General features: G+C 40.5%; 2 protein-coding genes across 2 annotated transcripts; one reads left to right on the forward strand and one right to left on the reverse strand.

Annotated features, from left to right (window-relative positions):
* Positions 1-16,360: 16,360 nt before the first annotated feature.
* SLC22A2 (solute carrier family 22 member 2) lies at positions 16,361-29,552 on the forward strand. Its single transcript, XM_063307839.1, has 11 exons — positions 16,361-16,777; positions 18,105-18,208; positions 19,293-19,447; positions 20,220-20,388; positions 21,657-21,771; positions 22,742-22,848; positions 23,763-23,977; positions 25,303-25,411; positions 25,785-25,897; positions 26,791-26,890; positions 27,972-29,552. The coding sequence occupies exons 1-11, from the start codon at positions 16,361-16,363 to the stop codon at positions 28,036-28,038; spliced, it is 1,671 nt and encodes a 556-aa protein (XP_063163909.1). The 3' UTR covers positions 28,039-29,552.
* Positions 29,553-32,062: 2,510 nt separating this feature from the next.
* Positions 32,063-60,359, reverse strand: LOC134500511 (solute carrier family 22 member 2-like). Its single transcript, XM_063307847.1, has 10 exons — positions 59,946-60,359; positions 55,148-55,251; positions 49,848-50,002; positions 48,235-48,403; positions 46,360-46,474; positions 41,471-41,580; positions 39,237-39,451; positions 36,400-36,508; positions 33,713-33,825; positions 32,063-32,328 (listed from the first exon to the last, which is right to left on the reverse strand). The coding sequence occupies exons 1-10, from the start codon at positions 60,357-60,359 to the stop codon at positions 32,204-32,206; spliced, it is 1,629 nt and encodes a 542-aa protein (XP_063163917.1). The 3' UTR covers positions 32,063-32,203.
* Positions 60,360-69,881: the final 9,522 nt, after the last annotated feature.

Raw genomic sequence — 69,881 nt, forward strand, 5'->3', positions numbered from 1 at the left:
AAAAGCATGCTGCTTCTCCCTCGGTGGAAGGAGGAAGAGGAAAAGAGAAGAAGTGGGAGTGGCAACAAACAGCTTCCTCACACATAGAGAGTTTGTATCCTAGAGCAACCATCCATGTGCTAATGAGGCATGCTGGATTTGCCAGGATCTCCAACAGTTATAAGAAGTCCTCAAGCAAAAAGTAGACTCTCCTACACAAGTTTCAAAACAACTGATACTTAGAGATGCAACTTCTGGTTCTGGAGGTGATACATAGCCCTCAAATCTAGAAACCACAACTACATGTATTCTCCATCAGTTGATCTCCTGATCTCCTTATAAATACATCAGGAGCAGAGTCTGTATGCATGGTTCCAACATTCTCCTGATGCAAGAGGCTGCTTTTCTGAGGGATCCTCATTTCTCTGCTTTTTGGTGGTAGCCCCACCCTAATTTTTTCCTACTTAGCAAAAGTGAGAAGAGAAAGCTTAATAAATAGAAGCATTATTTTTATGCATGTTTGCATTAACAGATTATACAAAGATGGATTATCCTGTTCCTTGTATCAATGCAGCAAAGAAGCAGAGCCTGCAAGCACATGTTTGTGGGCAAGATTAACACAAAATTGATTTTGGGCTTCTGGAGGTCGATTTAGGGTACCTTAAAAAGAGAAATGGCTATCCAAGGCCTTGAAGAATCTTTGTTCTGTCATAAGTTCTCACATATTTCCTTTTCCATCAGGAGAATGATGGACCATGCTTACTAACCTCATCCCAATAATCACATCCCTGCCACCTATCTGGCTCATAGCCTCCATGTTGATGGAGAATAAGCCTACTATATTTGTCTAAGCTTCCTGAGATGCAGAACTTGGATCAAATAGTCTCCTCAATAAAAAAAAGTCTCTTTTGACCTGACCAGGACTCCTAAAGACTGAAAGGGCCCAACCATGTTGTGTTCTTGGCAACAATATAGAAATTGTTTACTACTGACTTCTGGAACTTTTATAAAAAATTTCTGAGTCCAGCTACAATCCTGATTTTCCCTGAACATCTCCATTCAAGTACTGATCAAGCCTGATCCACCAGCTGAGGGATAGACTCAGGCCCGCAACTAGGGTCTGTGTCACCCAAGGCAAACATGGATTCTGCACCCATTTTGGCACCCCCTCTGTGCTCATTTTGGAGCCCCCCCAGTGCTCATTTTGGCATTCCCCCAGCGCAGCACCCGGGGCACATGCCCCCCTTGCCCCCCCCTAATTGCAGCCCTGGATAGACTGCCCAATGCAAGCCCTCAAACTTCACTGCAGGCAGAACACCGTCTCCAGGGATAAAATGGCAGGAGCAAAGCCAGCATGTGTGGTTCCAGAATCCTCCTGAGGCAAGAATACTTACCAGTGATTTTAGCCATTGATCAAGGCTTCAGTGCTTAGGACAGCCTTTCTCAACTTTTTGACCCTGGAGGAACCCTTGAAATATGTTTTCAGGCCTTGGGGACCTCCTGCACATTTAGGCTTAAATATAGGCCAGAAGTTACAAAATTATTATATTTGTTTCATTGGTAGGCCTGTGTATATGCATTAACAGTGTTCGTAAACTAAAAATAGAGAATGAAACTTGCCTCTTTAATGTGAAGTTGCCTGAATTTGAAATATTTTTTTAAATAAATCGTGATCACCCAGGGAACCACTAGTGACCTCTCATGGAACCCTAGGGTTCCACATAACCTTGGCTGAGAAACCCTGGCTTAGGATGTGGCATCTAAATCTAGTTAAATAAGACTGCAATCCTATGCTGACTTATTCTAAAGGACATCACACTACATTCAGTGGGATTTATTTTTCAGTGAATCTATGTAAGGTTTCACTCTTAAGTAAACCTTTGGCTTTCTGTTTCTGAAGATATGCCTGTTGATTCCCAGAGAATTATCAGATGTATTATCTTGTTCTGCAAGCTTCTTATCACAGTGCTTATAAAAATGGTTTGAAACATTTTGGTAATCCCCTTGACAAGCTGGCTACTTTTGCTTCATTCTATTCACAGAAATCTCCCACATTCCCAAATGCTGGGGAGTCAAGAGTTTCACATCGTTTGGTTGGGTTGTCATGGTATCCTACAACATTTCCAGTACCTTTGCCCTAGGAATGAAGACATTCGGGGATAGGTTGGAGCCAACTTGTTCAAAAGCACAGAAGTTAACATTTGTTGGCAGAGCGTCATGCTATTTTGCTTCTGAGGAAATTCAGCGCTCTCTTGCTTAGCTTTGTATTTTAAAAGTCCTCTTCTCTATTGACATGGAGAGAGGTTAGAGATTCCTGAACAGAATATCAGAAAGGAGCAGTGAACATCTGAGCCAGTGTTACTGATTATTTCCATCAAGAGCATCATCCATTTAAAAATGGCAGGCTTTGTTTGCTGTTAGCTGGATGTCCTGGGGGCTCATCTTCATGCCCTGTTTGTCCATGCATGAAGATGCCACGCTAATGGCTTGTTGAGGACATCAGTGCTCAGTGTCATCCTCAACCTGCCCAGCTTACTTTGAAAGCAACCTGTCTTGTTCTGTTTCAGAAGGAGTTAGGAGGAGGAGGAGTCTCTACTGGGCTGGGGACAGTCTGATTGTGTGAGTCCCAACCATGAAATTGGCACCACATTTCCTTGCCCACTTGGACAGATGTTTTCTGGGTTAAATTTCTTTGGATTTCTGATAGAATCACAGAATCATAGAATCATAGGGTTGGAAGGGACCTTGGAGGTCTTCTAGTGCCTAAACCCAAGGCAGGAATCCTCATACCATCTCGGACAAATAGTTGTCCAATCTTTTCTTGAAAACCTCCAGCAATGAAGCACCCACAGCTCCAGGAGGCAAGCTGTTCCACTGCTTAATAGTTCTCACTGCTAGGAAATTCCTCCTTATTTCCAGGTTGGATCTCCCTCTGATGAACTTCCACCCATTGCTTCTTGTACTACCCTCCCTGTGGCAGCCCTTTGAGTATTGGAAAATTGCTTTCATGTCTCCCTCAGTCTTCTCTTCTTTAAGCTGAACACACCTAGTTCCTTTAGCCATTCTTCATAGGATTTAGCCTCCAGACTGCTTATCATCTTTGTTGCTCTTCTCTGCACTCTTTCTAGAGCCTCAGCATCTTTTTTGTATTGTGGTGACCAGAACTGAACACAGTATCCCATTTGTGGCCTCACCAGTGTGGTATAGAGCAGTACTATTACTTCCTGTAATCTTGATACTATCCCTCTGTTGATGCAGCCCAGGACTGCATTGGCTTTTTTGGCAGTTGCAGCACACTCATACTTAAGTGGTGGTCCACCAGGTCACCTAGATCCATCTCATAGGTCTTACTGTTGAGCCAGGTACTGTACATTTCTCACCACTGAACTTCATCGTGTTGGATAGAGACCAATGCTCAAGTCTGTCAAGATTGTTCTGAATCTTGAGTGTCTCTTCTGAGACAAGTCCCCCAGCTTTGTGTCATCCACAAATTTGATGAGCACCCCTTCAATCCCCTCATCTAGGTCATTTAAGAAGATGTTGGAGCACTGGGCCCAAGACAAAATCTTGGGGTACCACACTGCGTACTTCCTTCTGTGTAGATATAGTTCCATTAAGGACCACACGCTGAGGGCAGTTGGTCAGCCAACTGCGAATTCATCTGGTAGTGGTACTGTCTATCCCACATTGTTCTATCTTACCAAGAAGTAGGCTGTGGTCTACTTTATCAAATGCCTTACTGAAATCTAAGTATACTGTATCCACAGCATTTCCTTGGTCCACTAATTTAATCACTTTATCAAAGAAGGCAATATGATTTGTTTGGCATGACCTGTTCTTAACAAACCCATGCTAGCTTCTAGTAATCACCTTGTTCATTTCTAGTGCTCACAAACCTGCTGCTTGATTACCTTTTCCAGGATTTTCCCAGGTATTGAAGTCAAGCTGATTGGTCTGTAGTTTCCTGGATCCACTTTTTCCCCCCTTTTAAAGACTGGAACCACATCAGCTCTTTTCCAGTCCTTTGCTCCTTTCCCCCCATGCTCCAGGAGCAATCAAAGATTTCATTCAGTGGTTCTGAGGTCACATCCTCCAGCTCCTTCAGTACCCTGGGATGTAAACCATCTGCTCCAGGAGACTTGAACTCATTTAAAGCAGCTAGGTGATCTCTAACCAATTCCTTACCTACCTTGACCTGCATTATTCTTGTGTCTCTCATGGTACTGCTTTTGACAGGTTGGACTATTTTTTTCCGTTTGCATAAAGACAGATGCAAAAAAGGAATTAAGCAGTTCCACCTTATTCCTGCTGCCCGTCACCTTCTTGCCATCTTCTCCCACTAGTGGACCAACCATTTCCTTGACTTTTCTCTTGCTTCTTACATATCAAAAGAAACTTTTTTTGGGGTTATTTTTGGCATTTCTTGCAAGGCGTAGCTCATTCTGAGCCTTAGCCCTCCTGACTCCACCCTTGCAGATTCAGGCTGTTTGCTGGTATTCTGCTCTAGTTATAAGCCACTCTTTCCATTTTTTGTACTTGTCCTTTTTGTCGCTCAGCTTGTCTGAGAGCTCTTTATGCAACCACAGCAGTCTTGTCAGGTATCTCTTGTTTTTCTTTCTCCATGGTATTGTTTTTGTCTGGGCCTTTATTATCTCATTTTTTAGAATTTCCCAAGCATCCTGAACTGTTTTCCCCTCTTCTTCCTCTTCTTCCTCTTAGTTTGTTGAAGTCAGGTCTCCTAAAATCTAGAACTCTAGTCTGACTTTGTTCAGTTACTCTTGCCTTCATTATGGTGAATCCTAGTATGACATGGTCACTCTCTCCCAAAGTTCCTACAACTTTCACTCCCTCAACCATTTCATCCATATTAGTAAGTATTAAGTCCAGTATAGTTGACCCTCTATTCCCTCTTCCACCTTTTGAATGATAAAGTTGTTAGCTAGGTACATCAGGAATCTGTTCAATCTCCCACTTGCTGCAGAGTTTGTTTCCCAGTTGATGTCAGGGTAGTTAAAGTCCCCCATTACTACAGTGGTGTGTTTCCTGGACACCTGTAATGGAACTCGGAACTGAGGGAGGAGAGAGCGCATTCCAGGCAGATAAGCGTTCTCACAGCTTGCACAGCTTGGAGCATGTGGGGGGCCGAGGAAGAAAGTTAGACTAGCACCACCCTAGATTCCCAAGGGTATTTTCCCCTTTAGCTCAGTTAAGGAACTTTTAGTCTGGCAAGATTCTGTATATGGCGTGACCAATAAAGTAACTAGAGTTGCAGCTATGACTCAGCATGATTTTCTTTGCCAGTTCCCCTAACATCATTCTTGCCAGACTAAAGGTTCCTTGACTGAGCTAAAGGGAAAAATACCCTTGGGAATCTAGGGCGGTGCTAGTCTAACTTTCTTCCTCGCCCGCCCCCTCCAAGCTGTGCAAGCTGTGAGAACGGTTATCTGCCTGGAATGCGCTCCCTCCTCCCTCAGCTCCAAGCTCCATTACAATACTCGGCTAACTGATTTGCAAAAAGTTCATCTATATCCTCTGCTTAGTTGGGTGGCCTGTAGTAAATATCTATGGCAATGTCATTTCTTTTTCCCCTAATATTCACCCAAATGCTTTCTAGAAGGCTTTCATCCTTGGTATCATGTATTTCTGTACAGGGGTAGTAATTCTTTGCATACAGTGCAACTACTCCTCTTGTTGGGTCTGTTTCTTCTGAACAAATTATACTCTTCTAGTAGATTATTCCAATCATTGGTTCCATCCCACCAAATGTTGGTTATACCAACAATATCATATCTGCCCTCATGTAGTAGGACTTCAAGTTCTCCCTGTTTGTTCCCCATACTTTGAGCATTAGCGTACAGGCATCTGAGCCCTTTATGGCTGATCGTGCATTTGCTTGCTGCATCTCCTGTTTTATATCTGAGCGCCCCTTCCTTCTCAACACTTCCTTCCTTGTTGTCAAATTTGTTGTCAAATTCATCGTTTGGGGCTTTGGGTTTGGTCCTAGAAATTGGCTTCCTTCCCCCTCCAGGTTTAGTTTAAAGCCCTTTGAATGACCAAAGCGATATGTCTTCCAAATGCATTCTTCCTAGTAGGAATCTTGCATTTCACTTTTGGACTCTTCTGGGGAAGTGATCTTTTGCAATTTTCATATAATGTTCTGAATGTGCATTTTGGACTTGTCCATTCATTTCTGTCTCAGTACTTATCTGTAATGGTTGCCTATCCCAAACACTCAGACTCACAAGAGGTTACTTAAATGAAATCTGATTTATTAGGGAAATTATGGCAGATACAGAGAAAGCTGAGAATGACTAAAAGCGCGCCAAATACAAACTAAAAACCCTCGGCTCCAAACGTAATCCCTCCCCCCTACCAGCCATAGCAACCACCCCCCTCCCAGGTGCTGGTAACCGTTTTCCACACATCCTGGGAAAGCAACCTTGAACACATGAGATAACCCAAACACATTCCAACCCAGTGGCCAACAGATAACAACTCCCTGACGAGGAATCCTCCTCTCTCCCGAGATCAAACACGTATCAGGCAAATGGCATGCGAAACGTTACAATGTACCAAGCACATTGAAATGGTGAACATGACATTATCTGTGCAACCATGTCACTGATTGCATCAGAATGCATTTTTTAAAATCTACCATTATAAGCAGTACAGGTAGTCCTTGACTTATGACCATTTGTTTAGTGACCGTTTGAAGTTACGATGGTGCTGAAAAAAGTGACATACAACCAGTTCTCACACTTACAACTGTTGCAGTGTCCCTGCAGGCATGTGATCAAAATTTGGGCACTTGGTAAATACTGGAATGTATTTACGATGGTTGCAGCATTCTGGGGTCACGTGCTCACCATTTGCAACCTTCCAGCCAGATTCCAACAAGCAAAATCAATGGGGAACCACATGATTCACTTAACGACTTCATGATTTGCTTAACAACCACCTGATTCACTTAACAACCACAGTGATTTGCTCAATGATCACACAAAAGAATTGTAAAATTAGGTGTGGTCACCTGATGCCTTGCTTAATGACTAAATGATGAATTTTCCAGTCCCTATGTGGTCGTAAGTTGAGGACTACTTGTATTAATGTGTAGTATCTGTTACTTAATTCTCTGTGGTTTTTCAGTAATGGTGTCTTTAGCATGAGGATTTGGGGGCTTATGATGATCAGATACTGCTTGTGAGTTCTTCTTGCTGTTCTATAAAGTGTTTTGAATCATATTTGTTCATTTGTGTGTGTTTACTAATCAGACACATTAGCATGAATGTTCCTTTGTAGACTAAAAGGTTACATTAGCCTCTCTGAAATTGCCCTGTCAACTTAAACTGACCTCACATTTCCCAGCATGTTAATTTCTTCTAATTACCTGTATAATATTAAATAAATAACTGTGCATAAATAATTGTGACATTAATTTCTGAGAAGTTCACAATGTGTCATTCTGGAAACAGACAATATTTTCTTTGAACTTAAATGATTGATTATATTTAGCTTTGTGTTTAAAACACTGGACTTAAATTGGCCAGCTGGATAGCATATGCTGAACGTCAAACATTATAATGAGGCAGACTATTGGGTAGTAACTGTGAGGAAAGGGACCATATATGGTCACAGATGATTTTTTTAGCAGTTTCTATCCTTCCAGAAGAAAATGTTTTCATTCGCTTACTGTTGCTGTTATCAGATGTTCTCTTCCTGTTGTTCCTCCTGTGAGTGTCAATTCTCAGAAAGAGATTGGCTTAAAGTCCTGTAGAGAAATCCTGAAGACAACAGTTATGATGTAATGAATTGGCTCCCAATATTGGCTATTTAATGCAGGGATCTGTGATCATTAATTAAATTATGTAGCTAAGATACCGTTCCTCAAGCTGACATCCTCCAGATATATTGGATTAAAACTCTGGTCATTCCCAGACCTCCTGGCAAGCAGAGATCCTGAATGAAGATGACGGGAGGTGTAGAGGGCAGAGGGAACGGCCTTGAAGGGCAGGAGGAAGGGCCACTACCAAGACAATGATCAGACAAGTGGGGCTGGAGTCCTTTCAAGAAACTAATTTGAGAAAACACCTCAGACAAGCTCCTCTCTAATTCACACACAGAGAAAGTGAGGAGACAGTTCAGGTTGGAAAACAGCTGTTTTGCATCAAAACATGGGTGTGGAGTTCATTTGCAATGGGCTGCAATTGGGAGGAAAATAATGTCATCTGTTTCTGTGGTCAGGAAATGGTGAGCGGCCTAACTGGTGATGGGCCAAGCAGAAAGTGCAGATCTGCCCTATGACTAAGGAGGGCAAGTCAGCACTTCTTCTTGGGTCACACACACACACAAAAGTTAACCCTGGAACTAGACTGAAAAATATCCTCCCTCCAAACAGCAGACTCTTGTTGAGTTCCAGCTTTCACCTTACAAGGTCTAGTTCAGATTTACCAATGGGATGACTTAGACAACTATTGATCCTTTCCCAATTTTCCCTGCTGCCTGTGTCAATTCCGAGTTTTAGACGGGCTTTGGCAAGCTGCTCTTAGTCTGCTGCCTTCTTTGAGCCAAGCCCCACCTTCTCCTTGCTGCAATTGCCAAGATCTACTGATTTCGTTCAGGGAAGGAGCAATCCAAACAAGCATTAACTGGGAAGAGAGAAGATATGTTGGGGGAGTAGCTTCTTCTCTCTGCTGCTCTTTTCATTTCTGTTTATTCATTTAGGTCCAGCAGCTAAAGGACTCTGAGGAAGAATGAGTCTGGGATGATGGTGTCCTTCCCAAGGAACTGTGGGGGCCCTCTGCAGATAGACAAACAGACAGACAGAAAGATATCCCCTTTATATATATCCCCTTTTTCTCAGTGTTATCATTATGAGGCATGAGTGGCCAAGTCGAGCCTCTGAACAGCTTGGACAATGTTCAGGCCACTCATGTACTAGCTTTCCCAACAGACTAGTCTATATAAGTCAAAGCCACAGGCCCATTAGGATCTCTGCCCAAAATACTTTGACCCAATGGGCAAACTAACTTTGAGCTGCATCTGCAGCAACACTGATTTCTTCTTTTATAAGCAGCTGCACTTTTGCTGGGTTTAAGTTCAAAACCATTAATGTTTTGCAGAGTTTTTTTCATATTTCTTCAAAACATTTGTTCAATCTTCTCTAAACCAAAATTCATTATTTCTTTAAGCATAATAACTATTTTGTGTGTGCCTGTTGCCATCACATGCCAAGACCTTCAATTTAAATCCTTCTGCATCTTAAATCATCAATTTAACTCCTTTTGTATTTAGGGATGTTTGTGTTCCAGTACTATAAATACCTGGAAACAAGAAAGACAGGATCTGAAAACACTTGAGTAGTATAATTATTTATACTTCTTCTTTTTTAAAAGTATATCCAATCAAAGAGATCTCTGATCCAACATTCTGCTCCCATAGTAGCAAATTAGCCTGAGGCCATCAGAAGTTCTCCAGGACACTGTCATTCACCAGGTAGCAGTAAGCCTAGAATATCTCCCCATCCACACTATATTCTTCAGGGAATATATTCTTATCCATGAATGATTATCCAGTTTAGCAGACTTTCCCAACTTCCAGCTTGTCAGAGTTAAAATTTTGCTTGCTCTTCATGTCTTCATTGAATTTGTTTTCCTTATTTAATCTGGAGACCAGAATTAATGCCTATGTTGTGATTTTACTATCTCTTTAGATCAATGTTTTTCAAACTTGACGACTTTAAGATGTGTGGACTACAATTCCCAGAATTCCCCAGCCAGCATGCTGGTTAGACTACATTATCTATATGTGGATATATAACAATATCTGATTGTTTTGAGTAGGAGATAGTGCAGGATGTATAAACTTTCAGTCTCATAATTAAGGCAACAAATGGGGCAGAGGAGATTGCTCTAATAAGTGCCTTGGTTTTTCAAAAAGTTAATATCTATTACTGTTAGTAATTATAGTACAATTGGATTATAAAGATTTCTTTATTCTCTCCCTTATGATCATGCATCATTACGGAGTTCAGGAAGAAAAATCAATTTTCAGCTCAAGGTTTTGTTAGCATATGCTATTAGAAAAAGAAAAGGAAGAAAGAAGGCTGACCTTTGTTTCATGGTATAGATTACACTGAGACTCTAACTGGCAAAATCCAACAGCAGTCTACCAGGAATATTTCACCATTGCCCCTAAATACATTTGACCTATGAGTTTATACTAAAAAATAGCAAGAAATGCAGTGAAGATTTTTGCATCTTTCTTTAGCAAAATGGTGGATCTAAATGAAATAATGAGACATCATTTGATTTTTTTTTTAAAAAATGGCCATTACTTTAGAGAAAAGTCAAGACACAAGCAATGGCAACGTACCTGTTTCTAAGATCATATTGAAAAAGGATGCCAAATTAGGAACTTAAAAAAAATCTATAAAAGACTATCAATCTCTGTTGTGCCTCTTGGACTTTCTTAGCTGTATTCATGCTCCTATTTATGAAGAGATCTAATTATTGGAACTTCCTTCCAAAAACAGGGCTTCTAGGAGCAATTGTCCACTGATTCTGTCTTTCGTTCTTGAATACTGTATATTTTCTATGGTAAGAAGAAAAAAAGATGGAAGAAGTTAAGAGAAAAGATTGCAGACCTGTGGAAGATAATTTTTCTGTCCAAAATTAACTTGCTATCACAAGGAATCCCAGTCAACCCCTTTCTATTTTCTTGGATCTTTTCACTTGGACACAGCTTGGTATATATATTTTCCTTACCTTTTAAGAATGTTTTAGAACTCCATTTTATTATTTAATCTTATTTCATTCATGCAGTTTGATAACTACAATCATCTGAGCCAATACAGCATATGAGATTCCTATACTGAGGCTGAAAATAGTTTAAAATACCAGTTGTAAGCCCCATTTCTAAATCTAGACAAAAGCTGGATATGAAAACATTTAACCAGTCTCTGAAAATAAGAGGCAACATTATGAAACAGCAAACAGAAACAAGTATAGTACAAGCAAACTATTCAAAGATAATGCTAAAAAAGTCTTTCCTTTCTCATGCCACTGCTTTACAACAAAGCTATTTCTGAAAGTGTTTGGCTTAATGTTTGCTTTCCAGTTAAGATAACTTGAGAAGAGAACATTCTAATTAAATTCAGGTAGCTGCAAACAAACCTTCTTGGCGAGTGTGCCTGACTCTTACTTGCCAGGACAGAAGTCTCCCAAGAACTTCATAGATGCTTTTGTATAACATGTCGGATGAGAGCTCAAGAGACTAATTGGTAGCGATGAATTCACGGGCCACAGAACTGGAATGAAGTGTGGTAAAGAGTGAAGACTGTGCTAAGTGTAATTTTAAAAAAAAGGAGAAGGTGACTGTGAAGAAAGAAAAAGAAAGAAAGAAAGAAAGAAAGAAAGAGAAAGAAAGAAAGAGAAAGAAAGAAGGCTTACAATAGATTTTTAGGACTTACTTCATTTAGTAAGTCCTTCATTTAGGACTTGTACTAAATATTCAGTACAAGATTTAGCATTTTTCAGGAAGTTCAAAGTTCCTTCAGAGATGGGGCAAGTTTGATCTTTACACCAAGGATTTGGATTTTCTGCTGTCTAGTTTTAGAGCTGTGTTCGTTAAGAAGGGGAGGGAGAAGCAAAAATAGAATATAATAGAAAAGAAAAAAGAGCAAGATACAAAGAAAGATATAAAGACATAAAGTTCTGATATTCTTCACAGCAGTTATAAGTACTATTATATTTTAAGCTCTCTCTCTAAAGTTACATCATAACTCTCTTATTTCTATAATCTAACCTGTCGAATCATCAAAACCATAAATCACAAGTTCATTTTTTTTTCATTTTCACACAAAAAATCCATAAGCAGTTTCCAGTCACGAATAAATTTAGATGTTCACTTCTTATTGCACTTTTAGCTTTTTATGTTACTTCTTCCTTTTCCTTTCACTTTTTCTGTTCTAATTTAGTTTGCTGTAGTTATTATTGTTTTTAAAACTTTTAATAAAAATTATATAAAAAAGAAGGGGAGAGAGAAAAACGTAATGCTCCAAGGCTGGTAAAATGTGGTCTGACTTCAGGCATAGTCACATCAGAACTGGATGTGAGTCACTTGTGACTGTAACGGATGAGACGTGGGCAGGATCTGTGAGGCACCACAGTGGTTATTGTCTAAGATGCAGTCGCTGTTCAGTAGGCCAAGACAAACCAAGCACCGTACTATCTATTGTACAGAGCACCCCCATGTCTTTGAAGGAGAAGTAGGAGGCTTTGGAAAGGCCACGTATTTGGAGGACCAATAACACTGCGGCTGATGGAAAACCACTCTGGATTGGACAAAAGGCCTACATAGTCCTGCATCTTGTTGTCACAGAGGCCATGTCGCAACTTGTCAGAACAGTAGGCCCTCCCACTGGTGATCCCAGCAACTTGTACAGAGGAACCCACTTCCTCTAATACTGAAGATAAATAGTCATCCTGACAGGTGGCCACTGGCAGCCTTCTGCCCTCATGAAGTTCTCAAATTCTCTTTGTCCAGGTTGAAAACCATAATTGCATCATGGGATAACTCCAGACTTTAACTAAGAAGGAATGCTTCCTTTTATTTATTCTGAATATCCCTCCCTCCAGCTTTATTGGATGATCCTGGGAATTAACATTTTTACCCCATCCCACTTTTTCCACACCATGCAATATTTTATCATCTGTCATATCCTCCCTATTCAATGTTTTTCTAAGGGAAAAATCCATTTATTGTAACTCTTCACCATAGAACTCTTCATCACACCCTTGGTTATTTTGATTTATCAAGTTCTGCACCTTTTCCAGTTTGGGTTATGAGTGAAGCCCACAATAAAGTTTGCCTGTGTAAAACCCACCAGCCGCTAATGCCCCCTTATTCTATTCCAATCCGTCTTACAAGTCCGGCAATTCTTATACTTTTAAAAGGAGCCACTCCTGCTTGTCTTCTTTCGTGCTAACAGTGCAGAGTACAAGAGTACATGTGTGCTCTTCAGGCGTGTTAACACACCCTGCCAAAGCGTGAGATTATGCTCTTTTACAGACTAATGGGTTACCAATTATCGAAGCAGAAGAGCTCCCAAGAAAGCAGATTTAATGGAAAGCAATCAGAGACCAGCGGTGCTCTTTGGATTCAGAGACTATTTTTTTTTTAAAGGAAGAAATATGTGAATTGTTGCTCTTCTGTATTTCTACACTTGTTTGTATCTTTTGTAGCTGCATTTTTATCAACATGATGGGGGGAAATGTCCTCCTAACATTTTGTGAGAAGATGACATCCCTACAGAATTGTTGTTGTTTATCCGTTTAGTCGCTTCCGACTCTTCGTGACTTCATGGACCAGCCCACGCCAGAGCTTCCTGTCGGTCGTCAACACCCCCAGCTCCCCCAGGGATGAGTCCGTCACCTCTAGAATATCAGCCATCCACCTTGTCCTTGGTCGGCCCCTCTTCCTTTTGCCCTCCACTCTCCCTAGCATCAGCATCTTCTCCAGGGTGTCCTGTCTTCTCATTATGTGGCCAAAGTATTTCAGTTTTGCCTTTAATATCATTCCCTCAAGTGAGCAGTCTGGCTTTATTTCCTGGAGGATGGACTGGTTTGATCTTCTTGCAGTCCAAGGCACTCTCAGAATTTTCCTCCAACACCACCGTTCAAAAGCATCGATCTTCCTTCTCTCAGCCTTCCTTCTGGTCCAGCTCTCGCAGCCATATGTTACTACGGGGAACACCACTGCTTTAACTATGCGGACCTTTGTTGTCAGTGTGATGTCTCTGCTCTTAACTATTTGATCGAGATTGGTCATTGCTCTTCTCCCAAGGATTCCCTACAGAATAGGACAACAAATAACACAAACTTTATTTTTATTGGAATACATGATCAGCCCACATACTTTCCATTTGCTAGGCAATCTTTCTCACCAGGAAAATAACTCCTAGGTTCATCATAGTTCATTCTCTTAAAGGGACACATCTAGATGCACCTGAATAGAATGTTGTGGAAACCTTCCTCTTTAACATAAAAGGCTTGAAAAGCAGATTAAAGGGAAAAAAAGAAACAACAGTGGAAATAACATTGCATTAAAAAGAGGAAAACAGTAAAGCCAGGTAGATGTAATCACAGTTACAAAATTTATAAGGGACCTTCAGTGTGATATCTTCAACAAATTTGATAGTGCACTAATTTTTCATCTTCTTCTCAAGTTTTTGGCCTTTTGGCTAAGACCACTTCATTCTGTCATAAGTACATGGAATCATGCATGAATCAAACCTCCATGTACATTATAAGGTAAGTAAGACTTTATAGAATAGATGTTGCCACGTGGCATCTATGAGATTAAGCAGAAATGATCCATAAGACAGCTTCCATGTCTAAAAGTTCTAGCCATGGGAAGTGGTCAAAGGAGGGGGAAGGCAATGAAAATCTCTGCACTGGAGTCTTGCATGGTTAGAAGAATTTTTTCCAATAATGGTTGTGGTTCCCAGAGAGGCTTCCAGGTAAAACTTTTCTAGTGCTATTAACATATTTACTCATGGTTTTTATAGTGGTCACGTGTTGTCTTCTATCTGGAACTTTCTTTTTCCTTATCAAAGAAAAGGAGGAAAAATCAAGTTGCTGAACAATGCCTTTTCACTAGCAGCACTTAGCGTATAGGAACTCCTTGGTCAATCTGAAAGTATTTAGATTCTGAACTTTAGAAACGTGTGTTATTAATGATCTATCTAGTCACAGCTGAGTATCTTCGGTGGGACATGTTTTGCACATACTGTATAAAGTGGTTTTAGATGTAGTCCTTGGCTTTGCCACTGAAGGAGATCTGGTAGTAAGACTGGAAGGGTACAGTGGGATGCATCCCTGGTCTGACAGGAAAGAAAAGATTTGCATGTTCATTTAAAATAAGTTTTCTCCCATCTCTCTTTTCCTCTGAGGATATTCCCCCAAAGTTTAATCCTAAAATAAGACATGATATTTGTTTTACCATGACCCTTATTCCTTGACCTTAATGTTCTACTGTTATGCACAATATTAGGGCTGTGAAAAGCAGTTGAAGGAGTGCTTTGTAACACACACTGGCACAGAAATGAAGCCCACTCCTTAAAACCTTGAGGTAGTGGCTCCAAAGGCTTTCCCAGGTTTTTCATGCATGCCTGAAGAGATGAAACTTCCATGGAAGGGGAGTCCTCAGTGGGACCATGATGAGGGGCAAGAAAGGCGGAACATTGGAAAACAGCATGCCTCCCACACAGCCTGACCCTAGGATACCCTTCTGTCCTGAAGGCATATGAGGTAGTCAGTATAAGGGCAGGATTACTAGAAGTACTCCTTAGGTGATCTAGTCACCTGTACGTATGTATATGTATATGTATGTGCATGTATATGTGTGCGTGTGTGTATATATATATACACACACACACAGTATATGAGTGTGTATGTATATGTATGTACGTATGTATGTGTGTATCTATGTATGTATATGTGTATGTATGTATGTATGTATATGTGTATGTATGTATGTATATGTGTATGTATGTATGTGTATATGTGTGTATGTGTATGTATGTATGTATGTGTATGTGTGTGTGTGTGCATGTATGTGTATGTGTGTGTATATATATATATATATATATAAAATAGAATTATAGTTTAGGCTGTATCACAGGCTAAGGAATTTGACTATTTAGGAACGGCGTCTTAGTTAGTCAAATTCTACAGTCCATGATATTCCAGGCAGGGTTGTCTACTCTGGTTCATGGAACTGGAGCAAAGCACAAGACTTCTATGCATACTATTGGCTGTTCTTCACTGTAGCGTCATTGCTCATCCTGTACTGGTGAGTCCTTGTGGCAGAGACTCAGTAGCACATTTGTTCTAGATCCTATTAATCCTGAATGGACTTGAACCATGAGCAGTAACCATGGCAGAATCAAGGTCCATTTAGGTGATCCAAAATACAAAATTTTTAGTGTGTTGAACTTAGAGCATGAGGTTTCACCCTCATCTTGTACATCTAATGTAACCCCTCCCACAGATGTCTGCTTCATTCCTGCAGATCTTTGTACTACGTATGCTGATGCTTGGAGGAAAGGCTGTATCAGACAGTTAATGTTTGAGTGCTGAATTTAACAGTAAGAACCACCCAATAGAATGTGGGGGACATGAGACTTCAAGTGTGATGTGAAATAGCAGATTAGAAATGAAGTCCGCAATGCATGGTTTGTCAATTTACGAAGTCAATTAATGGCTTCCCTGTGACTTTTGGTCTGATCACATCCTGTTAATTTAAGCAGTTCTGCTGCCAACAAAACGTTGAGAGGTGCATGTGAGGCTGTCACTTTTAGTGACCTGCTCCCAGTGCAAGAATGCCAACCTTAGATGATATTCTAGAGCACATTGGAGAGTTTGACTTGTACCAAAAAAGGGCATTTTTTGTCTTGTGTTTGCTCTCTGCTGCCTTCACACCCATCTATGTTGGTATCGTTTTCTTAGGTTTTATTCCTGAGCACCGTTGCCAGACTCCTGGGCTCCCTGAATTAAGAGCCAGATGTGGCTGGAGCCTTGAAGAGGAGCTGAATTATACCATTCCAAAGAAAGAAACCCATGAAGATGCTTTCATTAGTCAGTGCCAGAGATACAATGTGGACTGGAATGTATCTGGGCTCAACTGCACAAATCCAGTTAGTTTTTTCACTGCTCACAGCAACATCAGCAACATTCCTGTTGTTGCATGCCAAGATGGTTGGCTTTATGATTTCCAAGGTTCATCCATTGTGAGTGAGGTAAGATCCCTACAATAATCATAAATTGCTTGCTAGGTGTTAAAACTAATGTAAAGAGCTAAACCTCTGCTAAGCCACTTTGACCAACGCAACTGAGGTAGATACCATGGGCTCTGCTCTTCTCCAGATGTTACTACCTCTTGAGGTTAGACAGATGGCTACTGGAGGGAAAGTCTTCTCTAAATTGTATGCTTATTGACAAGCTCTCTCCCATAGTAGACCTACTGATTTCTTCTGAATTATCTGTTAGACATCAAGCAAAGTCTGTCCTGTTCGCCTGAGTTTGAGGGGATACCTTCATTTTATTTGCTGTGTGTTGTTCCCCACCCTTACTCTCTTCTCAGCTCGTTATTAATTTGAGCTGGATCCAAAATAATGTATTTGAACTGAAATAAATGCAAAAAGTTAAGCATGGCTTTATTTGACCCATTGATTTAAATAGGAACTAAGTTCAATTAACATAGTCTAAGACCCAACTGGGTGTTTTTAATTGCTGCTGTTGGTGTGACTATTATGATGTATGCTCTTCTTTAGCTGTTTTAATAATCCTTTCTAAATACTATTCACTAATTAGACAGCAACAGCTGTATAAAGGCATATGCAGGATGTACCAAAAGTCAGGCCCCATAGACAATATATTATATAAATTATTTTAAATGTTCAAATTGGTTGCTCTTTTCTTCTAAGCACTTCCTTACTTGTTTGACAAGTGACCTTTGGACATTCCTAAGTACAGTAACATATTCTCTGGAAAGGTTATTAATTAATAAAACATATTGTGATTGGCCTAGGGAGCCTGATTTTTTGTGCACCCTGTATTAATGTTTTAAATAGATATTTTTTAAAGCCCTCAAACTTCAAACAGGAAATATGGATGATATTGTTTAAATGTATTCAAAGAGGGCATATATTAAAGAATGAGACATAAGACAATAATCCTGAGCGACTGCCTTGAAAGGATTTGGGATTACATCACAGAGATCCAGACTTTGTCACATTTAGAAGACAGTCACTGATAATAATAGGACAACTTAGGCATGCTGATGTATTTTTAATTGATGAGATTTAATGTCTTGATTTTAATGTCTATATTTTATTGTTAAACGCTCTGAACGCTATTTTCAGCAAAAAAGGTGGGGCAGATATTTAATTGAATCATGAATAAACACGATATCTTGACCTCCTTCTGAACCCAACAAGGAAAAAGAAAGATATTTTTGCTATTATATCTTAAACTTAAAAAGAAAGTTACCTTTGGATAAGATAATAGAAATACTGGGATACATTCTGGTGTACTTTCTCTAACCTGGATGTTTTATTTTTTCAGTTTAACCTGGTGTGTAAAGATGCCTGGAAACTGGATCTATTTCAGTCATGTGTGAATGTGGGCTTTTTTCTTGGTTGCATAAGCATCGGGTACCTGGCAGACAGGTGGGTGAGATTTTCTATGTTGAGTTGTCATGTCTACCGTTTCTCTATTATGAAGACAAGAGGGAGCCACAGAGATACTCCTTAGAATAGAGTTTCCTTTGTTAGAAATTTGACACTTGGAACTGAATGTTATGTATTCAGAAGGTGAGCATATTTGCTTTCACAGTTAGGCCTTGGCTGCCCTTTCATTTGGTCAAATGAGGTTCTATGCAATCTCAATATTACTTCGTTAAGGGAAAATCCATTCAGCCAACAGGAAATAAGGTTGTTTGAAGTATTGTTTCCTGTGGCATCCTTCCCTGGTTTATGACTGATTAGACTTTATTAGCCAGTTTGGCTAATAAATTTCATTTAGCCAGTCTGATGTACTGTCTAAGGCATCAGGCTAGAAACCGGGAGACTGGGAGTTCTAGTCCCATCTTAGGCATGAAGCCAGCTGGGTGACCTTCAGCCAGTCCCTCTCTCTCAGCCCTAGGAAGGAGGCAAGGGCAAACCACTTCTGAAATCTTGCCAAGAAAACTGCAGAAACTTGTCCAGGCAGTTGCGAGGAGCGACGAATGACTTGAAGGCACTTAAAAAAAAAAATTGCATGCCACCATAATCTTCAAGGGTAGCTGGAGGTTAGCAACAATACAGTACCATAACAATCATACAGTATAAATTTAAAAGTCCACAATAAACAATAAAAATATTAAATTATATTAACACAGCAAAAGCAAGCAATACAGCCAAGCCCTTTCCCCTGAATTAAGCAACTTTTGTAAGATTTTGGAACTGAACTGCCTATGCAGGTTTTTGCAAGACCAATGAACAGACATGGGAATCCCATCAGCAGTAGCACACTGTATTGCACTGCCTCAGGTCTGAAAACACTTGGCATTTGTTCTCCCAGGCTTTTCAACATGCTTCCACCTCAGAGCACTCCCGAGCAAGAGGACTGCTCTACATTAATGAATGAGTTAAGAGAAATTTTTCTGGGGTTTTATTGGCAAATCATTCAGTATCTTCAATAACATTAATACTGTGCACCTCCCTTCTACTTTTTAAGTGTATAATAATGACTGGGATGTTTTTTTCTCTCTAGGTTTGGCCGAAAACGGTGCTTATTAATTACCATCCTAATAAATTCCATCTCTGGTGTCCTTGTGGCTGTGGTCCCTAGTTACACATGGGTGGTGGTTTTTCGCTTGATACAAGGATTGGTCAGCAAAGGAGGCTGGTTAACAGGATATATCTTGAGTAAGACTATTTATAGTTTAAATGTTCAGTTAATACTGCACAATAAACTACTGTGCATTTAAGCATGATTCTGACCCTACTGTTCTACAGAAATAGTCAATTAAAATAAAAAATTAATATTTCCATCTAACAACACTGGGCAACTTTTTGTTTATTCAATTAAAAGTTGCCTTATAACTTTTTTTGTTATTTCAGAGTGTACCAATAGTCATTTCTGCTAATATGCAAAGCAGCTTATTCACTGTGTTCATAAAGGATGCTTTGTACAATCAATAAAGTATATGTGAGAAGTAGGAATATTTGCAGAGAGAAGTCAAAACATTCAAGATGGTGGCCACAACCATGTGATCCTACCCCTGCCCTTTTTAAAGTGTGTCATGACATACATTAAAAGGGGGTGGGGCTTGGATTGCATGATTGTGGCCGCCATCTTGAATGTTTTGATTCCCTTGTGGACAGCCTTGATGGGATGGCATGTTTAGAGAAATTTTAATCTCTCGGAGTTGGGAAGTTCATAAAATTCCAGGTATATAATGAATACTTTTGATGGTGTCATAGAAAGATATACTTCACTATTTCATAGAAGTTTAAGTTTGAATGATGAATACATTATTATTCTATACATTACTCTTGCATTTAAATAAAATGGAAACTTTCCTGATTGACAAGAACATGTAGAAGCACATGTAGAAGTAAAATGTAGCTCCCTTCAGATGATGATGATGATGATGATGATTGATTGATTGATTTAATTTCCTCTGCCCTTTCAAAGTTGCAGAGTTTGTTGGCATGAACTATAGAAGAATGGTTGGTATTGTTTATCAAGTGGCCTTCAGTGTTGGACTCCTTGTGCTTGCTGCTATTGCTTATGTAGTTCCTCACTGGAGATGGCTGCAACTTGCTGTCACATTGCCAAATTTCTTCTTCTTGCTGTATTACTGGTAAGTAAGGCTGCCATTGTAATCAAAACAGAAGAAACACAAGAATGCAAATAAAATATTGCTACCAGGAAGAACCTTTTGGGGTTCTTAGATTGGGGCCTAACTAGATATTTTATTTTTCTAGGAAAAAAAATGCACTTATAGCCAGCTTTGCTTCATCTGTACCACTCAAATTTCACATTCCAAGATGTTAATATTAGGGAGATGTAATACTTTGGATTTGGAATTTGGAACTTGAAGGACAATGAATGTAGCATTTGTCTTTAAAACAGCTGTGTCTTTTCTTGCAGTCACTTGATAGCTGCAGAGGGCAACTGCATGATCCTGGGAAAAGCCATGCCGCTTTAATGTGTGGCAGATAGGTGCTATGTTCATGGTTCGGTGAGCTCCAAAGTATATTTTGTCAATGATTTCAAGTTAGTGTACTTTAATTATGAAAGGTCAGTGAAGATTGGACAATATTAATCCATGCTAAGATTTTAGAAAAAAAACTGTTGCGTGGTAAGAGTTGTCTGAGTTTGGTTTTCATTTGTGGAAGTTTCATGTCCCATCTAGGTAACATCTTCAGTGCTATGATCCTGGGGAAGTGAGGTATGTTGCGTATTGTGGAAATTGCTTATATGGGATTGGATATTTATTTATTTGTTTGTTTGTTTTCCAAATTTATATAGCCTCCCATCTCACAAACAAACATAGCCTCTGCTGCTGCATTTTGTTCTTTTCTATGTGATGGTCATGCCATTTTTGTTATACTGATGTGGTGCTATCTATTGTAGTGCCATCTCATGTAACTATTAAACAACACCCAGATAAGCAACAGATGATACTAAATAATATGTCAATCACATGGAAAACAGCAACACTCGACAGCACAGCCCACCCAATCACATGCAATGGTGGTAGGACAGACAGCTATATATTCCCCAGCTAACCCTCTTTTGGGGGAGATGGGCGGTGGCGAAATTTGATAAATAAATAAATAATAACCAACAAACCTCACTTCTCCAAGATCATAGCACTGAGATATGACCTAGGTGGTTCAAACTCAGACAACTCCTGACACTCCAACCCTGAACTGCATATATTCTTTACCATTACAAGTTTCATCATGTTGCCATGCATTAGAGAACCAGGACCAGGTACTGCATACTGGCCATAGAGAAGCTGAATCTTGTTTCCAAAATAATGTCTCCGCCAGCTCAAGATAAGTCCTATGTCATCCTGACATTCTGTTACCATCAATGCTACACAGATACATTGCTTTACAGGTGTCTTCCAGAATCCCCAAGATGGTTGATAGCCCAACAGGAAAATGACAAAGCCCTGAAAATTATTAAATGTATAGCCAAAGGGAACCAAAAGGAGCTGCCACCATCCATGGAGGTAATAAGACCTATTTCCCTGCAAACCTGCCCCAGGCATGGGTGTGCTGTGCAGATAATGTTCAGAAATCTGGATTTAGCACCCCACTTGCAAAGCCAAAATTCTGGAAGCGTGACAGAACTTGTAATTTTCAAAGCACACTTTGCAGACTTATGGCCTCAGTTCAGTCTACTGTGGCTTGTGAGCATATTGCTGTACATTATTTTGAGCTTCTTGAATGAAGAATGCAGTATAAATATAATAGTAAATAAATAAGAAGTTCAATACATTAATAACTCCAAAGCAAAGGCTACCCCAGCAGAGTTGCTTCAACATGGGGCCAAGGAAAAGGGTCTTCTCCATAGTGGCTCCCTCTCTTTGGAACATCATTCCCCCAGTTATAAGATTGGCCCCCTCCTTGCTCCTCTTCCAGAAGGCCCTGAAGATGTGGTTCTGTCAATGGGTCTGGGGACTCCAGGCTGCTTCAGAGCCAATCAAGTGGCTGATATGAATGTGTTTGCTGCCACTGGGGGGTGTCTATTGTGTTTTTAGTTCTGTAAGCTGCCCAGAGTCACTGTGTGTGAGTTGGGTGGCCTTATAAATCTGTTTAATAAACAAATAAAATAAAAATGTGGACATCACCATGAACTCCTTGGAAGAAAGAAGGAAATCCTTCATAAATAAAGCTTGTGCTTAGGGAAGTGACTTTAGAAGGAGGCTGGTGGAAGATGATTTTCCTCCCTAGCTGCAGAAGATGTCTCTGATTTCCAGAGATTCCATTCCTACTCAGATCTAGGCAACACAACTCCATTCAGAAGGGTCCAACAACTGTTGGGAAAGGCATTTTTGGACAGATTGGGCTGTTGTGGTGAGGACAGGGAGGGAAAGTCACCTCTTACATTAGCACTTCTAAGTCCACTCCTCCCACCTCAGTCCCTGATATTGTGGTTTCAACCACCCCCAACACTGAAAAATGTTTTGTTTGTCCTAGAAACTTCAGCCTGAAGAAGAAAAACGTGATAAGCCTACCCCTTCCTTTTTAGACCTGGTGAGAACGCCACAGATAAGGAAACATACATTAATCTTAATGTACACTTGGTAAGAAAAAATCATTTTTAAAAAAAGTCCAAAGACATCTCTATGTAGGTCCAGCTTTACCATCTGGCCAATTCAGGGGGAGGCCTGCAGAAATAGTTAATAAGAATGGCAACAGGAGTCTGGAAGAGACAGCAGTGTGCCATTGGAATCAAGCCTGATAGGTCAGCATTGTCAGTGGTTTTTCTTTTAATTAAACTACTAGTTATTTAGCTTTTACCTGTGGAATGGAAAAGGCTAGCCTTGTCTGTCACTTGAGCAGAATGTCTTGGCTCACCCCTGTCTTCACGGAAACAATCCATTTTCTCTCACCTCTGCAACTTTTGAGAGGAATATCTAGACTTAGTGCAGCTCTTTAGTTGCTTGACTGGATTTACACATTGTGATAAGCCATTGTTTGATTAGCCACAATTCAGTGGCTCATCTCAATTAGCCATATTGAAATCAAAAGTACATAAAAGGTACTTTACAAATCACAGTGGTTAGGTTCACCCAACAACATGCTAAGCCAAAATGAAACAAACCACACTATGGCTAAACAGGTGTGAACCAGGCCTGCTTTTGTAATGTGTCTGGGCATTACTGTCAATGGGTAGCCCAAGTGCACTTTATATGCATCAATCCTCTAAGCCAGTGTTTGTCAACCTTAGCAACTTTAAGATGTGTGGACTTTTAACTCCCAAAATTCCCCAGCCAGCATGGCTGTCTGGGGAATTCTGGGAGTTGAAGTCCACACATCTTAAAGCTGCTAAGGTTGACAAACACTGCTCTAAGCTTTTAGGTTCTAACCATACTCACATTTAATTTTAAGCTGTTTTCCAGCTTTGGAAAATGGCCTGAAGCAATACAGGGTTTTCTGGGTGAATAGCACTTTGCAGAAAAAACTGGCTTCATCTAGCTTCTACTTCTTTGCCTAGGTTTGCCAGTGCTGCAGTGTATCAGGGCCTCATCATGCATCTGGGAATTGGAGGAGGCAACATTTACCTGGACTTTTTTTATTCCGCTCTTGTGGAATTCCCTGCTGCCATCATACTCATACTTACAGTTGACTGCATAGGCCGCCGCTTTCCCTGGGCTGCGGCAAATTTTATGACAGGAATTGCATGTCTCGTTACTGCCTTGGTTCCTGAAGGTGAATGCTATAGTGAAATGGTGGATGCACCCCCTTTCTCTCTAATCCAGGGGTGAGCAACTGGGGCCGTCCAGTTGGGTTGAGTTCTGACATCCATGAGCCCCAGCCAGCATGGCTAGTGGTGAGGGATAAAAGGAGAAGCAGTCCAGTGGCACCTGGACATGCTCAAATTGTCCGGTCCTAACCAAAACGTGTTGAGGGAGTTCAGTATGTCAGGTTTCTTCCCTAATCCAGAGCTATTCTTTGCCCTTTTTTCTACCAAAGCATAATGTATAGAGCTTGTATCATTCCCCTCTCTCCCATGGGCAGGGGGAGATAGAATTAAAGATAATTTTGAAAATAAAGTGGTCCAGTAAGGAAAGGGTTAAGAAGACGTTTCTTTGCCTACCATTCCTTCATTGTGATTGCTTCATATGCAGTAAAATCCATCCATTTGATGCCCCCGCCCATGTAGTTTGCACAATGTCAAATGGGTAAACTTGACTTTTGAAGTATGGACATATGTATAAATGCTATTCATACTCTGGATTTATTTATTTGGTGAACTTATAGGCTGCCCATCTCATATGCATAACTCTGGGCAGCTCACAATTAAAACAGAAGAAAAAACCAACCAAAGTAAACAACAACAAAAATGACATAAAAGTAGGAGCCAAGAAGACTCACAAACATTCAACCAACTGTGACATGGGCTCACTCATGCTATCAGGGCCCCAGGCTTGATGACAATGGTTTTTAGTGCCTTGCGAAAGGCCAGCAGGGTCAGGGCAAATCTAATTTCTGGGGGGATGATGTTCCAGAAGGCAGGCACCACGGCAAAAAAGGTTCTCCTCCTGGGTCCCGACAGATAACGCTCTCTCGCAGACAGGATCTGGAGGATGCCTCTCCTGCCAGTTCTAACAGGACAAGTAGACACCACTGAATACATACAGTACTGTAAGCTTTTATTATCTAAGTATTTATATAATATATTCATTATATAAGTATTTTATTACATACTGTATAATTTTTAAAGAAATACAGAGAAAACAGCAGCCACTTGGGTCATCTAGAACAGACCAAATCTAGAATACAAAGCAACTTATTTCTATGCAGTTTGGAGATTTTGAGTCTTTATAATATTATCCCTTATTCCCTGATAAATATCAGATGATATATGAGTAGCATCACTTATCCAATAAAGTAGAATTCCTAATTAGGTATGACTTCCTGTACCACTTTTGTATCCCTCATTCTTTAAAAAACAAACAAAAAAACTAAAACTAAAAAACCCAAGAAGTTAAAAAACAACATTAAGCTGAGAATATCATTCAATATCTTTTCAGATTTCTATTGGCTTAAAATGACTGCTGCTTGCTTGGGCAGGCTGGGTATTACAATGTGCTATGAAATGGTTTGCTTAGTCAATGCAGAACTATACCCAACATTCCTCAGGTAAGTGAATCCTCTTCTGCTATCCTGGGTTGGGCTGGGCTGGCCTTTCTTGCTCAAGTAGCCTTTGATGTTCAGAACCTGCTTCTGCTGCGTGCCCATTTCTATCAGGTCATATCAAGCTCATGAAAGTTTTTCTAAATCCTTTTGATTTCAAAAGCTAAAGGGAGTGGGGCTACCCAAAAGAAAGTCTGATTGGTTCTCCAGGCAAAATGAAGGAGCTGGCCTGGGAAACATGGCTGGCCTGGGAAACATTGCTGACCATTTAACAGGATCATTTTTTTAGAAAAATACACCCATCATATTGTTTCAGGATCCCTTAAACATACTGCTGATAAATATGAGGGTTTTTTCTGTGCTTTTTTCTTTTTTAAAGGAATCTGGGGGTTCTTGTCTGCTCTTCCATGAGTGATATTGGGGGGATCATAACTCCATTCATTGTCTATAGACTGGCAAATATTTGGCACGAGCTTCCACTTATTGTCTTCGGTAAGAAGGATCTTCTGTTCTTTTGAGTGATTGAGGATAAGGGCACCGTTTTTGCTTCTGTGATAGCAAGTCTCAGATTTCTTCCTGTGTCTCAGAAGTATCTTGGCAGAACAGTACAGCTTGGATGACTTCTGGTCAAGCTCTTGGGGGAAAAAAAATCTCTAAATCTCAGGGTCAGCATAAGTGTGGGTGGTGGAATTTGTATCTTGTTCTATTAAAAAATTCAGTTTAATCATTGATTTACATAATGTTACTCTTGGCTGCAAAAAGCACTCGTTCCTGTTTATCTACAAAAAGGCCAACAGTGCCAAGCAGAGGAAAGACACTGCATGGCATTAGAGATATCTAGGGAGGCAGAATTGCACTGACAGGAATTATGGGAAAAGGCAAGGAATGGGGCAGGAATGACCCACAGTTCTGAGTTCTGGCAGGACGACAAGCCACAACAGTGAAGATTTAAAACCAGATTCTTCTGTGCCCTTGTGTGACCCTTTGTGGATCGGGAAAATGGACAATCTGGAAAATGAGCAGGGCAGCTCTTGGTTGATCTTAGAAAGCTCTTGGTGCCATGGTTTAAGAGACCCCACCAGAGGCCAAGCCTAGAGCTCCCTGTAGGTTCATTTTAAAAAGAAAGCTGTCTTTCTAAGGTTTTTGCAGTGCAAAAAAGCCAGACTCTGGATACCAGCCTATCCATGTTCCTGCTTTTTTGCACTTGTCCCGAAATTCTGTCCTTCATATAATTTAAAGGATATGTTTGGTCTATATTCTTATTTTTATTCTTATTCTAGTATTCCCAAAGGCTTGGTGGAGAAAAAAAAATATGCATTTACTTTAACGCATTTCAGGCATGCATTTTTTACTTAATTCCTTTTGTTTCTTCTCTCTGCCTGAAGCTGTCATTGGCCTCGTGGGTGGTGCTTTGGTTCTGCTCTTACCTGAAACCAAAGGGAAAACTTTACCTGAGACTATTGATGATGCCGAAAATCTGCACAGGTATGGCCATGTGACATTTCTTAGATAAAGAGGCATCATGGAATATTTTCTCTTAAGAATTGGGAAACAAGACTGCATGGTAGATGCAGGCTGAACATTCCTCTCCACCCAACTTCCCTGACCTCTTGAAAAACAGTGTCTCAGGAAACAGAGTTTATGAACTGTGGGGCATCTTGTCTGAATATAGAGGGTTGAGATTTTTCCCTCCTTTTTTTTTTCAGAGGCTCAATCAGTGGTTTGGCTGTTCTTATAAAACTGGCCATCTTCCTAGGATAGAACGTTCTACTCATTTTAAAACCATTTCCTGGACCATTTGCTCCCCAGAGGGGGCACGACTTCAAAGAGCTTCAATTAATCAGGGAAACCTTCTGCCAACCATTTCCCAGAATATCTGTGAACATCACAGTTCTCCTCAAAACTTAAAAATCTACACCCCAAGATGGAGCTTTATGCTTCAAAGGGCATCTTTCTCCCACCTCTGAAAAACTTTTAGCTTTGCATAGAAATAACTGTACTTATTGTCCCTCATCCAGGCCCCTGAGCCAATCTAGAGCCTTCATACCACCTGACTGTCCTAGCAGATAATATTGCATGTCCATAACAGCATTTTCTTCAGCACCCTAAGACATCCACATCCAACTGAAGCAGCACGAGGAACTCTCAGGCAGCTTCCTTGTGGCAGATGCCCTATCAGGGCCCCACTCCTACAGAGTCTGAGGTCTACATCTGTCCATTTTGACAGCTTACAGCAATGGCTGAGAAGCCACAAACCTATTCATATTTCCTGCAGTGTTCTATGATCTGGCTGACTTTGGGACAGCTTGATAAATTTAAAATAGTCCTCCTTTTGCAGTCATTGGTGTGAAAGCCTGAAAAAGGCTGAGGTCATGCAAGTCACGCAGGGTCTAAAACACTTCTCCCAAATCATTTCCAACAAATGCACAGTCCTAATGCTTTTTCTTTCAAATGTCATTTGGCCAAATAGGTCATGATAATATACTTAAGGATTTGGATGAAATGGCTGTGGTTATCAGTTTGATTTATGACATCTGTTCACATCACTCTTGGTTTCTTTCCACAGGCCAGGAAGGCCCAAAGAAAAAATGATTTACCTTCCTGTGCAAAACTCAGATGTGTCAACTTACTGAAGACAGCTGTGTTCCCCACAGTTTTCCATTGATGAGTAAGGAGTGAAAACCAAAAGTGTGGATACAAGCATAACTCTTCATAAGGACTCTGAATTCTTTGAACTCTCAGTATCCTCTGCTTCTTGGTTTCCAGTCATGACTGTGATAGGTTCCATAGAATTCTGCGGTCCTGGCAAACACTTTAAAGCCTTCCACAGGGTGGTCCCTCCAGCTATGTAATCTGGCTGGAAATGCTGTAAGTTGCAGTGAGTTTCTCAGTTTGGAAATAGCCATGCTACAGACAGTGCCACCTAGTAGCCCAAAATGCAACATGCAAATTATGGCCTTCATATATAAACCCCATTGAGTCTAATAATCCATATGACTTTGTCGATAAAACTGCAGTCTTAAGGATCCATACATGGAGATACTCCTCATTCAGATGAACGGGAGACACTTTTGTGTAACATAATGTAAAATATGATAGAAAAATTGGCATTGTCAGAAAGCTCAGCTTCACTCTGTTCCTCATTTTTCCTTAAGTTTCGTTCTGTTTCATTTATCAAATGTGAGGTTTTCTGTTTTCCACACAAAAATGTACATGCATTTTCATGAACACATTTTCTAATACACAATACTGTTAACAGTGCTCCTAATACAAAGATTTTTATAAGAACTCTTCAGAAGGAACCAGCATTCTGGGCCACAGTCTTCACTTGGCTTAGGAAAGATGTGCCAGGGGACACACTCCAAATAGTAGTGCATAGGCTCAATAACCCCACCAGAGTTTCATTTTATTCTGCTGATGTATAGGTAGCCCTCGTTCAGTGACCACAGTTGGGACTAGCAACTTGGTCATTAAGTAAAGCGGTCGCTAAGTGAAACCACGACTCTGCTTATCACCTTACTTCAGCTTTCCTTTGCTTTACAGACTTGCAAAGATCATAAATGTGAGGACTAATGATAAAGTTAGTTTTTCATCACCAACATAACTGCAAATGGTGGCTAAACAAGGCAGTTGCTAAACAAGGACTACCTGTAGTTAATCATGTGATCCTCCTGTCACATTAAACATTATCATATGATAACAGCTTTTAGAAGCCTCCAGAGAAGGGCTGTACTTAAGATTTCAGGAGCCATTTGAGGCCCAGGGTTCTCAACTTGAGCGTATCCTGTGAACAAGGTTTTGCAACCCAGAGCCCTTTCTGACCATGACTGGAAAAACTGAGTTTAGTGTCCCGCCACTTTTAAGGCAGAGATGACAATGTAGCATAAATTCTAAAATATGCTTAGCATTGTTGCAGAAAGAAAACAAGAAAAAAACTTAGAAAAATAGCAGAAGGCCCGTCCCTCCTCATGTAAATAAGGTGGCTTTGACCAATTTGCCTCACTGTCCAACCTACTGTGGCCCTTATTTCTCCTCCCCCAAGTGTTAAGTGCAGGTCTCAGGCACCTCTGTTTTAGAAAATGTATTGATTCATCCTTCTCTTCCTAATTTTGGGTGCACCCTGGGCAAAATTGAGACTATGAAAAAATGCGCACACACAAAATATCTGCATAGAGCCTAATTTCACATCCACAGATATGCATACACCCTGCCTACATGCACTTGTACATGCACAGTCTTCCATTCTTCCCCCTTCCCAGTTCTGGGAATGATCTGGGGATTTCTTTTCTTTCAGCAAAATTAGGCACTAGGACAGAAGTGCTGCGTAAATGAGATGCTGGTGGACATGCACTGATAGGCATCCAACTGCTTTTTCCTACTGGGAACATCTGCAAACATAGGCATGTTTGTGTGTGTGAAGAAATCAGTTTGTGGCCAAAGTCTTCTCTTCCCTTTCCCAAATACCCCTGAGAATAGCACCTTGCTCAGGGGCTCCTATTTTAAGCTTGGAAGCAGACAACTGCAGGTGCAGAGAATGAATGTTAAAAAAAAAAAGCAGAAATCCCTTGGTCACCTCATATTAAAAGTGAAGATCACCATCTGAAGTTCATAAAATTTGCCAGATCACCAGAAGGGACCAAATAGGAGATGAATGATCCTGTGAAAGTGGGGGAAGTGAGTATGCATTCCAGAACTCAAATGTACTGAGCGGATAAATAAAAGACTATTAAAACCAGATTTCTGAGCTCATGAAGTGGGTCTAGTTCCTGTTTTAACACTATAGTGGGTCTTGAATCCACGGAGTTGATTCCCCATGCAACCTAACAGCAGGGATCCTACTAGCTCCAATGCAGTTCCCCTTAATCAAAACCTGCTGCTGAATCTTCTACCAGCAAGGAGATTTGAAGGGGAGATTTCCCCCCTCCCTCCTAGACCATCCAATACGGAAAAAACTATCCAACCCCTTGAACAGACAAAACTTTACTATTGGCATTAGAAAAGTAATAATCATACCTATATACAGAGAGTGTCATGAGTAAGGATGGCGAGCAGGGGGCTCCCCTCCAGACTGTCAAGCGCATGCGTAGCACTGATGAATTGTTCAGCCATTCAAAGAGACACAGATCGGGACCGCCTTAACCCTTGGGGGTTATATGTCGGGGTTTTCCCACACTTCTTCAGTTTGTTAGGATTCCTGTTAAGTACTAGCAATAAACATTAGAGACCAGTTCCTTGTCTCAGCGTGTTTCCTGGTTGTTAGGACAGATATACAGACAATACCATACAGGTACAGGACTGATTTTAAATAATAATCTATTGAACTCAATGGGGTGATTTTCCACATGTCCCGCAGAGGAGCTTCTTCAGAGCTAGCAGTTCCTACATACGCACAGTACATACACTGAGCAGTTTCCTTCAACATGCAGCACTTGTTCAAGGCAGGGTGCATATTTAAGCAATCTAACGCTCCCTCCTCCCTTGTAAAGTGCCCAAAGCAGGAGTTATCTCTGCAGTTCTCCCCCTCTCTTCTGGGCTGCTTAATCCCTCCTTCTGGCCCAGATCTCTTCCCGCCTGGCCTATCTGAATCCAGACTGCTTTTCCTCTTCTTGGACCTACAAGCTTCTCTCCGCCCACAGCTGATCTACCGAGCAGTTCCCTCACTACGAAACAGTCAGCTGTCTCCGTCTGCCTGCACTGGCCAGGCTGTTACTTTACTCCCGAATCTTTGCACGTCTCCCCTTCTTGGTGGCATGAGTGGTGGAATCCCTGCTAGACAAAAAATTACAGGGAGAAAAGTCTTGCCCCCCCTCTCCTTTAACTCCGATCTGCTCAGGCATAGTCTTTTTTCCTCCCTTAACTGAAAACTTTGCTCCTATTCCCTATAGCTATTTATGTTTCCTTTTCTCCTTTTCTCCTTTTTCCCTAATTCTATATTTCTTTTTCCACCATTTATGTGTTTTTGTGAATCTGTGTCTATTTGTGCACCTGCAGCAATTTATGCTTTCCCTATCTCTTCTGAATTTTGTTTCTTTCTCTCCACTCTTTAGGACAAACCCCCACTTCCTTCTAGACGCCACAACTGTTGATTTCCTGACTCCAAGCTCTCTAATGAGAAGCCTTTTATTGCTTCCCTTAATCTCTATGTAGCATCTCCAAGGGTTATCTTTCCTCTGCTTCTGACTCCTACCAGTTGTAGGCCGGTGCAACCAGAACCGAAGCACCTATATTAACTCCCTTACTTCTCCTCGTAAACTCTTGCCAGTTTGGACCAATTTTACCCCCTTTCCCTATTTCTCAACTCTGCTATAACCAACAGGGTGATACAGACATTTCAATTTATTTAGGTATTGATTTATTTTACTTGCAAAAGAATGTTTATATTGGTTCTGGGCACTAAAGAGAACCCTAAAAAGATTTATACGTACATACATAGAAAAGTAAAACGAAGTGGCAAAAGTTAAATCTAAGACCCTAAAATAAAAAGAAGGGATAGTATTTTAACAGACCTAGAACTTCCAGTCATATTACAATCTTTCAACATCAAGTAAGAAGTATTATTTTCACTGCCCTCTGCTTATTTTCACCGTTCACATGCTATGTTGTATTGACCATATTTATCAGTTTAACACAGGTACACATGGAACAAATGAGGTGTGTGTGTGTGTGTTTGTGTAAAGTACCTGTCTCAATGAAAGACTTTACAATTTAATATTTTTATTAGCTAGTGATTAGATCTGGACTTTTTATGGGCCACAGCTGAACATACATATTTCAAAATTATTAAAAGTTGAATTTGCTTCAAGATTGACTGTTTAATCCAGCATGGTGGAAGTTTTCTATGTCATCAATGGTCTCAGGCAAAGAACTCCCCTTGGTCTCTGGCAAAAGCAACACTGATCCAGCAGCTATCAATCCTACGACAGCTGCCAATAAAACATACAAAAAAACTACATCAGAAACCAAGCTATGACATACTGTATTGTCAAGATGGACACACAGTCATTTTATTTCTGTTGTTTTACTTTTGTTGCATCAAAATGATCCATGTTTATATCGGGGTTCTTTTCATGCCATGGACTCCTTTGAAAGTCTGGTGAAACCTACAAACTCCATCTCAGAAAATGTGTTTACATATATAAACTAAAATACATTGTTAATAAATGATAAATAAATAAATTGTATTATGCTCAAATAACATCAAAAATAGCAAATATGTAATATAGTAAAATCTGTTCTTTATTAACCCATTAAATCAATACCAAGACAAGCTAAATTTCAAGTAGGGCTTAGTGAAAATAAAGGTGTGATTTTTTCCCCCCCATCCACTTTCACCAACCCCTGAAATCTATCCACAGACTTCCAAGGGGTCCTTGAACAGGTTAAGAAATCCTGTTTTACATGTTATGTATTTTCACTGCTATTTTCAGTTTAAATGTTCATAGATTGTAATTATTAAAAGTTTTGTAAATTGCCTAAATAGGTGGTAGCGGTTTGCCAATCTTTACTGATCTCAAAAAGTCATAGCAAGATCAGAATTGATTAGCGCTTGGATAGGAGAGCATCAAGAAAACCCAGAGATGTGGGCCAGAATGGGAAGTTGAAATAATCTTTGCAAAGACAGCAAAGGTGAATTACTGATGCATTCCTGCCAAGAATGGATATGGATTTGACTCTAATAGAAATGTAGTGAACAATATTAAATATCCATTAAAACACCCTACATCTCCAGTAGTTGTGCCTTGCTTAGATGTTTTTAAAGGATCTGATAGGATGGGAAAATAATTGTTTCAAAAATCTGTGGAAACTGACTGGCTTTCTTCTTCTTGTTAGCTTAACTGGGAATTTGCACAGGAGCAGTCTGTGATCTGCTCCAAAGTCAGCACCTGGTCATGTCTTTGATGATATAATTGAGCTCTTCCATTTCCTTTTAGTTATAATATAGTCAGTTTGATTTGGTCTGGTTATGTCCATGCATAGAGGTGTCATTCTGATTGTTTGAAGACAGTATTAGCTATGAAGAAATCATTGGCATGACAGAAATTGATAAGTCAGTCTTCTGCTTCATTTTGGTTTTCTAAGCATGCAATCCAACTACATTTTCCCCTTTCATGTTTCCAACTTTGGCATTCCAGTCTCCAGTCACAAGCAGCACATCTTGCCTGCATGTTCTGTCAATTTATTCTAGGATACAGATCTACACAGACCTAAGTCCAATTAAGTTCAGTGGGATTGAATCCTTGGATGAGTATAAAAGTGCATGATTGAGCATTAATGAGCTGCAGCTGCCACAGATAGAATATTACTTACTGAAGACTAGAAGAGGTAGCTCACTCCAGATTTCTGCCAACCTATAGACGATAAATGGGGATATGATTCCCCCAAAGTCGCACAAGGAAGAACATGCCATCAAGCCAAGGTTTCTGAAAGGAAGGAAGGAAGGAAGGAAGGAAGAAAGATCAGATTGAAACACTTCCATACAATATATATACAGAGCTTAATAAAAGAAATGAATAAACGAGAAATTGTCTTACTAGAAAGCAAAGTGCCAAACTTCAGTATCATTTTTAGTCCCTGGAATACCTCTGAGCCCCAGATAAGCCTATGGGTTTGGTGTGTGGTTGCAGCCCAGTTGTTTGTCTGGAAAGACACTTACTGAGCCCTTCAGATTCCCCTTTAATGTACTTCCTTCATAAAAGGGACAGGGGAGGGGACAGACAGATTAAAGAGGAATGACTGCAAGTTGGACAGATGCAAATTCCTTCCAGAATTCACAAGGAGGAAATTCTTACCTTCTTTCAGGTGCTTCAAAAATAACACCTGACAGAAGGTTGCCTTACCTTCTTTCAAGTGCTTTAAAAATACCACCTCTCAACAAACCGCTTTACAGGAGTTGATTTTCATCCAGTATTTTCCTGCAGAGAATCATCACTAGTCCACACAAAGGTCTGTTGAACATTTTTTTTGCAAAAAAATACTGGAAGAATCTGAGTTGCGGCTGCATCTGTAATGGGCAGAAGGAATAACCTTGAGGAAGAGCCACTACCAGGAGCACAGTTAGATAAAAGAAATCAGAGTCTGGGGCAGAACTGTAATCTGAGAAATATAAAGGGAGGAGTGAAGTACATTCAGACTTGCAAGATTGATCTCAGCCTTTCAAGGTAGACCAGACTAAGGAACCAAAGCCATGAATGCTAATACTACTTTTATTATAAGATTGCAGTAACAGAATCTTCAGAGTCTGAATCAGCTTCCCCACTCCCTCCTTTTATCTTCATGAGAACTAGGGAGGGTCCTGTCTGAGATGTTTACTCAGATTACATTTTTGCCCCAGACTCAGATTTCTTTTATCTGACCATTTCTTGGTAGCCGCTCTTCCTTGTGTTTCTCAAGGTTATTCCTTCTTCCCATTACACACCTGAGCAAATTTGAGTTTTTTAAAAGGAGAAAAGAAAAACCCAACTGGCTGCCTCAAAAAGGTAACGTGACCTTCCTTTCCCATTCTTCTCCCCCTGGATTTTTTTTTGCATTATTTTTTACTCTCTGTGAAGTAGGCAGAAAAAAGAGCCTCTTTTATTACAAAGTAAAAGAATCATGCAAAAACAGAGCAGGATTAAGCCCTACCTTTAGAAGAAAAGACAAGGTAAGCTTAGGTAATAGAGCAGTAGTTCTTAAATGGGGGTAATTTGGGCATATTCTGGAGCTAATGGAGCACAGGGCTGCAAATTGAGGGGGCAAGCGGGGCATGTGCTCCAGGTGCCGTGCCGGGGTGGCACCAAAATGAGCACTGGCAGGGCGCCAATATGGGCGTGGAATCCATGTTTGTCCCGGGTGACACAGACCCTAGTTGTGGCCTTGATGTAGCAATTTGTAATTGCTTCTTTTTGAGTCAAGGATCCAGTTTGGGACTGCTGCTGCTGAGACGCTTGTGTGAAGCAACACAGTCTGATTTTTGTGGTGGTGGGGGTTAATGACATTATTCAAGGGGTAATTGGGTCCAACAGTTCAAAAACCATTGGGAAAGCGAATATGCTGGGGAAGCAAGAGAGGGAACAATCCCATCAACTTGTTTTCTGATAAATATTTTATTGTGACTGACCTCATTCACAAAGGAAGCCATTATATGAAAGTGTTCAAGACACATTCTCAGAATTCCCAATGTGCTCCTGGTCTGTTCTCAGATTTAAGATGTGGGCAACTGCATTATTTCTCTGCACCTAGGATCTGTTTTGACCTCTAGGGCCAATAACAAGGGGAAGATAAGGCAAAGGGTCTTCATGCCTTAACCCTAAGTCTGTTTCTCATCTGGCCTATTGTTAATTAAACAATTTCTCTGTATTTAAGACACAAAAAGGAACTTCCTGTTTTTCTCTCTTCTTCTTCCCCTCTCTCTTCAAGAAGTAGTTTACATAGGGTGAAGCTTTCCTACCCTCACATATTTCTTAATAAATGTACTCTTTTTTTCCAAATATGATGAAAAAACTGTTAGCATTCATTGATGGATAGACTAAACCCAAACTCTTCAAACAAGACAACCACTTCATAAACATATTTTATTCTTTTTAGGGAATGTTTTGCTACATTCCTGAAGCTGTCTTATGTTCAGGAGAACTTCCTCTAACAAGGTCTCCCACTGAATTCAGATGTCCAGCAAAAAGTTTGGGGGAGATTTGCAGCCTTCTGGCCTTAAGACCACCTGATTCTCTGAATAATGAGAAGTCCACCAAGGAAATGCATGAGAAATTCTTTTCATTTTTAAAAATTAAGACCTTAGCAATGTTTTCATTTTTTTTCTTTCTTCAAGAGTAAAGAGGTTTAAATTTAAAGGAACTGAATGTGGGAGAAAGGAAAAATGAGGTGCTTTCTCTCTGAATTAACATTGTTACCCCTCTCTCCAGAGAGATAGCGCCACAAAATCTGTGATAACAGTAATCAAAGATACAGAGTTTCTAGATTAAGCCATTTGGAAAAAACATGTTCCTTGTAGCAACACCTACCTGAGAAATGTTGGATACAATTCAGCATTGACAAAGCAGACCATTTCAAAAGCCATAGTGATTCCCAATCTGCCAAAGCAACCTGCAATAATCTTTAATCCGTGCATATCTGGAAAGGAAATATGAGTACATAGTTTAATCAAAATAATTTATTGGAGGAAGATGATTAATATTGGTGACATGATGAATTAGTCCTCATTTAGCAACCACAGTTGGGACTGGAGACTGAGTCGTTAAGCAAAGCAGACACTAAGTGAAAATCACATGACCGCAACTGTGCTTATGATTTTACTTCAGCTTTCCTTTGCTTTACAGTGTCAGAAGGATGCAACTCCAAACAGCCGGGTGAACCCAAACAGTGGGGAAGATTCCGAGAACTCAACTCACGAGGAAGCTGGGTAAAAAGGCAAATCTTACAGCTCTTTTTCCCCACTCCCCTGCCCTTTGGAATGCTCACCCCCCACCAGGGTAATTAGCAAGACGAGAATCGATGTTTGTATTTACCTTCATTGGAGAGGAACGGGTTACAAGAGAGTAAGCAGGCGCTCAACACACAATAGGGAGTACATATGGAAAGGAATGTGCTGGTGGTGAGCTGCTTGGGAGGCAAACAAAAGCCTTCAGTGAGAAACTGATTAGGCTCCTGTCAGGGTCAGGCAGCAGTGCAAGCCTGAGGGTTCTAATCGACTAGTTAAGGTCACAGGGCTGAGCTTGTTAACTTGCAGTTACCATTTCTCAGAGATGCACTGTGCTGCAGAGAGAAGAGATTGTTTAGGCAATCTCTCTGCTCTGCGAGGGGGGAGGAGAAAAATGGGTCAGGCACAGGACAACACGTACTGACTGACTGTAATGGCAAACGTGACTGAGAGAGAGAGACGCTGCAAAGTAATGTGGACATTGGTGGCAAAGTTGTTTTTTCATCACCATCATAACTGCAGGCAGTCACTGTGCAAGGCAGTTGCTAAACGAGGACTACCTGTATAATTCTCCAGAAAACTAGTGGCAAAGAAAGCCCCTTTTCTGAGTAATGTAAAACTCTAAGGCAAAATTAATGCTTTGATTGGATGGTATAATATTTTGATTGTATTAGAGTACAACAGACAATTTTGATTTCTTTATAATATTGGCTTCATCTACCAACACAGTAGAAGCAGGGCACTGGATGCACTCCTTCAGCCAGCAACAAATCCATCTGACATGCTTCTTGCTCTCCAAGGTGCTACATCTGTAACATGCTTTTAGCTGCTATTCTGCTTCCCTCCAAACCCGGATGATTATCTCATTCAGAAAGCCAGTAATCAGGAGCATATTAGCTCAACTGAAGCATTAAGTAAGCATCCAGCATCCACCTCTGTGTAACCCAGGGGGTTGCTGTGAAGTTGGGCAGCTCAGTGAAGCTGGTGCAAAGTAGTAGGAATTAGCCATGAGAAGCAATGAAAAAACTTGAATCTAGAATCTGGGTGCTAGAATCTGGGGGCCCATGACTTATAAGTAGGAAACCGCATGCAAAGTGAAATGAGGGGAAATAAGGTAATTAAATCATAAGATGAAATAAGCAGCTTCTTGGGAGACAAAGGGGAGCCTGTAAGGAAATCAGTGTCACCCTCTAAGAGCTGAGGGGAAGAAACAAAACTTATATTAAAAGTGTTTGGTCATGGATGCAAAATCAAATGCATGCAGTTCTCTGGATGCTGCTTGCTGCAAGCCAGGTTTGGCTCAGAGAGAGAGACCAAGTCTGCAAGTAATAGCTAGGGGGAAAAACAACTGGCTATTTTAGCAAAGCAACCTGAAGAAATAAAAAAGGAAGTTTCAAAGTGAGGCACAAAGATTACCTGAGAGCAAGGAAGAAAAGAGATCATTGTTTAATACAGTGTTTCCCACCTTGGCAACTTCCAGGTCTGTGGACTTCAACTCCTAGAATTCCCATCAATGACCCTGCTGACTGTGGAACTCTGGGGGTTGAAGTCTACATACCTGGAAATGGCCAAGGGTGGGAAACACTGGTTTAATGCAATTAGTAAAACAGAGCTGTTCTCAACCTTTGGTTCTGAAAACAAGGGAAGTACAGGTCTGCTACCTGTTCATAACTAGAAGTGTCCTGAGTCTTGGAGAGGTGATGCCCCTTAGATTCCCCCGCAGCAAGTTGGGTGGAAGGGGATTTGGCAGAAATTAGAAAAGACACTCTTGAGGTAACAGGAAATTTCCCATCAAAGCGGTTTCCAGAACTCAGGACAAGCCACTGTGGGAAAAAGTGACTACCCAAAGAGCTATATTGATAACACATCAGCAATCAATACAGTAGGGATGGAGGAAATGGCCCATTTCTAATCATGTTCTTTTGCACATGTTCAAAGAAACTATCCACCTCTGAATTCAACTACTTAAATAATTAACACAACATTGTACTTAAGTGCATACTTAAATGGATTCTCTAACAGTATGTGTGGATGTGTCTGTTCAAAATACATTTAAAAAAACCACCTGATACTATTTTGCACTGAAAGTAAGTGTGAAATCCACCAAGTATCTTCATTCTGATCACCACATTAGCTTTGGTGGTGTGGATCAGGTCAGTTCCTATCAGAGTTCAGAAAACCTGAATCCCTCAAACTTCTATCATCATCATCATCATCATCTCCATCCATATTGTGCATAGTTCTGTCTATTATGAAGCAAATGTGCCATGACCCTCAAACCTCTTGGGTGGTTCCTCTTTATATCCATGCAGAAAGGCTGTTTGTGACCATCATTCTGCTAAAGTAGATTCTTGCAGCATTTCCTCCTGACTGCACTTGGTCAGGGCAATTAAAAAAGATTGGCAGATATTATCCACTTGCCATCTGGGCTGAAAGCTGTAACAAGGCAAGCGATTCCGGCCACCAGATTAGATGCTGCCCAGGGATAACGACGGCCCACACGCTCTATGGTGACGATGAGGATGAAGGCAGCTGGGAATTCAACAAGGGTGGCATACAAAAAATCCAGGTAAACATTTCCACCAGCGACTCCTATGTGCATAATAAGCCCTTGGTACATTATGGCACTTGTGAACCTAAGAAAAGAGGAGGAACTACACTTAATTATGGCTAGATTTATTGGCTAACAATTCTTCAAGGAATCAACACTCCAAATCTGACATGTCAGTCCCAGATTATATTACTAATATAAGCAAGCTGATGTGTGATCAAGTTTTGTTAGTAGAAGCCTATTTTTTGGTCTTCTGGCGGTTAGACTTCTAAAAAGAGTAACACAGGAAGCTATTTAAGAGTTCAGTTCTCCATGTGTATATTTATTTATTTATTATTTTTATAAATAACTCAAGGCAGCGAACATACCTCATACTCCTTCCTCCTCCTACTTTCCCCACAACAACAACCCTGTGAGGTGAGCTGGGCTGAGAGAGAGGGACTGGCCCAAGGTCACCCAGCCAGCTTTCATGCCTAAGGCGGGACTAAAACTCACAGCCTCCTGGTTTCTAGCCCAGCACCTTAACCACTAGACCAAACTGTATGTTCCTTGTCATGCATCCATGTTTCTTCTCTCCTTCTGGAATTTCCTGCCATAAACTGACGACTAGCAGCATCAATGGATTAAAAAAAGTAATTAGACAATAGGAGCTTGTTGGAAAACAGGCAATTCTTTTGCTATTAAATACTGCAACACCACAGCCTTAAGCCCTCCACAATTTGTATGGATGAGGAATGCACTACTCCCTTCTCCCCTTTAGCTCTTTTCCTTTACTTGTCTAGGGAGAAAAAAAATGAATGAACAAACACTAGAGAGGTCTGCAATATCTTCTCAGATATTCTACCATTTACGCTGAAGCCGTCATTTTAAAGCCCATCTAATCTGGGCTAGTGTTGGGTTTCCCCAGTCCTAAGCCAACATCTTCACCATGCTAGCTCTGAACACACTGTATGAGAGTTGGAAACTGAGTAGAGAATTGGGTTGTCTGCAGAAATCCAATATTCTTATATCCTGTTTGCCCTCTCCTCAATCTCCATGCACTCAGCAGGTAGATCTGAAAGGAAAGAATAATTATATTCACTAGTATGTGAGCACAGCTCTCCATGTGATCCTGCTGGACCCTGCTTTATTAGGATCCCAGATTACAGAGATAGCTGTACTTGCATCTGCATGAATGTGAGTATGAATCTCCCTTTGGGCTTGCTCAGTGCAACGAAGTTGAGAAGAGCAAGGGGTAGAATGGGCCAGTGTCAGCCTTGCAAGGTAGACAAGACAGGAAGCATGGCCAGATGAGCTATTTTTACTTTATTGTAAGGTTACATTAACAGAATCTTGAAAGTCTGAAAGTGTGAAAGTACGTTTCTCCCCCTGTCCCTTTACAGCTCAAGAAACTAGGGAGGGTCACTTCTGAGCTGCTTGCCTCACCCACATTCCTGCTGCCAGCTCAGTTGCCTTTTATCTGACCATTCCCTTGGCTGCATTTCTTCTCTCTGTCTCCCAAGGTCATTCCCACATACCATTACAGCCGGCAGGCACAAAAGGCATCCATTTGGTGTAGTGGTTGATTAAGGCATCAGGCTAGAAACTGGGAGACCATGAGTTCTAGTCCCACCTAAGGCATGAAGCCAGCTGGGTGACCTTGAGCCAGTCACTCTCTCTTAGCCCTAGGAAGGAGACAAGAGCAAACCACTTCTGAAATCTTGCCAAGAAAACTGCGGAGACTTGTCCAGGAGGGTTTGTGGACAGGAGTCAGTACTGACTTGAAGGCCCCAAAAAGAAAAGAAAAAAAGCATGACCATACTCAATCTCAAGCCTGAATGTGTTCAAGTCAAAACAATTCCAATGTATTCAGAAGCACTCACTATGACAAAAGGACTGTCTGAGGAGGGTTTAATATTATAGGAATGTGGACCCAATTTGTAATGGGCAAGGGAGCCTGAGCTTCATGCAAAATATGAACTCTAACCAAGGGTTTACCTGACCCTCAGTTCCATATAAAATTTTAACACATCAGGCTTGTGTATTTACCAATGGAGCCAGCATGGCTGGCATAGCTAAGGCAAGCAAGGCTTCAATGAAATGCTTAAAGTAAATGGACTCTTACCAGTTATACATCAAAATTAATGTGTATTTCCTGATCTGAGGTGTCCTCACAAGGTCCAGCAGTGAAGGGCTAAACTTTGTGTCTTCTACATGTTCTTCAAGGTTGATATTCTATTAGATAACAATTGCAAAATAAATAAAAAGGCAAAGGGCATAAATACATGCACATCGTTCAGGATAAACATTATGCTGAAAACAGAAATGGACTAAGAAATTTAAAGCATGAGATAAGAAAAAGTTAATCTAAAACAGTGAAAGAAAAAGTTAAAGCTAATTAACACCAAGACTAACATCTTCTCTCTCTCACTGAGGACTACATTCATTCCATTCAACCACATCTTTCTTGGACTTCCCCTGTCTCTCAATCCATTCACTCTTCCCAGGCAGTCTGCAGGGACTAACTATGACATCAGAATTGCAGGTGTGACCAGGCAATCAAAGCCCCTTTCTATCATGGATCACATGGATCACATGTGAAAAGAGTGGGGCTTCCACACCCACCATTTTGATGTCAATGACAGCCTCTGCCGATGCACCTGAATCGTCTTCATTTTTTTTTTGCAACTTAATCCTCTTTCATTTTTTCTGTATGACTAACCCTACTTCATTCAAACTGTTCACTCACTTTCCTACTCAATCTACATTTTACTGTAAACTGCCCAGAGACCCCCGACGGGAGGAGATGGGCAGGGACAAGATAGATAGATAGATAGATAGATAGATAGATAGATAGATAGATAGATAGATAGATAGATAGATAGATAGATGGATGGATGGATGGATGGATGGATGGATGGATGGATGGATGGATGGATGGATGGATGGATAGATAGATAGATAGATAGATAGATAAAATATTCATGACTTTTACATCACCCTTGACCCTATAGCTTTTTCTCTTACCATGCACACTTCTTAAGTATCCCATTATGAGAGCTTGTTTTCACATAGGTAAAAAGTCTTATAGCTTGTTTCCAAGACTCTCAGTAGATGCAAACACAAAGCCTCCTCCCTTTTACTCCAAAGAAAAGCCTGAGAAAATGAACTAGAATCTTGCTGCTTAGATTGCCTAAATATAGTTTTCCTATTGGAAAGTAGAGTACTTGCTGGAATTCTTATGTTGTAACCACACCCTGTTTCTAATGAATATTTACTAATCTGAGCTTTGAGAGACTTGTTCTTTGGATTAACCATTTCCATTCTGGATAACTATAAGAGAGGTTGATGCTCATTCCCACTATAGTCAACTTATTTTTATCTTTCACCCAACGTACTTTTATGTCTGTTCCATCAAATGACTGTCTCCCTTTTCTGTTGCCTAACGTTGTTCTATGCCTTTGCTTTTAATTTTGTATGCTGCTCAGAGAGGTCAAGAAGTTGGGCGCCTTTAGAAATTTATTTATTTATTTACATTTAACATTTATTTAAATGTACATACATTTATTTACAAATAAATTTATTTATTTATTTACATTTAACATTTATTTAAATGTACATACATTTATTTACAAATAAATTTATTTATTTATTTACATTTCAAATTTCATCACTGCCCATCTCACTGAAAGAGCTCTGCCAAACTCTCACTTCTGCATAACACAGTGGATGGAAGCAAGCTCTTGTATGCAGCTTTTTTGCATCTTTCAACATTCATTCCCCAGAACAGACGACATGACTTTCTACCAGCATTTGCATGTCTTGAAGTGTCTCCATTCATTTTTCCAGTTTTAGTAAACATTTTAACAAGATACATAAATTCATCTACTTGCTCTAGTTTTTGTCAATAATGTGCACATTGCAAACATTCAGTTCATTTTCCCTATCAGAGACAATCACTTTAGTTTCTGATACTTTAATTTTCAGATCCATTTACCTTGCTGCATATCCAAGATAATGATTCTGTGCTGTAGATCATCTGAGGTTTTAGCTAACAACACAGCATTGTTTGCATACAAAAATACATATCCATACATGTCCCCAACCAATACACCTCTAATGTCATCACAAGCATTCCTTATACCAGTGTTTCTCAAAGAGTGGTCCAAGGAGCTCTTTCAGGGGTCTGCAAAATCAACATTACTTGCCAGCCTATGTAGAAAAATAATTCATTGATTGATTGATTGATTGATTGATTGATTGATTGATTGATTGATTATGTGCCATCAAGTTGTTTTCGACTCCCAGGAACTAAGAAGATAGATTTGCTCCATGATGATTTATCTCTAACCTAGTATTTCAAGTCTCCCAATGAAAAATAGTACAATATTAAAATCCCATCAAACCATTATGAGAAGTGGTACCAGCAGCAAATGTGTCAATTTTATTTTTAAATACTGTACAATAAATGTTGATAAATATAACCCATCTAAACAAAAGCTTTTTTGGGATCCTCCATAATTTTTAAAAGTGGGAAGGGGTCCTAAAAGAAAAAAGTTTAAGAAACACTGCTTTATACAATTATCCATAAATATATTAAATAACCAAGGACACATTAAATAACCTTGCCTTATTCCTTGCTGAATATTGAACCATTCACTAAGCATTCAATTTAGTTGTACACATGCCTTATTTCCATCATATGCCACTCTTACCACATTCTGCAACCAACCATGAAGTTCATATTCACAAAAACATTCCATAATTTAAGCCTGTTTACTTTACTATATACTTTAAATAACCTATCAAGCAATAAACTCTCCTTCTCAGATTCATATACTTTTCAGTGAGCAAAAATCTGGTCTGTACATCTCCTGCTGGGCATGAAGTCACAGTGCAATTCCCAAAGTTGGCTCATTATCACTTTTCATACTCTTTCAATCAGTATTCTGCTAAATACCTTGCCTGGCATGCTTAATAGACGCATTCCCCCGTAGCTTTTGCATTCACTCCTGCCGCCTTTCTCTTTGCATTAAGGAAAGATAATGTCATTCCTCCAATTGTCAGGGACAGAAGTTGTCACCACATATATGTTAAACAAGTAGCACAACCACCTTATGGAAGCCATATCCATATTTTAGCATTTCCACAGTTATACCATCTACTCATGCAGCCTTAACATTTCTCAAAATTCTCACTGCACTTATTACTTCCTTTCCAACATATTTTGCTTAGATACTAACATTTATTTATAGCATTCATTTCAATTCTATTCTTCAACATACCACTATCATTCCCATACAAATCTCTAGAATATACTCATATGCCTTCACTTCAACTTCATCCCTAATCATTTCTAAACATTCAGTTTATTCTGCCAGAAGTTCCTTGTTTAGTCCTCTTCACTCACTCCCAAACCAATTTTAATTTCCATCAAAATTGCTCTGCATTTTCTTGGTCTCTTTTAATCTTAATCATTTCTTGTAATCTTTTATTACATTAGTTGTAACTATAGGTATATGTCCTTGCTTAATGACCACAATTGGGACCAGCAACTCTGTTGCTAAGCAATGCAGTTGTTAAGTGAAACATCACATGACCGTGCTGGACTTATGGTGTCACTTCCACTTCCATCGTTAAGGAAGTCACTGTGGGTTGCTAAGCAAGACATCCTATTTTAATTCTACATTTTCTAGGTTTCTGAAATTATGCCATGGCCCACACTGGGGTTCTTCCACTCTATCACAGAAAAAGCTCCCTTTAAAATTTTTGTTTAATATAACATTTGACCTGAAGAAGATTTCCTGATAATGATTTCATAACCCTTTGGTTGATGCTAATGAATATATTATTTCTCAGTAGATAATTTATTGATCCAATGCATCTGTAAGCATTTTATAAACAAGCCCACTTGTATTAAACCTTACTTCCTGGCTTTTTTAGCTCCAAACACAAACATTATCTGGGAAATTCACACTCTACAGACAAAATAGCTAGATGGCCTATTCATGTTCTATAATAAGATTTTATATTTTAGTCACTAGCAGCACTATGTGTGGATCTGAACTAACTTTTAATCACATATATTTTTGATCTATAAACCAGCTATAATCTATAAATCAGCTCTGACCCTCCTTCCTGTCTATGCACAAGCAACTCTGCGAATAATTCCTGTGCGAGTATGTCACACCGAAAAACACTACTAAAAGTCATTCTTCTTAAATTACAATAGATATGTGACATCTAAAAATTAGTTTCTGTTGCTTCTAACTATTCTCATACAATTTGATTGTGGTGGCGACAGTGGGGAATCCCTAAAGAATGGAACAGAATGGAAATGAACAATTCACTGACTCTCCCTCTCTCGGCAAGTAATTTTTATTGTAAGAAGATTTTATGTAGCTTTAAAAAACTACCGAAACATAAAAGAAAAAGTAGGAAAAGAAAGAAAATATAAAAGAGTAAAAGAAAAAGCAGAAGAGAACAAAAAAGAAAGAAAAAAGATACCTAAAGAGGCGATGTCTGATCTTCTTTACAGCAGTTACAAACATAGTAATTATTATCTCCACCCTCTCACTTCACTGACATTATCCCTCCACTGGATTATTTCTGCTTACCATGGTTAGGAGGAGGTAATATACAGTATGCCTATGAAATGTCCTATCATTCATGGTATATGCATCTTTCTGGCATCCTGCATTCTGCTCAGCTTTCTATCTTTCAGTTAAAGCCAGGGCAAGAAATCATGTGGCAAGTTCTGTCCTGGGACCTTTTCATATCAGGAGATATGGGCAGCTGCGGAAGGATGGAGAGAGGCATAGTGCAAATGTGTAGTACAGAACGCCTACCATCCATTTCTTTGCTCAAACCCACCACTGAAAGATTCAAATGTATCTGATGAGGCAGAGGTGGAAAAATACCAGCAGCAGGTTAGTGGACAGACAGTTGCACCATCCATATGACAACAGCCTGCTGAGGAATGATAAATAGGCACATGTGGTACTTAAGACTCACCTCAAAAATGGCAGGTAAGAGTTTCCCATTTTTTTTAGCAATTTTATCCACAAGTTTCATAGCTCGGGCTTTCTGTCCTTGAGTGATCAGCCATCTCGGTGATTCAGGGAGGCACCTAAAAAAGAACTGGAATCATCGGTCTGCTCCAAAAATGCTCATGGCGAAAAACAGACCGCCCCCTGCCCCCAGACATCTACCTTCTTCTGCATGAATTAATTAACAGAGTCTTGTTGCACTTTAAAGGCATAACCAATTTATTCTGGTGTAAACTGCTGTGTAATGCAAACAGCATTATTCCATAAAAGGAATATATCCATATCTATGGTTATAGGGGCAGGTTAGATCGCAATAACAGAATTAAGAAGGAAATGGAAATGTAGGAGAAGCAAGCAGTGCAGATTGCCTATTGTTCCTGGCCATTCATAAAACAACTGCTGGATGTAGCACATACATTACTGTATTATTGTAGCATGATAAGGGGTCTTGGTTTCTGTTTACCCCTTGAGAAATAGATGGCCATGACCACATGATCATGGTTTTGATCTTGACGCTTTTTACCTGCCCCATGGATGCCCCTCTTGGCCTCCACTCCTTTGCTCAAAGGTGGCTTTTTTGAAGACAGAGGCTGAGCATCCTATGGAGTTGGAGTGGCCCCTTTGGTGACAGCACCTATTGCCAGGCTCTGTCAGGTCACAGCAATAAAAATAAGCTTTGCAGGGAAGGTTATTGACACCAGACTGTCATCCTTTAAGGCAATCTTATAATAAACCCAACTCTAAACCTCTCCTTGGTCACTCTAGTCCTTGGAATATTTGGTGGCAGTGTTGTGTACACACACACACACACACACACACACACACACACACACCAGGGAGGATATATGTTCACTGAATTCTAGAAGAGCAACAAGCCTTATACAAGTAAGAAAACTTGCTTGCTGGGCATCTCTTTGCTCACTAACTTCAAAAAACAAAATGTTGAATCCACTTATGTATTCCCACTGTCTGATACAAAACACTGACTAGAAAGGAATGTGCCCCTTGATGGGAAGAATGAAGCCCAGAAAGAGTAACTCCCAAAGTGCAGCCCATTGATTGTATTCATACAACATACTTAATCAACAATTATCTGGATTAAAATAATTGCTTGAGTGTATATAATATAAAAAGGTAAAGGTTTCCCTTGACATTAAGTCCAGTCGTGTCCGACTCTAGGGGGCGGTGCTCATCTCCATTTCAAAGCCGAAGAGCCGGCGTTTGTCCATAGACACTTCCTCTGTGGTCATGTGGCCGGCATGACTAAATGGAACGCCGTTACCTGCCCACCGAAGCGGTACCTATTAATCTACTCACATTTGCATGTTTTCGAACTGCTAGGTTGGCAGGAGCTGGGACTAGCAACGGGAGCTCACCCCGTCACGCGGATTTGAACTGCCGACCTTCTGATCAGCAAGCTCAGCAGCTCAGCGGTTTAACCCACAGCGAAAGTATAATTCACACTAGCTGGGTTTGCATAATGAATGGGCCACAAATGAACCAACTATGATTTAGGATAGACGGTTGTGGAAAAACAGCCACTAAATGGAAACTATTCACTTATATGCAGAAGGGAAGAGGATGGGCTATGAGAATCAAGCTTACTCACTGATTAGAAAAGGGCAAGTTATGGGCCTCCTGATGTTGTTAAATTACAGCTCCCACAATTCCTCACTATTGCCATGGTGGACAGGGCTGCTGGATGTTGGAATCTAATGTCATCTGGAGATTCTCTACCCCTACCCTAACTGCACTAGACCCAGCCTTTCCTTGTTCCATAAGAGAATCTGTTCCTTAGATGTTACAGGCAAAAGACTGACTCTGAGCAAGAAGTTCTTACCAGTAATAGAGTAAGAGAAAGAACATTGGAAGAGTAACAGCAAGTTGAAGCCATCTCCAGCTGGGAATTGCATAAGCCAAAGCATTGAGGGCGAGGAGGCCACCACTATATGCTAGTTGATAGAGAATGGCCACAATCCTTCTGTAGCTTGGGCCAACAATTTCTGTAACTGGAAAATAAAATGAGGACTTTTCATATTAATTCTTAATTGAGAAATAGCTTATTCATAGGCTTGGATTAGGAAGAATGCTGGCAAGCAAAAGAAACAGTGGTGTTCATACTTGTTTCAAGCAATGAAAAACTCTAATATGGGAGGTTAATTCTGAAAGTGGATAGAAATGACATACAGTATACTGTTCCAAGACCTACAATCTCTTTGACTTGTCAGTGGCTTTCAATAACATTAATCATGACATCCTCCTGGACTGTTTCTCTGGGTCAGACTTAGGAGGCATAGCATTGTAATGGGATCACACTCTTTATAAGGGATGTCTCAGAAAATAGTGCTGGAGCTACTGTCTTATTGCGTGGTCTTTGGTTCATGAAGTGCCTCTGGATTCAATCATATGCAACATTTAGATGAACTGAGTCTAGGAAATCATCCAGAGATCTTGGCAGAAAAGCTAAGAAAGCAGCCTAAAAAGCATGTCAAAAATACAAATGAACCAATTCAGTTCATTAGGTTAAATCCACACAGTTGCAATAGGCGATGCATCAAAGGTACTTGTATTTTCTTTGAGCCTTTGTTCATCTGCAGCTAATTGCAGTATAAATATAACCCAGCTCTCCCTGTTTCACTTCATTGCACAACCTTCCCCATGTCTGTCAATCTATTGCTTTTGAACCCAGGTTTAGTGCTCTCCCAGATATCAACTGGTAGTTGGGCTCCTTTGTATATGGGTTTTGTGCACTTCTGGAATAGTGCTACATCTGTGTTCAGCTCTTTTTGAACCCTGGATTAGCATTTTTTGGACACGCTCATGCAAAACACTTGCAGAAAACAGAGCAAGTGTTGTCAAACTTTATCTCTTTTCATCCCCCTCCCCATCCTTTATTAAGAAGGGTGATTGGTGTATGTTCCTCCCTCAGATGATAGTGTTTGGTGGAAGGGGAAAGGAGGGAAACAAACCTGGGGGAATCTATCAATCCTTGCCCTAAATACAGTACGTCCTGTATACGTTCAGTATGGACAGCACCATCTTTTGGCATTGTGACTGCAGCAGGAGAGCAATTTCTTTGCTGGTAGAGTATCCTGCTGAGTCAAGACATGGTGGCTAGCACTAACTTGGTCACAAGGAGGAAGCCTTTAACTTTAATATGTCAATATGTACTACAGCAAAAGTAGCACAAATTAATAGGACTGCAACAGTTTATAAGCTGCTAATGTAAAATTATTTCTTAAAGCTTCAGAGACATCTTTTTCCTGAAATTATTAAGTGTATTCAAAACTTTGGTTTGAGTTTCAAGAATGGGTTTCATTTATTAAAGTTGAAATAGATTAGTACTAATTTAGGGGGAAAAGTGTCAAAGATTGAATCTCAGTTGGGTTCCACTGATGCATTAGATTTTGTCCTCTTGCAGAATACCAATCAGTGGGGAAGTGTCCAACTTACGCAAACTGTAACCTGCCATCCAGCTGCCCTTGCTGAACAGACCTTGGATGAAACGAAATATCACAGACCATAAGTAGTTTGGTGAGAAGGCCACAAGTATTCCAGAGATTGCAGTTATCAAGACAGCAATTAAAAGGCTTGTTTTCCGTCCAAATCTGCATTAAGAGATAGAAAAAGATACAAGGGAAGTCATATGCTGAAGTTCTACTTAAGCTGCTCTAGTGGTACTGCACTGAGTAGGAGATGGACCAGTAAGGTGCCTTCCAGCCCTATCATTCTATCACATTTGCACACATCATTACACAAACATTTAGCTATTTCCAGGTTCATCATTACTGCCTCAGTTCACACAACATCTAAACCTTAAATCCAGATTCAGATTTGCTCTGGTCATATAACATGCTCTGCCCAAATAAATTAACCATATTATGGCTTAAAATGATGGTCTAATTCATACAAGCTGCTAAAACAAAGACTGGATTCCTACAATACGCTGAATTTCCCAGCCTCATGTTGGATTAGTGTAGTATGCAGAGTGAACTACGTTTTGAGATTTTCTTGTACACCATGAATAAAAATAGTTGATGACAAAATAACAACAACAACTAGAACAATATATGCCACCCAACTACCAGCAACGCTGTGCTGTTAAATTTGGGGTACTATATTGAGAGGGACCTGGCTACATATATGTAGTCTGCTTTGCTGTCATCTAGTTTGAATCCAATGATCATGTAGCTAGTTCATAATTATAAATCTATGATAAACATGTGCCATTGAGGATATGAGGGAAATTGTTTGCATTATTGGCAAGTTCTTTAAAGAAAGAGGCATAAGGAATGTGTAAAAAACCCAGTCAAGATTTTAGAAGGGATTGAAGCTGAGGAACTTTTGCAGTTCTCCGTGTTAATCTAGATGTGCTCTTACAGAACACAAAGAAAGCTGGAAAAGGCAGAAGGAAGCCATACAAGATTCTTGGTTACCAGACATCTGGCAAAAGGAGGACAAGCCCTTCTTTTGTCCTCATGTCCTCTACCTGGCAGGCAACTCTATATTATCACTAGCATGTTCTTGGAAATAAAGATTTGTTGGAAAAATATTGCAATTGAAAAACCAGTATTTCTGATGCTGGAAAAGGTAATTTCATTTCATACACAGGTAGTCCTCACTTAACAACCATTTATTTAGTGATGGTTCGGACTTAAGACGGTACTGAAAAAGCCTACTTACGACCAGTCCTCATGCTTACAACCATTGCAGCGTCCCTGCAGTCATGGGATAACGATTTGGGTGCTTGGCAACCAGTTCACATTTATGACTGTCACAGTGTCCCATGGACACATGATCGCTATTTTTGACTTTCCCGGCTGGCTTCTGGCAAGCAAAATCAATTGGGAACAGTGTGACTTGCTTAACAATCACATGGTTTGCTTAACACCTATGGTGATTCACTTAATGATCACCACAAAAAAGGTTGTAAAATTGGGTCAGATTTGCTTAATGACCACTTCATTTAATGACCGCTTCATTTAACTTTCCTGCTATCCGTGACAAAAATTACAGCAAAACAATGGGGAAAAAATGTACCTAGGCCTACAGACAGTCCTCACTTAATGTCCCAATTGTGATCATTAAGTGAGGACTGCCTGTAGGCCTAAGTACATTTCTTCCCCATTGTTTTGCTGTAATTTTTGTCATGGATAGCAGGAAAGTTAAATAGTTAGTGTGTTCTCCTTCCCCCCCCCCCCATTTGTCCTCCTTTCCAGTTGTCTATGTCTTCCTTTGCCTGTTCAGATATCTGGTAAACCTAGCTGGACCACACTTCTAAAATTATTACTCTTACTACTTTTGTCATCAAAGGCCCTGTCCTGACAAGCAAGAACCACGCCAAGATGAGGAATAAGTCTCTAGTGTTTTATTACTGCTACAGTAGACAGAAAATCCTACCAAACTGAAGAAGCGGGAGAAAACCCATACAGATAAACCCCAAAAGTCAAGGCGGGTGTGTTCTGTGTCTCTTTGAATGACAGCTCAGATTCTCTCTGCTACGCATGCATTTTCCCCCCTGGATAGGGGACCCCTCCTGCTCACCATCAGTGCTCATGACAGGCCCCCACAGTTGAGGCAATGTCATCAAAATCATGCAGTATCACCATAATCTGGATTATATTTCATTTTCCGACACCATCTATGAAAAAATCACATTTCCATTTTTGATAGTGTGACTACAGGGGACTTGGGCAGTCACAATAAGGGAGGCTCAGGAGTAGCCTGCGGGTAATTGATCCCCTTCCCTTTGGGCTCCCATTTTATGTTTATTCTGATTTTTTCTCCTATCTTGCAGCAAGCAGCCCACCAGCTGACACCTCCAGCTGTTTTATGACATATATAATTCAAGATTACATTTTCCACCAAGGCATTGACTAAACCCAAAGCTGTTTAGTTCCTAAAAAGTTATCATGAGCCTTCCCGATAAGTTGGGAAGAGAGGGATACTGCAGATCACCCGTTAAACCAGTGGTTCATAACCTTTTTGGCACCAGGGACTGGTTTCGTGGAAGACAATTTTTCCACGGACCAGGGGTGGGGGGGATGGTTTTGGGATGATTCAAGTGCCTCCTCTTTTTCCGGACCTTGTATTCTTTTTTTTTTCATGCAGTTTGGAGACAGCAGCCAATGGGCTTGCTTTCTCTGACAGGAGGTGGAGCTCAGGTGGTAATGCGACCGGTGGGGAGTGGCTGTAAATACTCAGGCTGTAAATTTGCTCGCTCGCCCATTGCTCACCTCCTGCTGTGCAGCCTGGTTCCTAACAGGCCACGGACCGGTACCGGTCTGCAGCCCATGGGTTGGGGACCCCTGGGTTAAACAACCACTAAACTTTTAAGCAAGAAAGCATGTGGACAGAAAAGGCTATGACTGACAGATAATTCTTTCTCTCATCCCTGCCTCCAGCTCTGGCCAGTGGCTGGCAGATCAGCATTTCCTAAAGGAGTAGATTTCTTCTTCACCAATAACAAGCAGCCTGCAACATATAGTGTTTCATTAATACTAGTGAAGTTGGACACAAGATGGCAATGTTCACAGCAATATACACCACCAAAAATCCAATTTTCTATCATTCTATCATTTCTCATCATTCTGTGATGAGACATTTATATCTGCAATCTGATTTTATTTTATTTTATTTATTCACCAGGTTTAAGAACAGCAAAACTTTACAAAGCTTGGAAGAGAAGCTGAAAAATATTTAAGTAATCCTGATACCCATCAATATGTCAGATCAAACACAGGGACAGGGTGTATATATATGTATGTATGTATGTATGTAAGCATGCATGCATGAATGTATGTATGTATGTTCCTCTATCCATCAAGCATGTGTTCTGTTTTTCAAACCATTAAGCAATAGGTTCAAAGCAGGGATTAACAACTGAGGCTCAAGCAGTGTTTGGCATTAGGAGAGAGAAGTCTTGCCTTAATCCCAAATCAAAATACAGTAGACTTTCAGTTAACCCGCACCCATGGGGATTGGTAGACGCCGGATAAATGTCGTTTCTGGTTGCTTGGGAGTTACTATTAAACCCTAACACCCACTAGATGGCAGCAGAGAGATACAGATTTTTTTGCTGGTTGCTTGAGAGTGAGTTTTTTCTTTCTGATTGCTTGAGAGTGCCAGTTCAATTTTTGCGCCGGTTGTTTGAGAATGTGGGTTGCTTGAGTTCCGGTTAACTGAGAGTCTACTGTATATGTCAAAACAATGTTAACTGCATTTTTCACAAGTTTAGTAAAACAAATAACACAAGGATAGGCAATATTTGAGGGATCAGGGGCCAAACCTCAGCCCCTCAATCTTCGAGAGATGCAGGTGAGCATCACCATAAGAAGCAAAACAAAATACTTTGGCCTTTTTGTTTGTTTTTCTTTGGGCTTTTAAGAGTGGGAATGGAAATAATTCACTCCTAAATCATTACCCACAAATGGTTAAAAGCTGAAAGACAATTTAGCCCCCCCCCCTTTTTTTTTTAAGAGTTGGGACTAGAATGGGAGCAGTTTGTCACCTTAATTGCAATTCACAATTCTCACTTTATGGGGGGGGGGGACACCAAAAAACAAAAATTGTGACATTGACATTCTACCATGTTGTTGCCTACATTCAGTACTCATAAGGGCCATGGGTCAGTTATTCCTGATCTAGCAAAACTTTTGCCACAGATAGGAATACAGTGAGAAAGAAATATGCTGTGCCCTTTCTATTATGTTTCGTTGTCAGCTACAGATAAAAATAATATTTTCTTCTTACTTTTCCATGCTTTGCCAAACATTGCTTATCTTGAAAGGAAATAGCATGATGGCTTGTATATATGTACATGTATTTTAAAAAGTTGGATGAAAAATTGATTATTAGGGTAAGACTTTGAATAAGTGAGGAATTCTGTAAAGCTTTTTAAAAGAACACTAGAGGGATGGTGCAGTTTTGGGAGGAAATGTGAGGCAGGAATGGGAACATTTTTAGCTGCTTAGGGCTAGGAATGGTTGAATCCCTGTTGCTTTCAGCTAAACAAACAAATCCCATTGAGAGTCATGCACTGGAAAACAACGTAATATTCAACAGCTAAGCACAATGGAAAGAAAACATAAATAGAGCTTTATTCTATTTATCCTCTCTCCTCTCCTCTCCTCTCCTCTCCTCTCCCAGAGGAAAGCATCTTTCTACCACTGGGCTCTTTAACAAGCTTTAAACAAACTTTAAGAAACTTAACAAGGAAGAAGTCACACAGCAATAGTACCTGCAGGTATATAGAGTAGTAGAGTAGGGTCTTCGCAAGCCAGGTCTTTGCAAGGTGGCTGGGGAATTCTGGGAGTTGATTTCCAAACATCTTAAAGCTGCCAAGGTTGAGAAACACTGCAATCTAGATGCACCATTTTTGGAGCCTTTCCATTTTTCAGCATTCTCGCAGCTTTTATGATTTTTCATAAAGTTTTTCTTGGACAGAAATATTTCCAGCATTTGTTTCAACTCTATTGTTTGACACACCACTATCATTGACATATTACTATCACTCCGGCACCAATCTCTAAAGTACTCCTTCCAGTATTGCCTCACTTCAGTTGCATCCTAAGAAATTTCTTCACTTTTATTTTCAATCCCATCCACTCTAGTGGAAGCAGTTAGTCCTCTTCACCCACTTCCAGAACAATTTTTCATTTCCAACAATACCTGCTTTCCATTATTCATACTTAGTTTCAGCAAAATTGAATTATGTTGGTTGTTGAGAAGGTCCTTTTTCAGTCTGCACCTACCTGTCTGTTATGTAGCCAATGAATACAGATCCAATCAGAAATCCAGCATTCACAGCTGACTGAAACACATCTAGTTTCCAGGAATCTCCACACACCAAGTTAAACTGAGGAGACAAAACCAGAGATAAATTATAGAGTTCTAATCATTAAAATACATTTACATTCTGTTCACAGAGAAATCTACAATGAAAAGAGAAATGAAGCAAAACCAAAATAAATCAGATGTGTTCCCACAACCCCTCCTAGCAACTGCTCTGCTCCAAATTTAGGAAAATAACTTCTCCAAAATGTTGTTAGTTTGGTTGTATACTACTCAATTATTGTTGAACAGGGCATATCTTTAGTTTTCCACCAGCATTCAAGCAGTTGGGGAAGACAAAGGAAGACATTATTTGCCAAAATGTATGTATCTATTTCTTTTCTTATTTCATTTGTGTTCTGCCAGAAATATATGACTCATGGTAGTCTGGGAAATTTCACTCTACAAAGAGAACACTGTAGACCTCGGGAAGGCCTCGCTTGGTCAGCAGCTGCCAAGCCAGGTGCGCCTCATCAACAGAGGGAAGAAGAAGATGGCGAAGGTCAGCTGGGGTGGCAGAGTGAGGACAGCTAAAAGGGCAGAGATGGGGGGAGATAGGTGGGTGGAGGGAGAAGAGAAGGCAAGCGTGGCAGGGCAGGAGAAGCATGAGGTCCTTGCCTAATGACGGCATGGTCCTGGCTTAACAACTGCACCCGGGACTACCAGCACTGCTGTCGCTAAGCAGTATGGTCACATCATGTTCCGCATAATGACACATCACTTAGTGACAGAAATTCTGGTTCCAGTTAGGGTCATTAAGTGAGGATTACTTGTATTTTAAAAGAAAAAGGTCAGACTTAACCAAAATCAAACAGTTGCAAGTTGAGTCTGTTTTGTTATTCATTCCAAGAACAAATGCTGTAAGGAGAATGAGAAATAGAAAATCTGACTATCTGTGACAAATTCAAAAACCCTAAGAAAAGAGAAAGCTATTTGAGAGTAAAGACCTAGAGCTACAGAAATTATAACGATGTTGCCACAGGGACCATGGGCCATTTGTATGTACTCGCTTAGTATAATGAGATTTCTACCATTATAAATTAACACAAAGTTCTTTTTTCCTTGACTATATCATTGGATGGGACCATAGAGGTCATGTGGCCCTTTCCCGGCTCAGTGCAGGATCTACTGCAGCATGTCTGACATATGACCACTCCAGCATCTGTACGAAGACCTCCAGCAAAGAAGAACTCACACCATCAAGTGACTCGTACAGTCAGGACATTCACTCTGAACTCCTTTCTTGTCTTTTAAGAGTTAGTTCCTCATACGGATTGGTTTCCAGGCCTCTCATCATCTTAGTCACCTTCCTTTGAGTTTGCTCCAATTTGTCAGTCCTTACTGAACTGTGACACAATTCCCAAAATAGGGTCTTACCAGGCAGAGTAGAGTGAAACTACAGATAGTCCTCGATTACTGACCATTCATTCAGCGACTGTTCAAAGTTACGGAGGTGCTGAACAAATGGTACTTACACCCAGTCCCCGAAGTTACAGCCATTGCAGCCCCACAGTCACGTGATCAAAATCCAGGTGCTTGGCAGCTCCCCCACACTTCAACTCCCCCCACATGCCTGCCTCCCTGGTGACAGATGGCTGAGAATGCTGAAGGCCCCAGGCCTCAACTTCAGCCCCAGTGCTGCTCCCAACACCAAGGAGTGCCACTGTGCAGGGCGGCCAAAAGGGCAGAGATGGGAGGGAGATATGCAGGTGGGGGGAGCTGAACAGGAGGCAGAGGAGGCAGTTCCTTACCTTACCAAGGCTCAGGGCTGGGAGGGACCAAGCTAAGAGTGGCTTGGATCAGGGTAGGTCCTCACCTAACGACTGGTATGATTCAGTTATCGGTGGCAACGGGGACTGCCGAGATTGCTGTCACTAAGCAATGAGGTCACATGACATCATGCTTTATGACTGCATCACTTAGCAATGGAAATTCCAGTCCCAATTACCACTGTAACTCTAGGACTACCTGTGTTACTTTTGGTGATCTAGACTTCATGCACCTGTTAATGCATCCCAAGGTAGCATTTGCCCTTTTAGCAGTTGCACCTTCCTGCTGGCTTATGTTTAACTTGTGGTTCACAAGGACATCCAGTGTGGAGGAACACACTCTAGATTGGTAGGTCAGGTCAGAAAACAGACCCCACAAGAAATACTAGAACTCTACTGGTTAAGGCTATAATAACAAAATCTTGAAAGCCAGACAATGTTTTCATTTCCCTCCTTCTTCTACCGAAGACAGTTGGGGGGGGGGGGGAGAAAGAGGCTATTTTCAATTTCTTTCTCACACTTCCTTTTTTTCTCCTCCTGAGCTCATGTTTTGCTAAAGGTTGTCACATTCCTTCTCCAAAGTCATCCCTGTGCTCCTCTACACCCAGATCTATTTCATATGTACTAATAAGCATTCATTCACATTTTTTGGGTACAGTGATTCAACCAACTGTGAGTCCATCTTACAGGGAGAAGAGGAGGCAGAATTGTTCCAGACGCCATGATGAGAAAGTGGGGTTAAATTACTGTTCTACTGTGGACCAGACTGTCTCCTGAGGAGGTGAAACCCTCCTTCACTAGAGGCCTTTAAAAACAGCTGGATGACCAACCCTTGCATTTTGTGAAACATATTTGAATGGAATCAGCTGAACTCAGCATCGGTGTTACACTTATCAGCAGCAAATGAGAAAGCAGCTCTCAAGGCTTCACTAAAACTTGCGGCAAGGGGGAAGGCAGCCCATGGGCTGCCTACTCATCTGGTATAGTGATTTGTATTTGAATTCTAGTGCAGTATGCCTTCTGTGGGGAAATGATAATAATAATAACAACAACAATAATTTATTAAACTTGTATGCCACCTGACTCGCAACCACTCTGCATGTCTCACAACAATCAAACAAAGAACTTACAATAAAATAGCAAAAGTAAAGAAAAAAAAAGATGGCAAGTGCAATGAGGTGAGGGGGTCTCACTCTCCCTGGCCAAAGGTCTGGGTGAAGAGTCAGGTCTTCACAACTCTTCTAAATAACAGCAGAATGGGGGCCGTCCACACCTCAGGGGGAATCTTGTTCCAGAGGGCTGGCACTGCTACAGAGAAGGTGCACTTCTGGGGCCTTGAGAGATGACATTGTTTAATTGAAGGAACCTGGAGTGTGCGAACCCTGCAGGGTTGAATCAGCCAGTCCCTCAAGTAACCAGGCCCTATGACATGTAGGGATTTATAGGTAACAATCAGCACCTTGAATCACACCCTGAAGCAAACTGGCAACTAGTGCTGCTTGCGAAGCAGGGATGTTACATGGGCATACCAAGGCATGCCCGTTACTGTTCATGCTGCCACATTCTGGACCAGTTGAACCTTCCATGTGGTCTTCAAGGGGCAGGTCCATGTATAAAGCATTGCAGTAGTCAAGCTGCAAGATGACTAGGGCATGAGTGACTGTCTGAAGCCCTCCCTCCCCCAGTCTAGGAAAGGGCGCAACTGGCGGACCAGATGGAGTTGTGCAAAGGCATCTGCTCATGATAAAACACTGCTGCAATCTTTTACTTGTGGACTATGGTAATGCAGATTTACTATAATGTATCTAGTCATGAAGCCCTGTAGGATAATACTAGTACTCATCATACATTTTTAAAAATCACTTACCCCTAAACACAAAGAAGCAGGCCCATTACACATCTCTCCATGGGCACCATATACTGGTTTAATTCATTCACACAATTCTCAAGCATAGATACACTGTTGGAATCCTGGTTTGTACATGCCTCATTAGGAAGACAGCTTGCTTGTTGAGTACAACAGACTCTATCATGTGTTTTCATATGGAGGGAGTCATCTGGGGTGTAAAGGTGTTGGGCTAGAAACCAGGAGACTGTGAGTTGTAGGCCTCTCTTAGGCATGAAAGCCACTTGGGTGAGTTTGGGCCAGTCCCTCTCGCTCAGCCCAACCTCACCCAGCTAGTTGTTGGGGGAAAATAGAAGTTGAATTGATCAAAATTAAAGGCATGATAAAAATCAGCTAGATGGATGGATAGAGAGAAAAGAGAGAGAGAGAGAGAGAGAGAGAGAGAGAGAGAGAGAGAGAGAATGAACATTATCTTAATCAAGGATGTTTAGGCACCAGTAACCAAATTTCCTATATCAGTAGTTTCCCAGTTCTAACTGGAGCAGTCCATACCTATCTGGAGAACTCTAGGTTTGGAACACCTGTTTTATAGTTTATCACTCTTCTCCAGTGAGAAGCACTGCAGTGTTAGAGAGTTGCTGTGAATATTTTCTGGCAAGTACAGTTTGGACTGAGAGCCAGTCTGGTGTAGTAGATAAGGCATCAGGCTAGAAACCAGGAGACTGTGAGTTCTAGTCCTGCCTTAGGCACAAAGCCAGCTGGGTGACCTTGGGCCAATCACTCCCTCTCAGCCTTAGGAAGCAGGCAGGGGCAAGCAACTTCCAAAATCTTGCCAAGAAAACTGTAGGGATTAGTCCAGGCAGTCGCCAGGAGTCAAGAATAACTCGAAACACACAGAGACACAGAAATCAGTTTAGAGTATACTTTAAAGTATTTACAAATCCTAACCCCTAAGCATGCATATCCCAGAATTTTCTGCATCAGTCATGGGAGAAATGCATTTATCTTCTTGCTGGATAAATCCAAGTGAAAATAATGACATGGCAGACATTTTTAAAGCAGAATTTTATAATTATTATATCTGAAACAACTGCAAGACCTTACCTCACTCGCAATGGACTGGATTGAAGCATCATAAAGCCAGCCGTCTTGGCAGGTAGTCACTAGGAGGCTCCTGTTTTCCAGACTGGCAAAGCCTTCCAGGGGATTTGTACAGCTCAGTCCACTTTCATTCCAGTTGACATCGTATCTCATGCATTGAGGGGTGAACGTATCCTCTTTGGTTGCTCCCTTCGGAACTGTGTGATTCAGTTCCTCTTCAAGAGTCCAGCCACACCGGCTGCTCAATTCAGCAACTCCCGGACTCCGACAACGGTGCTCTGGTATAAACCCTATGAAAACAACTCCTACATAGACTGGGGCGAAGGCAGCTGAGAGGAAGCAAATGAAAAAAAAGACCCTTTTCTGGAAGAAGTCAAATTCCCCAATGTGTTCCAAAAGATCGTCAAAGTCTGGCATTTTGGACGAAAGCTGAGTCAATTGCAATCCAGTATTTAATCCTACTGAGGGCAGAGATGCTTAAACAGCAGGGTATTTGGTCAAAAGACAAAGAGTTAATTTATGAATGATTAAGCCATCCATTGCAACTTTATAGATGTTTCACCAGAGGGGAAGATCAACCCAGCAAGCTTCAAATACCTTTAGTGTCAAACAAGCCACGCTTATTAGCAGACAGCCAGATCCGCTGATAAACTTCTACAGCGTATTCCAGAACTCACGATTTCTCTGACTTGTTGTGGGTGACAAATCCAACAGGAACCAAGTGAACCATGTGAATTATTCAAGAATGCAAATATAAATGTGAAGCTTAGTAGTGTAATCAACACACTTCTTGTTGAGAGTAAAGTCTCTCTCTCTCTCCTACTTCCCCAGCATATTTGTCTAGTCTTGGACACTGGGTGTACTCTTGTATAATCATGTACTCTGCATTCCATAGTACATTTCTTCCAATGCTGTCCCTAATTCACCATGTAATGCATGTTCTAGGAAAATGCCATCATGCAATAGGCTGGCAATCTGGAGAGGAGGTACAGGGATTCTGTTACAATCTGACTTTCAGAGCTATTCGGCAGAGCCATTGGCCACCTGTTAATACCCTCGAAGAGATTAGGGCAGTTTTGAAGTCTGAATACTACTTCCATTTTTATTTTTTTAAACCCAAACAAACATACACAAATACATAAACCCACATACACACTGTGCAATATGTACATTGTATGTTTGTGTGTGTGTGTGTGTATACATACACATACACATACAAATGCACGTAAACATACACTTCTTTTGTTCTCAAAAACAAAAATCCAAGTAAAAGGGCTGAACCTACTGCTCAGATATGATCATCTGCTATCCATGTTGAAGTATGGTTCTATTAGAATACATTGCAATGTTATACGTACAAACCTCAGACAGATCACATGTAGCACGTTTATCTCTTATCGGAACTGCTGTGTAAAATTTATGTATATACAGTATACACATCTGTGAGGAGCGGTTTTATATATATAACTTGTGATTGTATTGCTTCCCCCCCCCTTTTTCCTTTCACTATTCTTGTCTCTTTATTTTATTTTATTAAATAAAGGCAAAAGAAATGATCAGATATTATTTAGTCATAATAAAAAATTAAGTCTATCCAAACCTTTACATTCTTACATTCACAATTTCTATCATTAGATGTAGGAAGAGAGATTTTTTAAAAACAGACTTGGTTAGTCAAATATATCTTGAATCAGTGAGAAAACTGGCAACCTTTTGCTTCTTTTGGGAAAAAAGAAACAAGGTTAGGGGAAAGAAAAAGAGAAAGAAAGATTTCGGATCTGCTGTTAGATACATACCTGTTTGAGCAGCTTTTGATGTTTGATGATACCAATTCCTTCCTTAAAGTATAGGTGTTGCTTTATTTTCTTCTTCTTCCGCTCAGTTTATGGGATATTTCTGCAACTAAACTGGAGCAATAATTTGAGTTGCCTCTGTTAGAAAATGCCCTGTCTTTTAGATTTAAATCTATTTACTTCTCAACCAAGTTCAACTGTTGGGCTGAGTTGGGAAGAATTTCAGTATCAGTGTTACAAAGTGAACTGGCCTGCTTGTCCAGGTGTGTGGGGATGTGTGCTTACGTGCAAGAGAAGAGAGAAAGAGGGACTTTTTTAGTGATGTGGAAGGCTCATCAAGCAGCAGAGATTCCTACTGGTTAAGGCGGGTGGAAGATATATATTTTTGCCAGTTCCACAGACTCCACAGCAGGTACTCCCATGCTGTGTCAGAGAGTCTGTCATAACCTTGTAGTACATTTGCAAGAAAGCCTCAGAGAGAAAGAAAAAGTAAATTGGAAAATCATCTTCCTCCCAGTCTGCAGGTAGGAAAATTTCATGATTGTCATTGTTGTTGCTGTCTTTTGGACACACTCAATTCTGACAATGTCCTTCCTAAAATTCAGTTCCAGAATTAGATGCCATATTTTAGATGTTGCCTGACCAACACAAAATAGACAGGAGCAATTACATATCTTGATTTTGACCATGTGCTTCTGATGCTGCAGCTTAGAACTGCATCTTTTTTCAAACAGCAATATCACACTTGACTCATATTCAGCTTGCAAGTCACCAAAACACCTAGAACCATTATTCATGTACTGCTGTCCATTATGCTCTTCCCCACTTGTGCCTTTGATTTTTCCTTCAAACATGCATTTGTCCCTGTTGAAATTCATCCTGCTGGTTTCTGGCCATTGTTTGAGCTTGTCAAGGTCCTCCTGACATTGCCCTCTAAGTTGTTTGCCATGCTATTTTTCTGTCATCTGCAAATTTGATAATCATATTTTCTAACCCTCATCCAAATAATTTATGAATATGCTGAGCAGCTCAGAGCCTAGAATGGAACTCTGTGGTATGCCATTCAATTCTTCCTTCCAGACTGATGTTGAGCCACTGAAGTACTCCTGGTGTGATTGTTCAACCAGTTTTCAAGCTATCTAATGGTAGCAGTTTAGAGCCACTTTGGTGTGGTGGTTAAGGTACCAGGCTAGAAACCAGGAGACTGTGAGTTCTAGTCCTGCCTTCAGCACAAAGCCAGCTGGGTGACTGTGAGCCAGTCACTCTCTCTCAGCCCTAGGAAGGAGGCAAGGGCAAAACACTTCTGAAATCTTGCAAAGAAAAGTGTAAGAATTAGTCCAGGCAGTTGCCAGGAGTCACCACTGACTCTAAGGCACACACACACACAATGGTAGCATAGCCCAGTCCACATTTTACTATCTTATGGAAGATAGTAAATTTCATGGAAAATTTGGCAAATGCACTATGTCCACCATGTTCTCTTAGTCAGCGGAACTGGAACTGGTCAATCCGTTGGCAAGGAGATCAGGTTATTTGGCATGAAATGTTTAGTTGGATTCTAAACCACAGATATTCATTAAAGGTCATAGACCCAATTTCAAGTACCTTCTATTCTAAGAATTGGGTTTAAAAAATAGATAACTACTAAAAGATGCAAAGTTGTAAAACATAGATGTAAACTGAAGACCAGTGAATAACTAGCAGATTGGTTCCTATAACCATCAGATTCACAGGTGATCAGTGTTATCTTTCATTTGGCATGGTTTCTTTTGCTACCTAGCCGTATCCACAACTTGAGATTGCTGCCCTGCAGTCTATGCTTCGGATGGCTGTCTATTAGTTTTGTTCCCAACACTCATGCCTATTGCTTCCCCATATCTGAAGCTATACATTATTAGATAATTTTACATCAGGGTGAACTTATGACCTTCTAGATGTTACTGCCTCCAACTTTTCTTTAATTTTTCCCCTCCTTTGCAGTAAAAATAAAAAAGATGGAACAAACAATAGTAAGATATGAAAGGGTTATATGTGGACATTGACATCATCTAGATCCCCCATAAAATTTTGTAAGGAATCATTATTGCACAAAAAAACCCTCCACACTAGTAATTTATAGCATCACTCATCACCCAACAATGATGATTATGAGTTACGATTCTAATTCATAATAGAACCACAGAATGTAACTATTAGATGGGACTTTAGGGATCTAAAGAAATGCAGGAATTCACTACTGTATAACCACAGTGACAATTGAGTGACCCCATAAGTATGAGTGCAGGGACGTTCTACACTAGCAAATGTTTTACCTTATGGCCTGGCAAGCTCAGAAGTCTTCTATGCACTAATAACAGTGACCTGCCTTTTCCTAGACGATGATAGCCTTCTGTTTCTACTTACTGGATTAAATCAAGTATACATTAATCAAAGGTCAACCATTGAGGGAACACGTCATTAATCCAGAAGGGTTTTTCATATAGGAATTCTTTCAAGGCTTATTGCAGAGGAATCTCTGCACAAACACTGAGATGTACTGTGCATGCGGAAGACAAATGGGAAAATATGTATCACATAACATAGGCCCCAAAAGGCCCCTTTTATCATGATTGCTAAAATTGCTGACAGAGTTCCCCCTAATTTTGAGGCAAATATAGAAGATTTTTTTTCAAATACTATATATGCCTTAAAACAGACTTACTGTGGTTTTTAAAACAAGAAAAGGAAACCTCCCAAGTATTTTCTTTAAAAGCACAATGAAAAATACAAGGCTTTGCCCCATGCCTCATGTGGTTCCCCCAGATTCTGTGTCATTGCTCCATCACTGGATCCTCACCCATCTCCAGTGTCAAGAGGAGGCCCCATCTCCCAAGGAATTGCCCATCTCTGCTGTGGAAGGATGCATCAGAACGGAGATACTGCAAAGTGACATTTCTCAGGCTTCTTCCTAATGAGAGGAATATTATATTCCCAGCATGCTATGGTTGAAAATTAAAAATATGATTACTAAATGATTTGTGTAAGGAGGACACAGGTAGAGAATAGGTCACTCAAGAATAATCTCTGCTGCATATTGACACTTATCTACAATAGGGCTACCTGCTTTTTCAGGCACCACTTTTAAAGTAGAAATTTACTCACAGGTTTAAAAAGATTATGTGCTCTCCTAATTGCTGAAGCAGTGGAGAAGCTGGAGAGCCAGTGCTGGCTGTTTGAGATTTTCTTTGGCTGAGAGAATTGTTTGTGTTATGCTTTGCATTTGCAAGTTGTTGTTTTATTTGAGATCATATGGGGACTGCAAGAGGGGAGAGAGAGGAAAAAACTCTGTGTGAGCTGAACACTACCCAACACCCAGCGGATTTGGCCCTATAGACTTCTTCTTACTGTCCTCAGAAGGCCATTAGAAACTCTGCCTCCCTCACTGAGAACTATCCTTCTCTGTCTATTGTTATACAATGAATTTTCCAAGCCAGGGTCAGCATTCATATACTGTTATCACCACTTTCAGATATCTCTGTGATGTTCAAGCAAACTTACAACATTCCAGGTCATTAAGTAGAGAGATGCATGAGTAGTGTTATCAATGTCACAGAATCCAGGCTTTTGGCAAGATTTTGTAGCATTGGCATAGAAGAGGTTTCAGCGTGAAACATCATAGAGAATACAACTGAAAGCACTGAAGGAAAAAAAATGCCATTAAAGGACATTAAAAGGAAAATACTCCAAGACTGGCAATCTTACCACAGAAAAATATTCCATTTGTATCTGATGAAATGGACGTCAATTTATTTATAAATAAAAGAATAAACAAATAAATGGACTGTGATCCATGAAAACCTTGGTAATAATGTTAGTCTTTAAAGTGCCACAAGATTCATTCCATCCCAGAATCCTAATTGGGCCACTGAGTCCAACCCTCTGCTCAGTGAGGGACCCCCATTAGAGCTGCTTGAACACCTCCAGTGAAAGGCAATCCACCCAGTGAACTTTTCTCACTGTTCATAAGAACAAGCCCTCTCTATATGAACAAAGTTCAAACGCATTCTAATTTCATTTTCCTTCCTATCCCTCTTAATGGATTACTTGGCCTTCTTTTGAGTAACCTGGCTTGTCTCCATCTATCCTTTGTTAGTTTGTTTATGGAGGTATTTTGTGCATATCTGCCCAGTGTGCCGTATTATTTGTCCCTGACTGTGTGAGAGCTTTCACAGGTTGTACATCAGTGTTTTATAGGCTGTTTATATTCTGTATTATTATAGAGGTTGTATAGATTTATTTGTACTGTCCTCAGAAGGCCATTAGAGACTCTGTCTCCCTGAGTATTATTGTTCTCTATTTGTCTATTGTGGCAACAATGAATTATCCAAGCCAGCATCAGCATTTATATACTGTGGTCACCACTTTCAAACATATCTGTGATGTTCAAGCAAGCATTCCATATCACTGAATACAGAGATACATTTAGAGTTATCAGTATCCCAGAATCCAGTTTCTTGGCAAGACCTTCAATGCCATAAAGGAGGTTTCATCATGAAATGTTAAGGAGAAAATAACTGGAAATAAGGAAGCAATAACTGAAAATACAAATGCATGATGTTCATGATGTTAAAAGGAAAGTATGTAAAGATCAACAATCTTACCACAGAAAAATATTCCATATATATCTGATGAAGTGGACTGTAATCCATGAAAATGTATGTGATGTTAGTCTTTAAGGTGCCACCCTGATAAAAAAGAATAAAGTAAGATTTACCTGGCAAGACTTGGTCTTGCAAATCCCTGCTGACTCCTTGTCATAACCATATGGTTTTCAAGGTGAATATCACATTTATATCCCACTGCAATTCTTGAAGGATTCTTGGGGATTTGTTGTTAAAGGATTCTCAGAAGTTGATGAAAAACAAAACCAGTGAAAAAGCTAGTTTGGGTAGTATCTAAAGAAAGCTCAACTATGAAGTATCGGATGGTTGAATGGCATTAAACAATGCATTTTAAGAGTTCTTTTATATTAAATGTATAATTTGTAAATGTAGCTAAAAATTTTAAATATACAAATATGCCATAAAGTGGATCAAATAGCCGTTCATCAGTTGTGGATAAACCTTGTTTTACCTGAACAGTACTTATAAGAATTCATTGTTCACATGAGCAACATGAAATGGTATTTGAGTTTCCAGGCAAATTACATGTGCTGTCAGTGCAAGCACATCGTTCAGAGGCTAAATAAAAGGGGAAAAAAATGAAAACCTTTTTATGGATTTGTGTCAAGGATTTTGAAATTGCACATCGGGGTCACAACTCCCAATTAGACAGAAGAGCTGGCATGAAATGAAGTCATTCTCAGTAACTATTAGCTGTTTTGCTCTTGATAAAAGAAAGCTACTCCCCTTACCCCCAAAGATGAAAAAACTAGGCAAATGCACACATAACCCCCCCCCACACACACCCCTCAATTGCTTTTTGTTTCATTGGTATCTCTGTAACTCTGAGAGGTTAGAAAGGAGGTATTTAACCAGAGATCTGGATAAATGCCATCCAGCCTTAGTCTTTAATTTCTCCACTGCTTCCTGTTGGATGGTGTTGTAAGAGCACAAAAGGTGAAAAGCTATTTTCTCAAAGGTGAATAATCAAGGAGCACACACTATAAACAGAGGCACACTAGCTATTTCAGTCAGAGAAAACTCATCCTAAGGCATACCTGGATGTGTTATTTTTGTATGGATACTAGCCCAGAAACTGGTGGAATTTGCCATATGTATATGTTTTGGATCTTAGTAAGTTGTGACAAATAAGTAGATTTCTTTGTAGGAAATAATTCCTATCCTATCTATAGTAAAGGTAAAGGTTTCCCTTGACATTAAGTCCAGTCATGTCCGATTCTAGGGGGCGGTGCTCATCTCCGTTTCAAAGCCGAAGAGCCGGCGTTTGTCCGTAGACACTTCTGTGGTCATGTGGCCAGCATGACTAAACGGAACGCCGTTACCTGCCCGCCGAAGCGGTACCCATTAATCTACTCACATTGGCATGTTTTCAAACTGCTAGGTTGGCAGGAGCTGGGACTAGCAACGGGAACTCACCCCGTCATGCGGATTCGAACCGCCGACCTTCCGATTGGCAAGCTCAGCAGCTCAGCGGTTTAATGATAGTCTTGAAGAAGGAATGCAAGGGCAGTTCCATAAACCCTAGCTTAGCCCTGAGAGGGAGGATGGGGAGAGAAATTCAAGATTCCCCTACCATATTTCTCTTTGGTACAATGGGGGGTGGGGGAGAGTGAGACTTAAAAGTTCTCTTATTATACCCTGCAACAATAAAATATGGTTCCACTAGTTCTTGCAGAATCTGTTTTCTGGCCTGGTTGAAGTCTGACCATGTTCCTAGTTCCAAATCTGGCATTTTAGTGTAAATTATTGTGGTCTGAAGTCAGCATTCTTGACAGTGTCACTGAGCATAAACATGTGCTGCAGTTATCAAATCCTACTTCTGTATTTAGACTACAGTTGAATTCACCTAACATGTTGTATTGCGAGATTAGTTAGAAAAGCTGTGAAGTACTGTGGATTCCTTCAGCAAAGGATTGTTACCTTGTCATGGTGCTGGAGCTTGAGCACCTCAATGATGCCATGAGCTAAACCGTGAAGGGCCACCCAAGACGGGAAGGTCATGACAGAGAGGTCAGACTAAATGCGATCCCTGGGGAAGGTAATGGCAACCCACCCCAGTATTCTTGCCGTGAAAACTAAATAGATCAGTACAACCAGAGATATGTCGGTATACCATCGGAAGATGAGACCCCCAGGTCGGAAGATGGTCAAAATGCTACTGGGGAGGAACAGAGGATGAGTTCAGCCCCATTGTTTAATGCCATTCAACTAGCCCCAGACGTGATGACGCTAGCTCAAAGCCGAAAGGACAGCTAGCGGCCGACGGTGCTAGTAGTGAACGGCGAATCCGATGTTCTAAGGATCAACACACCACTGGAACCTGGAATGTAAGAACTATGAGCCAGGGCAAATTGGATGTAGTTATTGGTGAGATGTCAAGATTAAAGATAGACATTTTGGGCGTCAGTGAACTGAAATGGACTGGAACGGGCCACCTCACATCAAATGACCACCAGATCTACTACTGTGGACAAGAGGACCACAGAAGAAATGGAGTAGCCTTCATAATTAATAGTAAAGTGGCTAAAGCAGAGCTTGGATACAATCCAAAAAACGACAGAATGATCTCAATTCGAATTCAGGGCAAGCCATCTAACATCACAGTGATCCAAATATACGCCCCAACCACAAATGCTGAAGAAGCTGAAGTAGAGCAGTTCTATGAGGATCTGCAGCACCTACTGGACAACACGCCTAAAAGAGATGTTATTTTCATCACGGGAGACTGGAATGCTAAGGTGGGCAGTCAAATGACCCCTGGAATTACAGGTAAGCATGGCCTGGGAGAACAAAACAAAGCAGGACATAGGCCGATAGAATTTTGCCAAAACAACTCACTCTGCATAACAAACACTCTCTTCCAACAACCTAAGAGATGGCTTTATACATGGACTTCACCAGATGGACAACACCGAAATCAGATTGACTACATCCTTTGCAGCCAAAGGTGGCGGACATCTATACAGTCGGTAAAAACAAGACCTGTTGCTGACTGTAGTTCAGATCACAAACTTCTTCTTGCACAATTTAGGATCAGACTAAAGAGATTAGGGAAGACCCCCAGATCAGCTAGATATGAGCTCACTAATATTCCTAAGGAATATGCAGTGGAGGTGGAGAATCGATTTAAGGGACTGGACTTAGTAGATAGGGTCCCGGAAGAACTATGGACAGAAGTTCGCAACATTGTTCAGGAGGCAGCAACAAAATACATCCCAAAGAAAGAGAAAACCAAGAAGGCAAAATGGCTGTCTGCTGAGACACTAGAAGTAGCCCAAGAAAGAAGGAAAGCAAAAGGCAACAGTGATAGGGGGAGATATGCCCAATTAAATGCAAAATTCCAGAGGTTAGCCAGAAGAGATAAGGAATTATTTTTAAACAAGCAATGCGTGGAAGTGGAAGAAGACAATAGAATAGGAAGGACAAGAGACCTCTTCCAGAAAATTAGAACCATCGGAGGTAAATTCCAGGCCAAAATGGGTATG

This window comes from Candoia aspera, chromosome 1, assembly GCF_035149785.1.
Source record: "Candoia aspera isolate rCanAsp1 chromosome 1, rCanAsp1.hap2, whole genome shotgun sequence".
Taxonomy (NCBI): Eukaryota; Metazoa; Chordata; class Lepidosauria; order Squamata; family Boidae; genus Candoia; species Candoia aspera.

What these genes read in the sequence shown, in the direction of transcription:
- LOC134500511 (XM_063307847.1), bottom strand. Translation starts at nt 60,359, where the DNA reads ATGCCAGACTTTGACGATCTTTTGGAACACATTGGGGAATTTGACTTC. An exon ending in GATGGCAGGTTACAGTTTGC is followed by an intron (nt 48,404 to 49,847) that starts GTAAGTTGGACA and finishes TTTATTTTCCAG; the next exon opens with TTACAGAAATTGTTGGCCCA. An exon ending in TTGTATCCAACATTTCTCAG is followed by an intron (nt 33,826 to 36,399) that starts GTAGGTGTTGCT and finishes CCTTCCTTTCAG; the next exon opens with AAACCTTGGCTTGATGGCAT.
- SLC22A2 (XM_063307839.1), top strand. Translation starts at nt 16,361, where the DNA reads ATGCCAACCTTAGATGATATTCTAGAGCACATTGGAGAGTTTGACTTG. An exon ending in TTAATCTTAATGTACACTTG is followed by an intron (nt 22,849 to 23,762) that starts GTAAGAAAAAAT and finishes TTCTTTGCCTAG; the next exon opens with GTTTGCCAGTGCTGCAGTGT. An exon ending in GATGCCGAAAATCTGCACAG is followed by an intron (nt 26,891 to 27,971) that starts GTATGGCCATGT and finishes TTCTTTCCACAG; the next exon opens with GCCAGGAAGGCCCAAAGAAA.